The sequence below is a fragment of the Ascaphus truei genome, chromosome 10 (genome assembly GCF_040206685.1).
Source record: "Ascaphus truei isolate aAscTru1 chromosome 10, aAscTru1.hap1, whole genome shotgun sequence".
Lineage (NCBI taxonomy): Eukaryota > Metazoa > Chordata > Amphibia > Anura > Ascaphidae > Ascaphus > Ascaphus truei.
In genome coordinates this window covers 24458124-24526376 of record NC_134492.1, presented here as the reverse complement: position 1 = coordinate 24526376, position 68253 = coordinate 24458124, and the positions used below count along the sequence as shown (strand labels likewise).

Here is a 68253-nt window from a genome sequence, read left to right as displayed (position 1 = left end):
ACTCTCTCTCTCCCCCACACTCTCTCTCTCCCCCACTCTCTCTCTCTCTCTCTCTCCCCCCACTGTCTCTTTCCCCCCCACTCGTCTCTCTCTCTCCCCCACTGTCTCTCTCTCTCTCTCCCCCACACACTCTCTCTCTCTCCCGCACACTCTCTCTCTCCCCCACACTCTCTCTCTCTCTCTCCCACACTCTCTCTCTCCCCCACACTCTCTCTCCCCCACACTCTCTCTCTCTCTCCCACTCTCTCTCTCTCCCCCACTCACTCTCTATCTCTCCCACTCTCTCTCCCACTCTCCCACTCTCTCTCCCCACACTCTCTCTCTCTCTCCCCCCCACACTCTCTCTCTCCCCCCACACTCTCTCTCTCTCTCCCACTCTCTCTCTCTCCCACTCTCTCTCTCCCACTCTCTCCACTCTCTCTCTCTCTCTCTTTCCCACTCTCTCTCTCTCTCCCACTCTCTCTCTCCCCCCACTCTCTCTCTCTCTCTCTCTTCCCCACTCTCTCTCTCCCACTCTCTCTCTCTCCCCCACTCTCTCTCTTTCTCCCCACTCTCTCTCTCTCTCCCCCACACACTCTCTCTCTCTCTCCCCCCCACACACTCTCTCTCTCTCTCCCCCACACTCTGTCTCTCTCTCTGTCTCTCCCCCATACTCTCTCTCTCTCTGCCTCTCCCCCACACTCTCTCTCTCCCCCACACTCTCTCTCTCCTCCACACTCTCTCTCCCCCCCACACTCTCTCTGTCTCTCTCCCCCCCACACTCTCTCTCTCTCTCCCCCCCCCACACTCTCTCTCTCTCTCTCCCCCCCCCCACACTCTCTCTCTCCCACACACTCTCTCTCCCCCCCACATTCTCTCTCCCCCCACACTCTCTCTCCCCCCCACACTCTCTCTGTCTCTCTCCCCCCCCCACACACTCTCTCTCTCTCCCCCCCCACACTCTCTCTCTCTCCCCCCCCAAACTCTCTCTCTCTCCCCCCCCCACACTCTCTCTCTCTCCCCCCCATACTCTCTCTCCCCCCCCACACTCTCTCTCTCTCTCTCCCACTCTCTCTCTCTCTCTCTCCCCCGCTCTCTCCCCCACTCTCTCTCTCTCTCCCCACTCTCTCTCTCCCCCACTCTCTCTTTCTCTCTCTCCCCCCACTCTCTCACTCTCTCCCCCACTCTCTCTCTCTCTCTCTCTCCCCCACACTCTCTCTCTCTCTCTCTGTCACCCACACTCTCTCACACTCTGGATCTGGATGTCTTATTTACCCCTATATATCTTAACTGCCCTATACTACACCGAAATAACCTATACTGCTTTCTTCGAGATCTGACTCAAGCTTCACACGGAAGACATCGGAACCCCCCTAACCCAGAAGACAGGTAGGGAAAACATCCCCTCCAATGTATAACATTGCGGGAATGAGGGTACTGGACATTGAGGGACTGCAGATCAGGTAAGATCTCAGGCGCGATTGCTGCTTTAGATATTGTGAAGCGGGGACTTCCAGACACTGGTTAAGGGGTTCAGGAAACTAGTCATTCACGCCTGGCTTTTATTTCTAGATCCAACATTTACACACACACACACACACACACACACACACACACACACACACACACACACACACACACACACACACACACACACACACACACACACACACACACACACACGTAACAAGGACTAATTGTAGTATAATGTAATACAATAAATACATTTATGTCAAAACGAATGTTCTGACTAGGAATTTATTAAATGTATTTTATTTATATATTTTATTTTAAAGCGGGGTTGGGGGCGGGACTGGGGGCGGGACTCGGGGCGGAGTTGGGGCGGGACTAGGTGGTGAGTAGATTTTTTGGTTGGGCGAGTAGATTTTTGGTGATTTGTCAACCACTGCATATATATATATATGTATATGTTGTGACAGAAACCAGGGGATGGTAATAAATTCCGTATATAGGGCTCCCAGGATACTAAACAGTTTCTATCCTGTTTGGCCTGGGAGTGCAGCCTTATAATACATACACTCCATCCCACAGTTTGGCAAGCGCTGGAACTGAGGGATGCGAGATCCAGACCAGAGTTTGTCTGCCTGCCTGATTTCTGTCACCTGTCATGCTAATTAGAATCAGGTATGTAAGACTGTTTTCCTGTTTGCTCTGGTCTCTCCACAAGAGCCAGGAGGCTGGAAGGCTGCTGAACTACAGAGGGGAGAAGCCTCTTCCCCAAACAGGTTCAATCTTTCTGTTCATTTGTATAAGACTGCAAAAGTACCTTGTTTGTTGTTGTGGGAGTGGAAAAGCCACTTCCAACCCTGAGTCAGGGATATCTAAGTTAAGTTATCGCTCAGGTGAGCAGCTTTTGTTTTGATCTGTTTTCTGTTGTATGCACTGTGGCAGTCTCAGTGCCTGGGACTGAATAAACCAGGCATTCACTGTTTAAAGGAACAGTACGTGACGCCTCATCATTTAACCTACCCTAAAAGACCGTGTTCTAAACAGTCCCGGACAAACGACGGAGCCCCAGAGTAAGCCGTTTGTCACATATGGTGGAGAATGCGGGCAGAACACTAAAAGGTCTGCGGGTTAAAGAACTTTAAAAAAAAAAAAAAAGGGGAGTTTTCTCTCCAAACAAGATGGAAGACGTAGTGAGTGCGCTGGTACGCAATGTCGCTGTCCAGAAAGACGCGAATGAAGCCCAGCAAAAGATTAATGCAGCCCTGCAACAGGCGAATGAAACCCAGCAACAGCTGCTAATAGCCCAGCAAGAGACTAATGCAAATCAGCAACAGGCGAATGCAAACCAGCAAGAGACAAACCGCTTGCTGAGAGAGGAGCAACAACGGTTCGCCCAGGGCTTACAGCAGGAACTCGAGATCCTAAGGGGGACTATCAGTAACCTTCCACTGGCAGAGGCAGCCCCAGTCCCGAAATGACCAGGCAAGCCACTACCTTCAGAAGATGGGACCCTCGGATGATGTGGAAGCCTATCTTCTAACGTTTGAACGCACGGCACAGAGAGAGGGATGGCCAGAAGCTGAGTGGGCTGGTCTAATCGCACCCTCTAAGCGGCGAACCCCAGAAGGCTTACTTTGATCTAGAGCCAGCCGAAGCTAACGTCTATGCAAAATTGAAGTTCGAGATCCTCGCCCGCCTCGGCGTAACCACGGCTGTTCGCGCCCAAAGGTTTCACGCATGGTCCTTCACGATGGATAAAGCCACCCGAAGCCAGATGTATGACCTCATCCACCTCGCCCGGAAGTGGCTACAACCCGAGATCAACTCAGCCAGCCACATCGTGGAACGGTTGGTCATGGACCAGTTCTTGAGAAAACTTCCCTCTGCCTTACGCCGTTGGGTCAGTCGGAGTGACCCCCACAATGCGGATGAGCTTGTGGCTCTCGTAGAAAGGTACAATGCAGCAGAAGAGAACCCGCAACCCACAGTCGTGGAGTAACCCCACTACCCAAGGTTCCAGGACTCTTCCAGAGACGGTAAAAGGGTACCGGGGTTAAGGGGCGCTGAAGAGCGGCGACCACCTTCACGCAGCACCAGCAACAGTGGTTCGCACACTAAGGGCAATAGCCAACATGGGGAGCCGGGAAAAGGCTCTAAGTGGGACACAGACTATGTACCTAAATGTGTAAATTGTCATGAGAGGGGCCACACAGCAAAAATCTGCCCACTAAATGATGAGCCCATGCAATGCAACAGCGTGGAACCTTATGCGCTGTTGTCCCAATGTATGGGCCCTAGCCCAGAGGACCCCTTGAATAACCATTTGTGGGCATTTGTAAAGGTTAATGGTAGGAGGGTTCGGGCACTTCTTGACTCTGGGAGCATGGTCACACTAGTGTCCGAATACCTCTTGCCCATTAAGAAGAAACAGGGAAACAGTTCACAAAGAGTGGCAATTTGTTGTATACATGGGGATAATCATGAATATTCCACTGTTGATGTTTTTTTTGAAACAGAGTTTGGTTCTTTAGATTTCAAGGTGGGTATTGTACCCAAACTGGCACATGATGTGTTAATAGGGACCGACTTTCCCCATTTTCTAAAAATGTGGTCCCCCGCTCAGAATAGCGCCCAGAGTTCAATAGCGGACCATAACGAAGTATTAGAAGAAACAAATCCTTTCCCTTTTTCAGAAATGGAGGTTGACGAGGGCCCAAATAAGAAGGGGGAAAAGGAGGAGTGCTGTAAAATTCCCTTCCCCATCACTACTTTGGTAGGGAATACCCCAAATCAAGATGTTGATCAGACACTTACCACCCCAGAACCGGATAAGACCCTCGCTGACCTAGAGGTCAGTCCTGGGAGTTTTAAGAAGGCCCAGTGGGAGGACCCCACATTAGCGGTAGCAAGGGGAAATATACGGGACCAGAATAGTACTCCTGGCCAACCAGATAGGTCACTTGATTACCCCTACTTCGAGGTAGAGAATGACCTAGAATATCGGGTTGATAAAAGGAAATCAGTTACAACTAAACAATTGTTGGTACCACGGACATTCCGTAACGTAGTATTACACCTCGCACATAGTCATCCATTGGGGGGACACCTAGGGGTGGAAAAGACAAAAGAAAAGGTTCTCCGAAGCTTCTATTGGCCTGGGGTTCTGGCAGAAATTACGAATTATTGTTCCTCATGCCCAGAATGTCAGATCACCGCCCCGTTCAAGGCGTACCGCAGCCCATTGGTACCCCTTCCCATAATAGAGGTACCATTTGACCGGATTGCTATGGATCTAGTAGGACCCTCAATAAAGTCTGCTAGGGGACATCAGCATATATTGGTAATATTGGATTATGCCACCCGATATCCGGAGGCAGTTCCCCTACGTAGCACCTCTGCTAAAAACATAGCAAAAGAGTTAGTAGTTCTGTTTTCCCGGGTCGGAATTCCTAAAGAGATTCTATCTGACCAGGGAACACCGTTTATGTCCCAAGTAACAAAAGAGCTATGTAAACTCCTAAAAATCAAGCATCTCAGAACCTCAGTCTATCATCCACAAACAGATGGTTTAGTGGAAAGGTTCAATAAAACCTTAAATAGCATGTTACGGCGGGCGGTTGATAAAGATGGGAAAAACTGGGATTGTTTGTTACCGTACCTGTTATTTGCCATTAGGGAAGTTCCCCAATCATCCACAGGCTTCTCCCCGTTTGAACTATTGTATGGCCGACACCCAAGGGGCTTATTGGATATAGACAAAGAGACTTGGGAACATGAGGTTACCCCTTACAGAAGTGTAATAGAGCATGTTGCCCAGATGCAGGACCGCATTGCTGCAGTCCTACCCATAGTGAGGGAACACATGGAGAAAGCTCAAGAAGCACAGAGGAATACGTATAATAAGGGTGCTAGGGTCAGAATTTTTTTTCCAGGTGATAGGGTACTAGTTCTGGTTCCCACCGTGGAGAGTAAATTCCTTGCTAAATGGCATGGGCCATATGAGGTCTTGGAAAGAGTGGAAGAAGTAAATTATAAGGTAAGACAGCCAGGTAGGAGGAAACCTGAGCAAATTTACCATATAAACCTACTCAAGCCCTGGAAAGATAGATAAGTCTTGTTAACCCTAGTACCCCCAGGTCCGTCAGAGAATCAAGAAACTGACCCAGAGGTTAGCATAGCTGAAACCCTGTCTGTTCATCAGAAACGAGAGGTTCAGAATTTAGTGAGAAGAAACAAAGAAATCTTCTCTATACAGCCAGGTAGAACTAGCGTAATTGAACATGACCTAGTCTCTGAACCGGGGGTCCGAGTTAACCTTAAACCGTACCGAATCCCGGAGGCCAAAAGAAAGGCTATAAGTTTAGAGGTTAAAAAAATGCTAAAACTAGGTGTAATTGAGGAATCCCAAAGTGGGTGGAACAGCCCTATAGTCTTAGTCCCAAAGCCAGATGGTACAACAAGGTTTTGTAATGACTACCGGAAACTAAAAGCGGTGTCAAAATTTGATACTTATCCTATGCCCAGGGTAGATGAACTTGTAGAGAGACTGGGCAAAGCCCGATATCTCACAACCCTAGACCTAACAAAAGGGTACTGGCAGGTTCCCCTCACAGAAAGGGCAAAAGAAAAGACAGCCTTCTCAACCCCAGACGGCCTCTTTCAGTATAAGGTGTTGCCTTTTGGCTTACATGGAGCTCCCGCCACATTCCAAAGAATGATGGATAAAATTTTAAAACCACATGCTCGGTATGCTGCCGCCTACCTGGATGATGTGGTAATCCATAGTGAGGATTGGCAATCCCACCTTCCAAAGGTCCAAGCTGTGCTTGACGCAGTCCGGTCTGCTGGACTAACTGCTAACCCCGCTAAATGCACTATTGGTCTGGAGGAGGCCAAGTATCTGGGATATTCTATTGGCAGAGGTTTACTCAAACCCCAAACACTCAAAGTGGAGGCGATACAAAATTGGCCAAGGCCAGTTACAAAAAAACAAGTAAGGACCTTTTTGGGGTTAATTGGGTACTATAGAAGGTTTATTCCCAATTTTGCAACTAAGGCAACCCCACTAACTGACCTCACAAAAGCAAGAGGACCGCTAATGGTAAAGTGGTCCCCCGAAACCGAACAAGCCTTTAGAAGCCTGAAAGAAGCTCTCTGTGCCCAACCAGTGTTGGTCACACCTGACTTCTCCAAAGAGTTCGTAGTCCAAACCGACGCATCTGAGGTAGGGCTGGGGGCGGTACTCTCCCAGGAGTCTCAAGGTGAGGAGCACCCCATCCTTTATTTAAGTAGGAAACTAAATCCCCAGGAGAAAAATTACTCCATAGTAGAGAAAGAGTGTCTCGCTAAAAAAGTGGGCTGTAGAGACGCTCAAATACTACCTGTTGGGGAGAAAATTCCGGTTGGTCACAGATCATGCACCCCTTACCTGGATGTGTCAAAACAGGGGAAAGAATGCCAGAGTGACCAGGTGGTTCCTAAGCCTACAACCCTTTAAATTTTCTGTGGAACACAGGTCAGGGCACAAACATGGCAATGCTGACGGGTTGTCAAGGATGCACTCCCTAATATCCATGGTCGCTCATCCCTCGAGGTCTGAGCTGGGGGGGAGGATATGTGACAGAAACCAGGGGATGGTAATAAATTCCGTATATAGGGCTCCCAGGATACTAAACAGTTTCTATCCTGTTTGGCCTGGGAGTGCAGCCTTATAATACATACACTCCATCCCACAGTTTGGCAAGCGCTGGAACTGAGGGATGAGAGATCCAGACCAGAGTTTGTCTGCTGCCTGATTTCTGTCACCTGTCATGCTAATTAGGAATCAGGTATGTAAGACTGTTTTCCTGTTTGCTCTGGTCTCTCCACAAGAGCCAGGAGGCTGGAAGGCTGCTGAACTACAGAGGGGAGAAGCCTCTTCCCCAAACAGGTTCAATCTTTCTGTTCATTTGTATAAGACTGCAAAAGTACCTTGTTTTGTTGTTGGGAGTGGAAAAGCCACTTCCAACCCTGAGTCAGGGATATCTAAGTTAAGTTATCGCTCAGGTGAGCAGCTTTTGTTTTGATCTGTTTTCTGTTGTATGCACTGTGGCAGTCTCAGTGCCTGGGACTGAATAAACCAGGCATAGCCTGTTTAAAGGAACAGTACGTGACGCCTCATCATTTAACCTACCCTAAAAGACCGTGTTCTAAACAGTCCCGGACAAACGACGGAGCCCCAGAGTAAGCCGTTTATCACAATGTATATATATATATATATATATATATACTTGAGACAAAAGCTGTGTGCTCATTTGCATGTCATTTCCCAGAATCCCTTGCAGCAGTGGAAGTGCTGTGTGCTGGTGATAAAGGTGAAAGGCAGGGTTGCAGACCTGTCTAAGACATGCAATGAGCATACAGTAATATTTCCATTTGCTATATATATACACATATATATACACACACACACAGTAGAATAGTGACAGTTAGGCACATCTCAATATACTACTAGTGTGTGTTGGCGTGTGTACGTAGCAAAGGAATTTGTAAGCATGTACAGCAGGCCTGCACAACACGCGGTCCGCGGGCCGCATGCACTCACTGTGCGGCCCGCGGCAGCAGCTGCTGCTTTCCCCTCCTCCTCCTCCCGAGTCCGCTCTCCCTCCCCCGAGTCCGCTCTCCCTCCCCCCGCGAGCCGAGCCCCCTCTCCCTCCCCCCGCTCTCCCCCTCCTCCCCCCAGCCCGCTCTCAAGACTGCACGCTCTTGCAGTGCGGCACTTCCGGTGCCCGCTGCTTGCGAGCGCGCGCAGTCCCGCTGTGATGTGAAGTGAGGAGGTGCAGGGAGTGATGTGAGGTGCAGGGGGGTGATGTGCAGGGGGGGATATGTGCAGGGGGGTGATGTGCAGGGGGGATATGTGCAGGGGGTGATGTGACGTGCAGGGGGTGATGTGAGATGCAGGGGGGTGATGTGCAGGGGGCTGATGTGCAGGAGGGTGATGTGCAGGGGGGTGATGTGCAGGAGGGATGATGTGACGTGCAGGGGGTGATGTGAGATACAGGGGGGTGAGATGCAGGGGGGTGAGATGCAGGGGGGGTGATGTGCAGGGGGGGTGATGTGCAGGGGGGGTGATGTGCAGGGGGGGTGATGTGCATGGGGGGTGATGTGCATGGGGGGTGATGTGAAGGGGGGGTGATGTGTAGGGGGGGTGATGTGTAGGGGGGGTGATGTGTAGGGGGGGTGATGTGAAGGGGGGGTGATGTGAAGGGGGGGTGATGTGAAGGGGGGGTGATGTGAAGGGGGGGGTGATGTGAAGGGGGGGTGATGTGAAGGGGGGTGATGTGAAGGGGGGTGATGTGAAGGGGGGGTGATGTGAAGGGGGGTGATGTGAAGGGGGGTGATGTGAAGGGGGGTGATGTGCAGGGGGGTGATGTGCAGGGGGTTGATGTGCAGGAGGGGTGATGTGCAGGAGGTGTGATGTGAGGTGCAGGGGGGTGATTGGAGGTGCAGGGGAGGGTCATTGGAGGTGCAGGGGAGGGTCATTGGAGGTGCAGGGGAGGGTCATTGGAGGTGCAGGGGAGGGTCATTGGAGGTGTAGGGGAGGTTGAATGGAGGTGTAGGGAGGGTGAATGGAGGTGTAGGGGGGTGATTGGAGGTGCAGGGGGGTGATTGGAGGTGCAGAGGGGGTGATTGGAGGTGCAGGGGGGGTGATTGGAGGTGCAAGGGGGAGAATGATGTGAGGTGCAGGGGAGGAGAGTGATGTGAGGTGCACGGGGAGAGTGATGTGAGGTGCAGGGGGGAGAATGATGTGAGGTGCAGGGGGGGAGAGAGATGTGAGGTGCAGGGGGGGAGAATGATGTGAGGTGCAGGGGGGGTGGGATGTGTGTGGTGTGCAGGGGGGTATTGTCTGTTTGATGTGGAGGGGGAGTATTATGTGTGTGGGTGAGGGGGAGAGATGGGGGTATGAGAGATAGATGGGGAGTATCGCAAAGGTTGATAGTGAGGGGTTCTGGGGGAGATATGAGGATGATGATGAGGGGTACTGGGGGAGATATATGAGGATGATGATGAGATGTGCTGGAGGAGAGATGATGATGATGATTTTACCCGTGCGGCCCAAATTTGTTTTCCTTGGAGCAGTTCGGCCCTTCTCGCTTTACGAGTTGTGCAGGCCTGATGTACAGGGAGCAAAACTTATGTCAACTCTAATACACTTTTTCTAAATGAAATTTACCTACACAGTCCTGTTTTGTTTTTTTCATGAGGCCAACACTAAGACGGTCATCCTGGTTGCTGCCCATGGTGATGTACAGATGCAGCGGCCGTTATTCGAACACTTCATGCAGTGTATACCTTGGAATACCGATGTGATGGCGCGTCATTTCTTCCATACCGCCTTTAGACGCGAGTGCAGAAAATGGCATTTTAGTGTTCTGGTTTTTAAACACCTGAAATTGACACAGTAGCACAGCACAGTACAGTACACATTACGATTCATTAATTTCATTGCATTTCATTGCTCACGGTTTTTAGCAACAAAAAAATAGATTTATTACATAAAAAGTGGAAAAAAAGGGTCCCCCCTAGGCCGCAGCAGGGGTCCACCAACGCGTTTCAGGCAAAAATGCCCTTTTGCCTGAAACGCGTTGGTGGACCCCTGCTGCGGCCTAGGGGGGGACCCTTTTGTCCACTTTTTATGTAATAAATCAATTTTTTTGTTGCTAAAAACCGTGAGCCTCCTTCTGTTACTTTGGGCAGTGCACTGCCTTATTTTTCTACTTGTTCACAAGACAAACCTGGTGACCTGACTTACCTGAGTGCTGTCCTCTGATTTCGTGTGAAAATGGAATCGTATGTTTATTTATTGTTTATGGGACAAGTACCTACCTGCATGTATATATATATATATATATATATATATATATATATATATATTTATATATATATACGCACACAGCCCTTCTGTTGCATTATGGTGAGATATGCTCTGATATTCTGCACCAATACTGCCACTGAAACTTTTGGCAACTCTGTGGTTTCTACATTATAACAGGATATGTTTTGTTTCCGAGAGGACCAAAGATATGTGATATATATATATATATAAATAAATATAGTATATAGAAATACAGGCATACCCCGTATTAACGTACGCAATGGGACCGGAGCATGTATGTAAAGCGAAAATGTACTTAAAGTGAAGCACTACCTTTTCCCACTTATCGATGCATGTACTGCACTGCAATCGTCATATACGTGCATAACTGATGTAAATAACGCATGTGTAACAGGCTCTATAGTCTCCCTGCTTGCGCACAGCTTTGATACAGGTATTGCTGTTCAGGACGTGCTGACAGGCGCATGCGCGAGCTGCCGTTTGCCTATTGGGCGATATGTCCTTACTCGCGAGTGTACTTAAAGTGAGTGTCCTTAAACCGGGGTATGCCTGTATATGAGGATGAAGCTAGGAAATCTGTTGGAGAAGAGAGTCTTGCAGCCAAGGTATTGGGGAGATCATTGAGGAGGCTTTCATCAAGCAGTGGACAAAGGCTAGGGGATGATATATACATATATATATAAATAAATACATACATACATACATACATACATACATACATGTAATGTCTAACATACTTGTCTGCGTTAGACTTCACAAACCACATTATTGCTCTTGCTAAATAGATGTTAACTGACAAACACTTCTGAAAAAATCTGCTCTGGATTCCAAAATGTAATGTTTTTTTCAGCTAATTCACATTTTCTCATCAATTCATAACCAAAACAACCCCACTTCCGGCCAAATCAAAACGCCAGGGCCAGCGAGAATGGCTTATTGAGATCGTCAGTGTTGGGGCCTTCAGGCTGCTAGAGGGGACATCAACCATCTTGGTAATTAAATGGTTAACTAAAGGCTTTTTAACAGGATTACCAAAATCCATGTGTGCTCTTGCCAGCTGCTGCTAACCTCGCAGGTATCCACCGTATGTATGTACCGTAGAGATACAGTTTCACGAGCGCTCCGCCGGGCAATAAGTTCAAGATCACCAACCTATTGTGCTACCTGGCACCAGCGAGAGCTTGAAACCCCGTTTATCTCTCACCTTTTGTGTGGCTTTAATGCGGTAATACTTCCCTGCTGCTGGTAGACTTCGGCCTGCCCCCGACTCTGCTCCATTCAGCACGGGAAGAAAACCCGTTTTGTAGATGTTTCCAGCAGATATAAAGCTTCTGGTTTCAGTTTCTCAGCTGAATGCGTCGAGAAGGCACAATACTGAGAGCCGCTTAGGACGGCACCAGGCAGTACTTGTTCCCTGTGGTTGCTTTTGTATAACTGCTTATTAATGACAGTAACAGACAATTTAGCATCCAGTCTACTTCAAACAAAGGCGGAATAAATACCAACAGAGACGTGGGCCTAATGTCTGTAAAAGATCAGGTTTTAAATAGGCTTAATCCTTTCCTGGATGAGGAACCTGCCCTGCAGGAAAGTGAACCGATGGCAGTCATGTGATGGATGGGTTAACCCCGGGGTGGGCAACTGCAGTCCACAAGGGCCACCAACAGGTCAGGTTTTCAGGATATCCCTGCTTCGGCACAGGTGGTGTAGTCTTCGACTGAGCCACTGATGGAGCCACCTGTGCCGAAGCAGGGACATCCTGAAAACCTGACCTGTTGGTGGCCCTTGAGGATTGGAGCTGCCCACCCTGAGGTTAACCCCTTAAGTGCCAGGGGTGGCAAGCCACCCATTGCAAAGCAATGGCACTCAAAGGGTTACATTCTGTGTATTATATATATATATTTTTTTTTTCTGGTTTTACAATTTGTTTAATTTTACTGGGGGGCCCAGCGGTGGCTCCCAGTTCAGGAAATGGACATAGGAGGAAATGCCGTTGTGATCAGTTTTATAAATCACTCCTGTCCACAAGAACCAACACTGCGGCTTTTCAAAATGCCTCTAATCAAAAATGTCATTATCCAATTAACTTCCCTCTAATTATCTCTAAGGAAAGTTGCTCAGGTGTCCAGTAACCTGAACACCTGGGATGTCGAAGGGGGTAATCCGGCCGAAGATGAAAGTGAGCTAATGACGGGGGCATGATTTATAGGTGAAATGGAGCTGATTTATTGACACCTTAAAAAAATGACAATTACAAATATTTTTAAATTATTGTTGAACTTTTAACACTTTGATAGTAAATAAATTGAGGATTTTTACAATTTTTATCTAATGTCCATGGTGATAACACTAAAATTAGTTTAGCTTTGTTGCTTCTTCGGCAAATAAAAATATCCCTTGTGAGCACATTCACAAGTCTCCAACAGGTCTGAAGCCCTGCTTGTCACCATTATCTCCTAGAATACAATGCTTCCACTGCAGCAAGGGATTCTGGGAAATGACATGCAAATGAGCACACAGTGTCACCTTTTGCTTCATATCCTTGCTTGCAAAGTAATGCTCATTGTCGTCATTTGTCGCACAGATAAACAGAAGTAGCTGATATGCTTGAATCCAGTGTTCCTGATACGTATAATATAAGTGTGGCAGATACTTTACTAGTGGTTGGATCTTTGTAAGGAAGCCAGTTACACTGTTCTTTAATCATAACCCTGGAACTAAGCCGGGATCTGCTAAGCATACAATCACTTCACCTTTCAAACAAACACAGCATTGTTTATTCAGGTACGTATGACCCAAGGAGGGGCTAAGAACATATTATTAGAGATGGGCACATTTTTTGCCGAAATTAGCTTTCTGCTGCGAGTTTTTGCATCTTCGATTTTTTTTGTGTATAAAAATCCTTCCAAATAGGTTCCTACCTGCCGGCACCCCACACTAACCCAGCCCCCCACCGCCCCACACACCCTCTCCATTCCTTCACATTCACACGTGAACAACAGTAAGGAAGTGGGAGGGGCTTAGCAAATGCATGCAGGGATGTTTATTTGGTATCATTCACGCGGAAGAAAACCGGTGGCGGATTCAGGAGCGTCCGCCTGAATTTGTTACGCCCCAATCCTCGTTCGGATATTCCCTGCGTGGATCGGAATGTGACACCTTCGCCCATCTCTACATATTATGGTGGGGTCAATGGCAAGTGTTCATTAAACGTGCGATAGTTCCGACCAGGGCGTGCTTATGTTAATGATCTGTTTGCAGAGCGGCTGCATAAAGAAATACAAGGAGTTACTCTAGACACGTTTCAAGTATACACGTTGTGTATCTCTGGCTGTCATTTTTCTTCTATCTGTCTGCATCAAACAACAACAAATTAAATACGCCAGATGTGCGATGATGCTAATTTATCCGGACCATCTCCATGCTATGTAACGCCCTCTACCATCCCCGCCCTCACACCTTAATGGGATCCGCTGTCGGGCTGGACCATCCCACGAGGTACACTCCATCCCACGATGTACACTCCATCCCTCGAGGTACACTCCATCCCACGAGGTACACTCCATCCCACGATGTACACTCCATCCCACGAGGTACACTCCATCCCACGATGTACACTCCATCCCACGATATACACTCCATCCCAAGAGTACACTCCATCCCACGAGTACACTCCATCCCACGAGGTACACTCCATCCCTCGAGGTACACTCCATCCCACGAGGTACACTCCATCCCACGAGGTACACTCCATCCCTCGAGGTACACTCCATCCCATGAGGTACACTCCATCCCACGAGGTACACTCCATCCCACGAGTACACTCCATCCCACGAGTACACTCCATCCCACGAGTACACTCCATCCCACGAGGTACACTCCATCCCACGAGGTACACTCCATCCCTCGAGGTGCACTCCATCCCACGAGTTCACTCCATCCCATGAGGTACACTCCATCCCTCGAAGTACACTCCATCCCATGAGTACACTCCATCCCTCGAGGTACACTCCATCCCACGAGGTACACTCCATCCCTCGAGGTACACTCCATCCCACGAGGTACACTCCATCCCACGAGGTACACTCCATCCCACGAGGTACACTCCATCCCTCGAGGTACACTCCATCCCACGAGGTACACTCCATCCCACGAGGTACACTCCATCCCACGAGGTACACTCCATCCCACGAGTACACTCCATCCCACGAGTACACTCCATCCCACGAGTACACTCCATCCCACGAGTACACTCCATCCCACGAGGTACACTCCATCCCTCGAGGTACACTCTATCCCACGAGTACACACCATCCCACGAGTACACACCATCCCACGAGTACACACCATCCCACGAGGTACACTCCATCCCACGAGGTACACTCCATCCCACGAGGTACACTCCATCCCTCGAGGTACACTCCCTCCCACGAGGTACACTCCATCCCTTGAGGTACACTCCATCCCTCGAGGTACACTCCATCCCACGAGGTACACTCCATCCCTCGAGGTACACTCCATCCCACGAGGTACACTCCATCCCAAGAGGTACACTCCATCCCACAAGGTACACTCCATCCCACGAGGTACACTCCATCCCACGAGGTACACTCCATCCCACGAGGTACACTCCATCCCTCGAGGTACACTCCATCCCACGAGGTACACTCCATCCCACGAGGTACACTCCATCCCACGAGGTACACTCCATCCCTCGATGTACACTCCATCCCTCGAGGTACACTCCATCCCACGAGGTACACTCCATCCCACGAGGTACACTCCATCCCACGAGGTACACTCCATCCCACGATATACACTCCATCCCAAGAGTACACTCCATCCCACAAGTACACTCCATCCCACGAGGTACACTCCATCCCTCGAGGTACACTCCATCCCACGAGGTACACTCCATCCCACGAGGTACACTCCATCCCTCGAGGTACACTCCATCCCATGAGGTACACTCCATCCCACGAGGTACACTCCATCCCATGAGTACACTCCATCCCATGAGTACACTCCATCCCACGAGTACACTCCATCCCACGAGTACACTCCATCCCACGAGTACACTCCATCCCACGAGTACACTCCATCCCACGAGTACACTCCATCCCACGAGGTACACTCCATCCCTCGAGGTGCACTCCATCCCACGAGTTCACTCCATCCCATGAGGTACACTCCATCCCATGAGTACACTCCATCCCTCGAGGTACAGTCCATCCCACGAGGTACACTCCATCCCTCGAGGTACACTACATCCCACGAGGTACACTCCATCCCCCGAGGTACACTCCATCCCACGAGGTACACTCCATCCCACGAGGTACACTCCATCCCTCGAGGTACACTCCATCCCACGAGGTACACTCCATCCCACGAGGTACACTCCATCCCACGAGGTACACTCCATCCCACGAGGTACACTCCATCCCACGAGTACACTCCATCCCACGAGTACACTCCATCCCACGAGTACACTCCATCCCACGAGTACACTCCATCCCACGAGTACACTCCATCCCACGAGGTACACTCCATCCCTCGAGGTACACTCCATCCCACGAGTACACACCATCCCACGAGGTACACTCCATCCCACGAGGTACACTCCATCCCACGAGGTACACTCCATCCCACGAGGTACACTCCATCCCTCGAGGTACACTCCCTCCCACGAGGTACACTCCATCCCTTGAGGTACACTCCATCCCTCGAGGTACACTCCATCCCACGAGGTACACTCCATCCCTCGAGGTACACTCCATCCCTCGAGGTACACTCCATCCCTCGAGGTACACTCCATCCCTCGAGGTACACTCCATCCCACGAGGTACACTCCATCCCACGAGGTACACTCCATCCCTCGAGGTACACTCCATCCCTCGAGGTACACTCCATCCCATGAGGTACACTCCATCCCAAGAGGTACACTCCATCCCAAGAGGTACACTCCATCCCACGAGGTACACTCCATCCCACGAGGTACACTCCATCCCACGAGGTACACTCCATCCCACGAGGTACACTCCATCCCACGAGGTACACTCCATCCCTCGAGGTACACTCCATCCCACGAGGTACACTCCATCCCACGAGGTACACTCCATCCCTCGATGTACACTCCATCCCATGAGGTACACTCCATCCCACGAGTACACTCCATCCCACGAGGTACACTCCATCCCACGAGGTTCACTCCATCCCACGAGGTACACTCCATCCCTCGAGGTACACTCCATCCCTCGAGGTACACTCCATCCCTCGAGGTACACTCCATCCCACGATGTACACTCCATCCCACGAGGTACACTCCATCCCACGAGGTACACTCCATCCCTCGAGGTACACTCCATCCCTCGAGGTACACTCCATCCCTCGAGGTACACTCCATCCCTCGAGGTACACTCCATCCCACGATGTACACTCCATCCCACGATGTACACTCCATCCCACGAGGTACACTCCATCCCACGAGGTACACTCCATCCCACGAGGTACACTCCATCCCTCGAGGTACACTCCATCCCACGAGGTACACTCCATCCCTCGAGGTACACTCCATCCCACGAGGTACACTCCATCCCACGAGGTACACTCCATCCCACGAGGTACACTCCATCCCTCGAGGTACACTCCATCCCACGAGGTTCACTCCATCCCACGAGGTACACTCCATCCCACGAGGTACACTCCATCCCTCGAGGTACACTCCATCCCACGAGGTACACTCCATCCCACGAGGTACACTCCATCCCTCGAGGTACACTCCATCCCACGGGGTTCACTCCATCCCACGAGGTACACTCCATCCCTCGAGGTACACTCCATCCCACGAGGTACACTCCATCCCACGAGTACACTCCATCCCTCGAGGTACACTCCATCCCTCGAGGTACACTCCATCCCTCGAGGTACACTCCATCCCTCGAGGTACACTCCATCCCACGAGGCACACTCCATCCCTCGATGAGCAGCCACTTTATGTTCTGTTTCAGCATTGTCCCTCACTCCCTGTAGAGTGTAAGCTGTGAGGTTCAGGGCCCTCACTACCTTCTTATCTGTTTGCGCTTGTTTGTCCTTATTTGTATGTCATTATCGAATCTCTGGACCCCCTATTGAACTGCACAATATGTTAGCACGTTACAAATAACCTTTACAAATAAAGGGCAGGGAAACAGATGAGCTAGTTTTGAGTCGTGGGTACAGGCAGAAAATACATTTAAAGCTGCAGTCCGAGCTGCCATTTCAAATGATAAAAAAATTCCCCTTTAATATGTGCTTCACTACAATCCACACAATGATCAGTAATTAGCTAAGTTGACGATCGAGCCATTATCCTGTGATCGATCGGCGAAGATTCGGCTCTGGGGTTCACTTAATGGCTGCAGAGGAGTATTGACTCTGTGACTTTGTAAATGGTTGCTATAGAAACAAAAAAAGGCTTGTTACATTATAATACATTAAAAATGTAATTCAGAATTGTTTTTTTTTTTTTTTTTAAATACTACAAGTATTTTCTCATAGTACAGAACTGATTTTTTTTTTTTTTTTTTTAAACACGTAGGATATTGCTTTGGCTTCTCAGGAGAGTAAGAAAAATAGGGTGCTCAAACCCAGGGTGACTCCATCCAGTTCAGTGGCTAATAAACATTAACCCTGGAGATGCCAGTGGGAGTGGGTGGGTGAAATATAGACTTGTAAGTACTAGATGACAGTCGTCAGACTTAACCATGAGAGTCTAATACCCATAAGAAAAAACCACTCACGTCATCTCCAGGGGTGATAAACAGGCGTGCCAGCCACGAGGGATCCAGAATCCAGGTACAGGTAGAAGAAAAAATGACTGGCGCACAGCCAGGGAGCCAGGTGTGGAGTAAAACTGCTGTTATTTATTCGTGCATGCAGAAAGACAAGTATGCCCCCTTGGGGGACAAAGACATAAACCTCCTACGCGTTTCGGACCTGGGGGTCCTTTATCAAGGAGTATGGGATGTGCTAGGATAAGGCACCTTATATACCTAGATAATGATAGGTAAATTGGGAAAATCTGCGCGAAATTACACCGTCCGCTCAGTGCGCATGCGCGTGACGTCACTCGTGGCGCCGCACCAACGACCCAGAGGATTGTGGGTATGGACCGCCCCCAGTCACTGTCCGCGCATGCTCAGACTGGAGCTTGAGGCTAACAGGGCTCATCTAGTCTGCGTCTCTACTCCTGCCCATAGTGACGTCACCGCGGGTCTCCAATAGGCCGGTACATGTCGCTGCATCACCAATGAGAGTGCTGAACAGCCGACATTGCACCAATCATACCGGGTCCCCCGCGCTCACACTAAAGGCCATCGCAGTACACAGAGACTAGCACTAACAGGACAGAAAACTTTCTAACAGTACACAACAAGAACAAATCAAAATGGAATCAAATTATTAGATAAACTTGTTGTGAGTGGTGAAACTTATCCATGCCAATCCCACATATAAAAAGACATACAGTGTAACACATATAACACCCTAATAAAAAACAATATCCCCATTATGCAATGTGCATTGTGAAACATTGTTCATAACATATACATACAAAGAAATTGAATTAAAAACAAAATATACAATTAACAAGACTTCTTTTGATGTGGCTTCTCTTCAATGTCCCCAAGGTTGAGGAAGAACACATGTATGGTACTCTTATGCAAACAGTTTTTCATTTTGAACCTCTAATTTACCAGACAACGATCCAAATGATTGATATAATGTAAAAGAGTTGTATTTCTGACTGATGGCAACTCAAGGTACTTAATTATTTTTATAATTTTAACAACTACCATATGGTTTATAAAAAAGGGCTCCCAAATTGTTTGGAGGTAGAGTGCAGACTTGGTCAAAACAAGACCACCATGGAACATCTCATACAGAGAAGATAGTAATGTATTAGGAAGATGACGCTGTTATTTTCTATCATTACTATTAGACTATTACGATATAATTCGTCAATCATTTATGCAAAAAATGGGACAGGTTCCATTCTACGTTTAGACCACAGGGAGTTCTGGTCTGAAGCATAAATATCCAGTAAGCCTCCCTGCGGTCTAGGAGGTTGAGTAAATCACCTCCTCTTTCTTTGGAGAAGATTTTCTCAATTCCCTGGACTTTTAGTCCGTTGATGTTGCTTTTGGGGCATTGTGTAAAATGTTTTGAGACAGGGTGGGATGTGTCCCCTTTCTTGATTAGTCTGATATGTTCGAGTATTCTATTTTTTAGGGGTCTGATGGTCCTCCCTACGTAGTTAATTCCACAACCGCAAGTCAGTAGGTAGATCACATATTGAGTGTCACAATTTATAAACGACTTGATCGGGAAATCCTGATTAGATCTACAACCTCTGAATTGTTGTGAGGGTGTCATAAACTGGCAAATCTTACATCTCCCACATCTGTATGATCCCTTTGTTATGGTGGGGAGGACGCCACATAGCTAGGTGATATATAAGTAGCAATGGTTTTTGCCTTGCGATAAACAAAACGGGGGCCATTTTTCAGTCTTTCAGGCTCCCATCCATTTGGAGGATGTTCCAATGATTACGAATGATTTTCTGAATTTGATTACTACATCTGTTGTATTGTGTAATCATAAGTGGAACATCCTCCCTAATGAAATTGGTGCTTCTATTAGTTTTGTTCTTATTAAAGGTTGATGGGTCCTTGGTTGGATCCCCCTGTCTGTTTTTTAATAGATCCTCTCTATTAGTTGATGCAACTTCTTTACGAATATTGGTCAGACGCTCTAGGTTGTACCCTCTTTGATGAAAGCGATGGCATAATTCCTCAGACTGACGAGAAAAAGCCTCTTCTGTAGAGCAATTCCTCCTCAGTCTGAGGAACTGGCCCTTGGGGATACCTCTAATAACGGCAGGTGGATGACAGCTGTCGGCTCTTAATAGCATATTTCTTGCATTAGGCTTTCTAAATGTCTCAGGTTGTATTTGGCCTTTAATATCAATAAACAGTCGGAGGTCCAGATAGTCAATGTGTTGTGTATTATAATTGTGAGTGAAGGCTAAATTTAAATCATTTGTATTAATATAGTGAAAAAAATTGTGCAAAGTGTCTAAATCCCCCTCCCAAATCATAATCAGGTCATCAATGAACCTTCTGTAAAATATAATGTGCTTACAAAAAGGATTGGTGCTCGAAAAAATAAACAGTGATTCCCACCACCCCATAAACAAATTTGCATACACCGGTGCAAAGCTCGTGCCCATTGCCATACCCCTCTGTTGTAAGTAAAATGTGCGATCGAATAAAAAGTAATTATGTGTCAATAAGAAATTTATAGCATCTAAAATAAATGCTGTGTGAAAGTGATTGCTATCTGGACCCCCGATAAAGTTCTCAACAGCTGCCACCCCCTGATCGTGTCTTATCACTGAGTAGAGGGACGTGACGTCCATGGTTACCCAGATAAATTGTGGGCTCCATTTGACATTTTTTAATTTTCTAATGAGGTCCCCTGAATCCAGCAGAAATGAAGGTAAGTTTTTAACAAAAGGTTGAAGATATTGATCGATATATTTTGATAAACCATCTCCCAAAGATCCAATAGATTCTCAGGAGCCTGATGCAGAGACTTTTCAGAAGAATCATTTTCAAGGTAACTCCATTAAAGAAATAGTGTTGAATGAGATGAGAGGAACAGGGATAGACACAAGACTTTGTATTATATATATTGGCTGTGTAACATCTTAAGTGTCACATATGAAGTGTCTGTGGAGTTAATATTATCATCAATGGATGTTTTCTATATCTTTAAACATGGATGCATAATGAATATCTGGACTAACATTGTGAATCATTTCTTCCCACAGGTATGTCTGTCGGAGTAGAATGCTTCTATCAATTTAACCCCAATTGCAACAGAACTTATCTAATTAACAACTCCTTGGTATGTCTGTCTCAGTAGAATAGTCAAACCCCTCCCTTAATAATTAGTCAAGTGAATCTTTTTAGAGTATTTAAGTGAGTCTATCTTGGCTGTGCCATATGGCTGTGTAACATCTTAGGGGTCACATATGAAGTGTCTGTGGAGTCAATATTGGAGTTAGAATTGGAGGTGAAGACTACAAGAAGAACTGGACAACCCTGCAACTGTGAGAACTTGATTTTCTAAATGCTCTGACAATTTGTACACAGCTATAGACTCAGTTTCTAATCAGCTGCTTAACCTTCAGTGCTACACTGCCCTGCCAGGCCTGATTTATACATCTTCTCTTTAAACTCCTACTCTTATCCTCCAATACCTGGGAACTCTCTCTCCCTGACTCTCATTATGCCCTCACTATTGGTTGTTTTCTCACTCCTTTTGTAAACTTTTCTCACTAACTTCCCCTCTCCCCTCCTGTCCACATTTCTTCATCACTCCTCTCCTCCACCTATGCATGTGCCCATAAACTGTACCACTATTTACACACCCCTTTCCCAACAACTTCTACACCCTTAAATAAAAAGCACCCCCACAAATCCTCTATTCCCCTTCTTTTTCTCTTTCTACTCCTCCTTCTTGATGCTGGGGATATATCTCCTAATCCGGGACCCAGCCATATACTCACCAGCTCTCACCCACGCCTCCCTGCCACCTCTTCCCCTGCTAATGGTGTTAACCCATCTAATTTAATACTGAAAACTCACATTGCAAAAGAAGCATCACAATAGCCTGGACTCATGACTACTGTCCCACACTCACTCACTCCTACTGACCAGTGTGGCCAAGCACTGCTATCTACTGCACTTATTCTTTCACCTGCTGTCTCGGTAAGTCTCCAACATACCATTTAGATTGTAACCTCACTGGGGCAGGCATTTCCTTTCCTATTGTCTGACTTTGCTGCGCTTATTGTATTCTTATAATTCCCTGTACTGTATTCTTTGTGATGCGCAGAGCACACTTTTGGCGCTATATAAATAAAGACATACATACATTATATAGTACATTTGTAAAGGAGTTGCACAGATGCGTTGTCAGTGGCTTAATGTGACATTCTGTAAAATGTGTGTGTATAATGTAACATATATCTCACCCCCGACCTCCTCTTTTTTGCATCCCCCTAACCCCCCATTTTTTTTAACTTTCTGTACCCCCTATTTAAGAACAAAATTTAAAAAACTCATGTTTAAAAACTAAATGAATAAATTGTGATAAAAACCGTAACAAACACACATATGAACACTAGTAACATACGCACACCAGCATTTCACTTGTAATCACAAACTTCCTTACTACATGTTATCCCGGCAGTAAAATGGTTACATTGCACATTCTGCGATTGGTCTGGATGCTTCCATTAATTTTATAACAGCCCTTTGAGGCTGTAAAGTAGGATCTTAATTTTTGTCTTGTGGTTCAAAGTTTTTATGCTCCATCTCTGTGGTTATAAAATACAGTGGTAGTACAATGCTGTTAAAATCAGCGATGACTTCCATAAATTCCTGGTCAGAAGTACTTCATATCACCGTATTTTTTTTTATCGCAGCCAAGAAGCCTTGAGGAGAACCCACGGTTCTGTTTTCTGCTTGTTCTATTACTTAGAGCACCATGGAGAATGCTCTGATTTTGTTCTTTTACGAGCGATCGTATCTCACTATTCTTTCTGTTTTTTTGTGGGGTGAGGGAGGAAGGTGATGTATTTTCCCCTTTAAATGCCACCTGGATGAGCGACAATTCTTCTATTTGGTTCTTGCACTGTCATATGTGAGTGCATCCTGAAAATATCAGAGGGGTACAGATATTTTGGGAAGACAGTGCTGGCTCTGGAGGTTTTTGAAAAATCACTACTTTCTATGAGATATTCAGTTATTGAGTTAAAACTCTAGCATCTGAAAAAACACTATACTTGCACCCCTAGTCTGCAGATTTGCAGGGTCTACATCCGCCCTCCAAAAAAGAAATAACTGAAATAATGTGTTAGTTAACCATTTAAATGCCAGTTGAGCAATGTATTGCAGGCCCCCTGAGCCCTCTTGGAATTAAATTAGTTAACAAATTAATGTATTTTATTCAGGAGATTGGCCAGATCACAATACACACAGGAAGTAAAGCATTGCCCATACAGATGTAGTTGGCACTGATAATGATGAATATTGCATTATAATGCAGAATGTCAGAGATTCCGTGGAATTCAATGGCAATGATAACGCAGAATGTCACAGAATATTACTTCATACCACGGCAACTGGACACTACAGCTGGCTACACCTATAGCAGCACCTTGAGTCAGACGAATTAATGCAATGAAATACAATGCAACCCTAGTCAACGCCAACATTGTTTTTATTTCTCAATGTATCCTATACCATCTGTAATGTGTTGGTAAAACAGCCTTTTTTTAAGCATATGGCTGTTTACAGTATTAGGCAGTGATGGTGGCCTTTGAGTTGTATTATATGCCATAGTTTAGGATGGTATTATTTGCTTTTGCACTCACCATGGATGGAATCCTTCTCTGCAACAAGTTTGGTACTCACCCATTACAGGTAACAACAGAAGTGCACAAGCACCCCTCTGCTCTCATTTTGTGTTTTGTTTTTGTGAGCAAATAGCACCCAACTAATTACTGTAAATATCTGAATTTTGCAAATACTGCTAGAAGTGGGATTCAATTATAAAAAATGTCAACCTTCGGATCCATAGGTCCCTAAATAACCCTAATCTAAATAACCCCATATAACATGACATTGTAAAAAGGAGATAGAATTATAATGTATGAATGATAAAGAGGAGAACAAACATTGTTTAGAAACAGCAACACTGCATAGAAAACACAACAAAAATGTTTGAACACTTGGATTTCTTTTCCTGTGATAACACACAATTCTTATACCTGTGGAACTCGTCTTAAGATCTTCAAACGTTAACACGCATGGTACTAGACCTGTGAGACTAGCATGGAACGCTTATGGACATAGCAACAGATAAATAAGGTTAGACTCACTGCTCTATGGCCGGTAGCCAATCCAGCAGTGCAGAGGTTAATAAATGACTGTCCTTTGGCCCACTGCATTGGTTGATTTGATAGTGCAATGAATGCACCATCTTTGTTTTTGACAATAAAACTTCCTTGGATTGTTTTGCTGGGAATATTAATCACTTTTTTTTTCCCCATCTACATTTCTGAAGATCAAATAGACTTTAGGCCCAGTGCTGGGAGACAGAACAGTTAATACAATAAGAGAGGGCTTAAGGGAAAGCGGTTAAACCCTGGATATGTTTCTTATTGCATGTACTAAAAAAAAAAAACTTGAATTGAGAGTAAAGTTTGCATCTATTTTATCCCGTCTATTTTAAAGGCTGTCAGAGTTGGTTAGTCTCTCTCAAAATTAGTCCTTTGGATCATCTTCTTACTAAAAACAAAATCTGAGCTTTTTTTTCCAAGCAATAGCGGATTAGGGCGAGGAGCTTTGTTTCGCTAAAGCGAAGGATTAGAAAAGATTTGCCCTCATAAAGTTGTGGTTTGATGGTGCTTTTATCCATGGATGTTGCTGCAGGATTAGAAGCGTACAAAGAGTCTCCTTGTGCTATTTCACAGGCAGGAGAGCAGGCGAGGAAGGGTGCAGGAGCAGAACTCCTTGGTCACAAATCCAGAGTTTAATTCCACTGACACAAACTTCAGTGGACACCTCCTGAATGTGAGATTTAAAACAACTAGTGGGAATATTGAATTTTGGAGTTCAAACGGGTTTCACTCTGTCACGACAAACAGAACACATGGTCCTCCGGTCAGTACACTGCCCTCGTCTGCAAACAGTCGAATGTGATCTGTTCAAGTGGAAAGAAGAAAAACAGATTATGGCTGGAAGACCTGATCAAAGATCAGCGCAAACAGATCATCTCACTCGGTGTTATTTGTGTTGGGTTCAATTCTGAAACATTAACTAAAAAAGGTTGGAGAGAAGGAATCTTTTTAGTAGCCTTGGACTGTTATTTGGAAATGCAGTCTTCCCATATAGAAAGAATGGGCTCAATCCACAGCAAGGTGGATTTAGGGTGGTTATGAAAAAGGCCGCACATGTAAGAAATGGAAAAGATTACACAGCATCGTGGGTTTAATAATCTTCCATGAGGAATGATCTAGGTGAAGCTGTATATTTATATAGAGCTGCAACTATGAGTTCATGGCTAAATACAGAGTACTAGATAAAGTATGAGAGCCATTCCGGCCCAAATATGCAACGATTCTATAGGCGTGAAATGTACAGTGCAGATATGTGTGAGTGAATCCAGTTTATTATCAGAGAACCCAGAGCACTTTTGGGTTCACCATTCTTGCAACATTGTAGCTGCACTTATGGTTCAGTCTTCAACAAAACGCACTGATGACTCCTCCTGATGCCTCAGTTATATGATTCTTATACCAAGCTATGTTTCCTGGGACTTACTCCTTTTAAGCATGTCCTGTCTAAAGCAAGACTTCTGCCAATAACCTGGGGGAATCAGGATCTCCAGAATTAAGGGTGCACTTATTTTTACTTATGGCAAAACAAAAACATTACTTTTCAAATAATCTCCTAATTGCCTATTTCCTGATAACTCTTCAGCTACTGAACTTTCAAGAAACTCTGCTGAAAGTTGTTTGATAAAATATTATATTCGCAATCACATTCTGGGGGCTTCCATTGTGTATATGTGTCTCCCCACAATAAACATTCACATTGTGACATCACTGCTTGGTTGACAAGTATAAATCAATTATTCCTAACCAGCACTGGTCTCCTGACCGTTCCAGTACACTACAGAATCTGTACTTATCTTGAGATTCTAAAATACAGAGTTTGCTAGTAAGAATTGTACATGGGTACATCATATCTACTCAAAGGAATGACCCAACGGTTCATAAAAAAAAGTGCATTTCTAAAACTTTTTTTACTGAATAAAGAATATTAATTCTTTAACCATTTATTTTTGCCCCTTTTATTTAGGAAAACAATTTCTACATCTTACAGCTAAAATGGTGCACCACTGTGCATATCTATCTATCTATCTATCTATCTATCTATCTATCTATCTATCTATCTATCTATCTATCTATCTATCTATCACCTTAACCCCATTGCTGACAGAGCTTAGCAGTACATATGACCCAGTATGTCCATTTTACGTGAAGCAGAAATGTGACATTGTCAATGTTAATCAAAAATAATAAATGTGTTGCTTCTTATTTCTACTCGGATCAAATGTACCCAACATCGCTACCAAATAAACCAATATCTAAATCTGAGATGCAAAATCTACTACTGTTTTTAATGCCGGAGTACAAAGAAATCTTGGGTTAAATTCCTAATGGCAAACACTGTGTAGATTAAAAGATAGAGCACTCAGTAACGGGTGTACATAACTGTGCTTCCTATTTAGCATTAGAAGTACTGCACATGCACATCCCTACATACAATATATTTCAGGTGCAAGCCTCTGACCAATAGATAAAAAAGGCCGCAGGATAGAATAATTTCAAAATACCGTGATGCTAAAGATGAGTGAACCTTTCCCTGAGGTTTGTGAACGAGGCAACATCAGCCCATTTCGGTTCACAAAAAAAAGTCCACAAAATGTTTAAGATTTGTAAAAAAAAAAATCCAACGAAACATTAAGGGAATAATATATTGGCCGTAATAGCTCATCGGCCATTCACGCGTACAGGGAGTTTCGGACTTAAACCGACGGCCGCTTTGGTGAATTAGAATAAGCTCCAAGGAGTCCATTTTCATGTAGAAAATGTGGAGCACCGTCAAAATGAAATCTAAGAGACTTTTAAGAAAACTATTTGTATAGCAGATTTAAAAACATTACTTTCTCTCTTTCTTACTCTACAACAGGGGTGGGCAACTCCAGTCCCCAAGGGCTGCCAACAGGTCAGGTTTTCAGGATATCTCTGCTTCAGTACAGGTGGCTCAGTCGAAGACTGAGTATCAGGTTAATGACAAGAATGAGCATATATATGCTGCCCCCGAAACTGCTTAAATAAAACGATCCATGAAACTGCACTTCTGTAACATCACTATTCCAATTATATTGCATCTTGCTTCAGTTTTCTTTTGTGGATACATAGGAAACATGGTTAAGAATTGGAATCTAAGGCACATTATTACAAAGGTTTATTACCAGTTATTAATGAAAAGCACGTATATGTGATATGAAAAGGGTTTTTTGTGTGTGTTTTTTTTATTACTTACAAAGTAAACAGCAGGCTTCCGGCAATGTTCAAAAAAAAGGCGTAATTTTTGGAATATAAATGACCCCCCTGAAAACATCGCCACACGATAAATGGGTTAGCACACTCCATAACTCTTAATCATAGCTTTGTGGTCTTAGCTGCAGTCCCTGTGTTGAAAAAAAATGCTTTAAAAACAAAATGAATAGCTTTTTTTCAGAAAAATATTGATTTTGCCCACAGCTAGTAATAAAGAGCAAGTCACCTGTAGGTAAAATACTTGTAAAATATATTTTATGCTATAATAGCTGAGATAGAGAGTTATATGCAGCTGAGCAGTGATGTGGAAAATCTGTTACTATAAAGTATTTTCTCTTCATATTTCTTTGTCAGGAGTTTTTCAACTTAAATAAAACCCCTCTGGTTTGCCTAGTACGGTGGAAAGTTTACATACATACTCACCCTAGGATGCTAGTGTTGTAACATTACCAAAATGACAGCGAAAAATTGTGTGTGTGTGTGTGTGCCACATAGCATAAATCTGTGTTGACAATTATTATCACACTAAAAAGGCTTCCAAATTTGCACACTCACTCACAAGTGGAGTAAGAACAAGCGCGTTTTCATATCATTCTCACAGGGTGGTGATCAACAGGTTCCCCACGTGTTACATTGCCACGCTGCTGTGAGCGGCTGTGACCTAAGGTCCCAGTGCCGCTACCTGTGATTATCCAGCTGTCCTCGATTGGTTGGACACTTTTTGGTACATACTTTGTGTCACTCTCCCTTGGACTGCCTGAGGTCACCTCTATCCTGCTGACTGAGTGGAACCACTCCGGATAGAGGGACGTCGGCTCTCCGTGCAGCCCCATGAGACGACTGCAGAAGGTGATCACCACCCTGTGAGAATGATATCTCTGAAAACGCGCTTGTTCTTACTCCACTTGTGAGTGAGTGTGCAAATTTGGAAGCCTTTTTAGTGTGATAATAAATGTCAACACAGATTTATGCTATGTGGCACGTGCTTCTCTTCTCTTTTTCTACTTAGATATCCGTGGATGTGGTTGAGCCCTTCAGAAGCTGCGAACCTTGTCACTGCACCTATTATATCTATTTGAAACGTTGTATTATATACAGTATATTGTGTATATCATTCAATCACTTACAGTAGAATGTTGTTCCGAGTGTGTGTTCACATACACACACTCCCTATATTATGTTGCTCACGTATATTTTTCTTATCACCAGGTATATCTTTGCGAGCGCTAATACTCTTTGATATATATATATAGGTTTTTGTCATGGTGTCCCCCTGTTGCACAACCTTGCTGAATGCGAATCCTTATCTTCCTTGTATTTTTACTGTCTGGTTATACCCACTTACCAGCTTCACGTTCCATAGCCAGCAACCAACCTCGCACTGAGACCCAAAAGGTTGAAATAGCTGTCTGTGAGTAGGGTTACTTTCTGTACACTTTTACTTAACCCAGGCGGTGCTGAAAATCTGTGTAATACGGCAGGCAGAAGCTTCCATGTTAAAATGGATAAGAAGTAAAGAGTGACTCATTCTGAGTGCTCATTGCCATGTCACTACCCAGAATCCTTGGCTGCAGTGGAAGCACTGTTTGCTAAATGATAATGGGGAAACACAGGGTTGCAGACCTGTCTGAGAAATGCAAATGTACCCACAAGTGGTATTTTTATTTGTTGTATTTTTATGCAATGTAATGGTTGATGTGGCATTCTCTTAAATGTTCTGTATAATATCAATGTACGCTTCTTCACTTCTTCAACATTTTGTCTCCTTAATGCATTCAAAATGGCTGCGGAGTAGACAGAATCAAATATTTTTTTTGTAATCTATGAATCATAAATTGAGTGGTAGATCATTTTCAGTACTTCGAGAAATAACTTTTTGCACAACTTGGGTGTGGTCCGTTGTGTTTTTTAACTGGGAAATCCCACTTGTTCTCTAGGCTGGCTGTTGCAGCCAATTAGTGAGTATCTTCATAAAAATCTTGTAAGTGATTGTAAGTAAACTAATTGGTGTGTAGTTCTTAAAGTTCTTCTTTGTTCCCTTTCTTATGCATGAGGATAACTATGGCATTGCTCCGTTGTTCTGGAATGGTCCTGTTCATCAAGCTACATAAGGAGCTCTACAAGGATTTTGTCTACTTCTTCCCCAGCTTCCTCCAAGATCTCAATAGTTATTCCATATTCCCTGGGGCCTTTCCTTTCTTAGGTTTTATTGCCTTTGCATGATTCAGTGGTGTAGTAACGAAGGAGGGAGAGTGAGTATGTGATATGACATCTTTTGTTGGAACAACAAGTAGTTGAAACTTTACAAGGTTTAGAACCTCTCAGGGTAGGGGTAACCCGATGAATGATTCTGAGAGGTTCGAAAGCTTTTCAACTACTTGTTGGTCCAATAAAAGGTATCATAACACCTTTTCCTTCTTAACTCCTTTGTTACTACATGGAAGAAAGGATTAACACGGCTGCCCACCCTTCTTTTTGCTGATGATAATTCAGTGGTGGTTTCTTCACTCTTCATGTGCTTCATTACGCCGTGTGTCCTCTGTGTTCGTCTCCAATTTCTTGTCCTCAACTTTTCTTTTATTGTTGATCCATCGTCTTGTTTCAGTGTGATCGTTTTCTTCTAACCAATCATAAGTCGCCACTTCTTCTTCTTTGCACTTTTATCTTCAATAGTTTTTTTTTCCCCACTTATACTCTTGTAAACCACCTTGTACAGCTCTGTATATTCAGATTTTATTCTTGCATTTTGGGATAGTTTAATTTCTTGATGTTTCCTCGTTAACTGCTTCATTTAATTAATTTTCTTATCCCATTTTTGTTAGAGATCCCTCTCATTTTCTCTGCACCGTCAACTACAATCTTTATATTTTTTATCATTGTTTGTCGAAGTGTCCCTGTGCATTTCAAACAAGCTAGGATGTTTTTTTCCAGTCTAGTTGGAACTCTGTGTATTTATTCTTGAGATCCTTGATGTTCTTTATTTTTGTCTTCTTTTTAATCAGTTATCTCCTTTCTATCTTTGCATCAGGATGTAATTTGTAGTGAACCAATCAGTGATCATTTCTTGTGTCCAAAATGCATTCGCAAAGTTGCAAGCATTTTTTACCCAAATTTGATTCCTTGTGGAACGTGTTGTCAAGTCGCAAAGCACTAAAAAGGTTGCCAAATTAGTAATCGCATTCAGTGAAATATTGCAGAACCGTGAGAGAAACATGGTGTGTGTGCCCAAGCGTTCTTAGAGAATTTATCAAATTAGCATATTAAAAGGAGCAATACAATTTATTTCCTTACTTTTTTTTTTTTTTACATAGGGTTGAAGAAGGGGGTCTCCGGAGCTGAACCCTAATAATTTTTTCTAGCTCCTGGTTCCCAAGATTCAGACCTCCATAAGGGGTGCTGGTATCTTGGCAAAGGTTAAAGCTCCCGTGTCACACGGGCCAATAGGAAGCCGAATCTGATGATGTCCCAGCTTCTTATTGGCCCGCAAGGCGCGGAAGTTTTGAAACGCCGCCATGACATGAACACTGCTATCCAAGCGGAGCGGCTACCGGAATCCCCTATGGAGGTCATTATCTCCAGAATCAAGGGGTCACCGAAGCAGAAATTAATGGGGTTCAGCTCCGGGGACCGCCTGCTTCAATCTGTTAAAAATAAAAATTGCGCGCTTGGATTGCCGCTTTAAACAAAATTGCAATGCACAATGACTTAATGTGATTTCTGACTAAGCTGTAGTTTTTTTCAGGACTGGAAAGGGCAAATATTGCATGGTGTGCAACCTCATGCAAAAGTTTCACACGTCTCTAGCTAAAAGATCCAGCAACTAATCGGAGACTTCACCGAAGCAAGTAAGAAGATGGGCATCTATTTGATTCTCAGCAAGATCAAAATGAGATTCAACAACTGTGTCAACGCTACAAAGACAGAACTATATGGAATAGAAGTAGAAGAAGTCGAACTATTTTTACCTTGGCCATCAAATATCGAGGGATGGAACAATTGTGAATGAAATCAATAGGAGAATGAAGATGGAAGGGAGCACATTTGGAAGAAACAAGATAATCTTTCTATGCCACCTTCCAATGTTCACACAACCCCTGTAAGCTCAAACCCTTACCCACCTCACCATATATATTTATGCCAATATGGAGAGCTGTTGGGTATGTGACAATGTATAAACAAAAGACAGAGACCCCCAATGCTGCATCCAACATCGAACATGACAAATCGTATAGTTAAATACTTATCTGTTCTTCTCTCAAAGCGAGGGTCACTTAGTTCAATTCTTTGGCCAAATCGTTTGTAAGCTTTTAGACCACGTCAAGATGTGCCCTCTTTTTCTACAAGTCCCAACACTCTCTCTGCGAATGTTCTCTTTACCTCTCTAATATGAGGAAGAAATCTTTATAGAGAGGTCGGCAAGCTAAGCAAATGCTTTGGCCAAAGATTTTAACTAAGTAACCCTCACTTATGAGAGAAGAACAGATAACTATTGTATTGTATTGTATGTCTTTATTTATATAGCGCCAAAAGTGTACTCAGCGCGTCACAAAGAATACAGTACAGAGAATTATAATTATACAATAAGTGCAGCAAAATCAGAAAATAGGAAAGTAAATCCCTGCCCCGAAGAGCTTACAATCTAAGAGTATTTAACTATAATCTTCCAGTGTGTCACAAGAAGAAAGTGTTCGACCAGTGTATATTGCCTGTGCCCAGGTACAAATATAAATCTTGAACCCTAAATGCAAATCTAATTTAGAAGCTTCAGACAACTCAAAGAAATATGGAAAGATATATGCTGGAAAAAGAATGAAGAGACAGGAAAAACAAACAATGGGTTTGGATGCAAGCAAGTCTGTGATATCAAAACAAGGGTGAAGAAATTAAAATGGCAGTAGGCCGGTTATATTGCCAGACGAAATGACCATCATTGGATGAAGATGGTACTCAACAGGATTCCTAGGGGTATAAACCAAGATGATGACCAAAAGTAAGATGGGAGGATGGAATTAGGAATTACTTGCAGCAACATGGAGAAGAGAAGCTTGCAACCGCAATACCTGGAAGATCATTGGGGAAACTTTCATCCAGCAGTATATTGACAAGGGCTGAAAGTGATTATATATACTGTCTTTTTTTTTATTCCTTTGCAAACCATCTTTTAAAATACTTAATCCATCAGACATAGTGATGTGGAGACTGGGAGACAAATTTGATTGAGCACGTTTATAGCAGGACTGTGGTACATCAACATTTCATTCCAAACGTCCGAGATGAAGTTGTTGGCCCATATTTACTAAACAGAGCTATGCTACAAGACAGCACCTGGCATTGGAAGACACCATAGAGTCCATTGAAAAGAGTGAACGGTAATGTGACTTCCAGCATGAGAAGAGCTCTCATCGCCTAATTCCACTTAGTAATTATAGGCAATTATGTCCCTTTTTTTTACGCTGAAATGGAGCAAATTTGCCACATTTTGAAAAAAACACAGTGCTGGTAAAAACGTACAGGTATTCTGTTCTGTATCGCTCTCATATGTTTAATAGATGAATTGCAGCGTTCCACCAATATTTCGCACTTGAATGTGAGGAATACATTTTTTATGTGGATGAAGATTATTGGAGATTACAGGAAAATGAACTTGGTTCCAAATGTAGAGTGCAGCAAAATAACAGGTTATGACAGTAAAATTGCCATACTTAATCAGTGTTCCTTCACAAGATACCTTCCAGCACGAAATAGTAAATATGAACCTTTATCTCCTACAGCAGAGGTTCTCAACTCCGGACCTCATGACCCCCAACAGGCCAGATTTGCAGGATATCCCTGCTTCAGCACAAGTGGCTCAATCAGTGGCTCAAAGACTGAGCCACTGATTGAGCCACCTCTGCTGAAGCAGGGATATCCTGAAAAGCTGACCTGTTGGGGGGGTCTTGAGGACTGGAGTGGAGAACCCCTGTCGGACAGCACTTACCTGAATTGAACCATAAGGTGTCTCCCAGTCCAGAAGGTGTCTTATGGAGTAAGCACGTCTTAGCAAACATGGCCCTAGATCTATAAAGACCAGTCTTCGAGGCTCTTTGTCTAATGTTAATGCAGGACAAGGCTGTCTCAGTGCAAGAAGTGGACAGCTAAACGTGTCCAGAGTGTCCACTGTAGGCTGCTTGTTTGTGATTATGAAGTCTGCACAAGATTAAGAAATACCTTTTTGCAAACGTTTTGTTCTTTATTTGGACTTGGTCCAATCTTGGTCCATGGTTTTTATACACTGTAACCTCTGTCTTTAATTTCTTTTTTCTCCTGTCTGTTTTAACTTATTGAGAGCTGGTTTAAATGCTCCACACCTGCAGTCTGTGTGCAGTTTGTGGGACGATCTCGATTCTAAGGATGCAAGTCAATCCCTGTATGAGCTAATAAATGTAGGGTCCAAGATTAATCCTAATCCCTGAATATCCAGTAATCTCTGCGACAACATTAGTATGTAAAGATGGTTTTCTTTTTGCTAAAAAAAAAAACAGACATTGACGTTAGAATTAATGAACACTATTTATCTCTTTTGTATGGAGAATTTTTTTAATTGGGACAAAACCTACCAAACAAATGTACTCAAAAACAACCAAGTAACATGAAGCGGTATTACTAATTAAATGTAGCTGTGAGGGCCGATACAGTTACAGTCTAAATATCTATCTTTCTGCAACATGAACCTCTTTTAAACTGAGGTCGATCATCATATGCAAAGTTGGAATAAGTAAGATACAAATTCATAGATCAGTTAACTATCAAGCAATGAATGAGCACTATAAGCCTATTATTTGCTGGGGCAAAACCCATTAAACAAATCAAATTACTTTCTGATCGCCCATAACAGGTGTGCTCAACTCCAGTCCTCAAACCCCCCCAACAGGTCAGGTTTTCAAGATATCCCTGCGTCAGCACAGGTGGCTCAATCAGTGGCTCAGTCGACTGAGCCACTGATTGAGCCACCTGTGCTGAAGCAGGGATATCCTAAAAACCTGACCTGTTGGTGGCCCTTGATTACTGGAGTTGGCCACCCCGACCTAGAATCTCGTCAACGCCCCAAACACCTTTGATGTGACTAATATCTGGGACATGTCAGTATGATGCTGTGGTAGACGGAGTTGAGAAGCTTTTCCCTTAATAGCAGAAAGGTTGAAGACTGCTTAGCAGGCGAGATGCTTAGAGGTGTCGCATGCACAGCTGCCCAAAGCCGTTTAACATTGCAGTCCTGCTTTGTATGCACTGTACCAAGGTGAAAGTGTTAAACACAAAATCAGGATAATGATGCAAAGTAATTCCACTCATATACGAAAGGTGCACAAACAATTAACCATTTCACTGCTGCACGAGTCGGTGTTTTCAACTGTAGATTCCTGTGCATGCGCAGTAGATCCATTTTCGCGAAGGCACTTTAGAGTGTTAAATGCCCCCGTGGGACAAAATACATACTGATCTTTCCAGTCCCTGCATGGCACTGAAGCTATGAAACCCAGGGGTTAAATGGCATGACAAGTGCACTCTGGGAATTTCAGCTCACAACATTTATTTATTGATTTGCTGATACAGCTCTTAATATGCCTTATTCGGCAGTGAGAAAAAATGAATAGCTAAACCAAAAAGTTTCTAATAAAGCATGTTTTATTATTATTAATAATAATAATGCTCCTATACCTAAATATTTTACTGTATAAACCAAAGTCTACCTCGCACTCATATAAAGAAGACAGATGTCACTATACTTTTAAACCCAAAATGTGGTATGTTTACTGTTAGATCAATGCATACTGTACAAACACGGAGATAGATGAAGCTCACATAGTACATTCAAAGTGGCAGAAAACACAGAATGAATTTCAATGGTGTTTCTCTACACCAGCAATAAAATGCTAAGATCACATCAAAAATGAATACAGGGAAGGCACACCTCACTCCAACATAAGGGGAAAACAGGGCAATATATAGCAATATATCCAAATAAAAAGTGAAAAATAGTGAGCAAAAGCCAAGGTCTGTGGATCAAAGAATGTAAATTCAGTCAAACAAGAATATTTTAGTTCAATAAATATGTTATACAAAAACACAACATTAAGTGTTACTTAAGCCTAAAGAAATATTTATCCATGTCCAAGTGTTAATTAATTAATGCATTATTGTAAAATGTAACCGTTAAACGACGCCACTATTAAAACATTTTGTATTGATAAGCTGACTGCGTTTTCTGTCTGCACTTTCTGGAAAAGATGTATGCTTTAAATATAAAGTGGGTAGGGGACCTATATCTTTACTGTATTGTAGGTCAAATTAAATATTCTGGCACAGAAAAAGACATGAGATGAGGTACGGTGTGTACATGTATCTGATTATATATATCCTCTTCAGCCCTTGTTGATCCACTGCTGGATGAAGGCCTCAGCAATGATCTTCCAGGTACTGCTCTTGAAGGCCTCTCGTGGTTCCTCCAACAATTTTTCTCATTTCCATATACTTGTCAACATGCAAATAAAGCCGGCATGGAAAGTAAGGCCTCAAACCCTCCCTCCCCCACCCGAAAAAAAATATTATATATATATATATATATATATATATATATACACATGTATACACACACTGTTTAGTGTAGGATCCACATCATTGTCCATAGTTGTAAGCTGTAACATACATACATTTCTGTTTTAGATTTACTCATCCAATGGAGCTTTCAACACCATTTCTTAGTCAAGTGGTTTCAACATAATCCCTTATAAATGTATTGTGACTCCACAGCCCACCTTAAAAACATCTTGTAACTCTGCAAATATATATTTTTTTTTATTTATTTGTTACGTCCTACCATCTATACTGTATATAGTGCATATATATTAAATGAATAATTAAATAAAAATATTTTGAAGAGTAAAATATTCACCGTTAATCATTTTGTTTCTCAGGGATCCTCTGGTAAATTCCCATAACCAAATCAAAGACTTAGCCAGTGATTGTGCCACCTGTGCTGAATCAGGGATTTCCTGAAAACCTGACCTGTTGGTACCTCTTGAGGACTAGAGTTGACCACCCCTGGTCTAGTCCAATGAAAGGGAGCAGACTATTCAGAGGAGTATGGAGTCTGTGTCTTATGTACTATATGTATGTATATATGTATGTCTTTATTTATATAGCGCCATTAATGTACATAGCGCTTCACAGCAGTAATACCCACGACAATCATATAAATAACAAATAATACAAATAACCCATAATGGGAAGAAGTGCTTCAGACATAAAAGTAATATTTAGGAAAGGGAGTCCCTGCTCCGAAGAGCTTACAATTTAATTGGAAGGTAAGAAGAACGTACAGAGAAAGTAGGAAGATGTTCTGGTAAGTGTGTCTGCAGGGGGCCAAGGTTTATGTATGAGGTGTAAAGTATCAGCCACGGAGCTACTCATTTGCTTCGTTAAGCAAGTGTGTTTTAAGGTGGGTCTTAAAGGTGGTTAGAGAGGGTGCTACTACAAAGTGCCTTATTTCTGCGTCACACCTTCCTGCGATATCACCCTTTCATTTTCAGTTTGGGGGCACTACAGATCTAAAAACTTATTTTGGTGGGTTTCTCTTAACTGCTATTTTCTAAAATGTGTTTCATAACTTGGGTTTGAAAACGGCAACTGTTAAATGGCTGCTGCATTCTTTCCTCGCCTAATTTGCCTCAAAGGAGCGATAGGGTGAAATATCTGTCAATGCACTCGTTGCTGTGTTATTGTTCCTGGAGAAGTGTTTGTTGCATGTTATGATAACTTTTGTGGCCTAACATAATAGCATTAAACGTGCAAGATTATGTCCCCGTTCAGTTCGCTCAAGTGTTTGCAAATATTTTGAGACATTAACAAATCCACAAAATGTTGGAGCAAAGCTGATTAGTAATTTGCAGATATAATAATGAATACTTCTCGATTTTTCTAAGCATTTATGTGCGAACTTGAAATTCCCCAATATTCCTGAAATATTTGCGAAAGTTGGTATCAGGGTTCTCTCTAAGGAAGATATTCACTGAAGCAAGTTTCTCGCTAGCCAAATGTTTCGCTCATCTCTAGATTGCACTTCATAATATAATTGTACAGGAACGTTCAAAATCTCACAAGTCTCCTCCTCTGATTCACTGTAGCCTTCTGATTTTTCTTTATACTTGGGATCTGATGCATAGCTCCAGCTGTTACAAACTTTCATGTTAATTAATTCTGAACATCACAACCTGAAGTTACAAAGCTATTAATATGAAACAACTGGTAAAGGGGAAAGAGCAGGTGACATGGAAGAGTGCTTTTAATTTACAACAAATCCAATAAATGGAAGTATTGTAGGACTTTAATGTAAGTAACAATGCAAAAAAAATACCCTCATCTGTTGGAAAACACCAATGTCATGTAATATGCATCATAACCCATATACTATTATTACTGCTACATGTAGTACAGAGAAATCAACTGCCAGGGACAGAAATCAGATGCAGATCTGGACCAAAAATAGACATTTTTATGGAAAAGTACTAATTTCCAACTGTGAGATTCCACCGAAGTTTAGAGGGGATATGTAGCAAGTGAAGCAATCTGTTACTTGATTTCTTCATCTGGTGCAGGGCAAATAAGGTTAAACCCCATCAGAGCTGGTGAACAAAACTGGTGAGCAACTCTTTCCCCAACTGCTCTAAGACCACTCCCCAAATCACTACCTGACACCAGTGGAGCAGAACTGATGCAAAGCATAGGGATAGGTCATTTTTGGAGCAATGCTCCAAATTGTTACAATTGTGACTAGAGATGGTGGAATCCGTCGAAAATCCGGTTCCCGGCTTTTTGCTGATGTTACCCCCAAAACGCGTCTTGCGGTGTAAAACCCGCAAACGGTTTTGGGCGGTTTCAATCTGCGCGGATTCCTCAAAATCCGCCATTGTATGCAACCCGTGGACGAATTTGTAGAATCCGTATCCATGGATTGTATTCTACAAATCCGTCCACGGTTTGCGGAATCCGCGGAGTGTATTGATAATCATAATAAAAAATCTACAAAACGCGAATCGCCCATTTGGACATTGATCCGCTGAAATCCGCGGCCCTAAGGGACCGGACGATCTGCTGTGGATCCAAATTCGCTAAAACAATGCACCCATCTCTACTTGCGATATGACTCCATATTATCCTAGGAGATCACTTACGATAAAAATCAGCGAGACTGACTCCAAATCAGTGGGACTCACAGAAAACCACTGAGAGTTTACAGGTCTGATATGATATGGGATTGTTATTTAGATATATGGCAAAACATGAAAAGATTCTCATTGAAGATCTATGCAGCTGCAATATTGCAGTTACTAATAACATCCAGCACCCAAAACACAGGAATGTGACATTCATATCACCTTGCGTTGCCTGGTGAGAATTACAAAGTGATGTGACATTGAGATCGTACAAAACAATACTTCCACTGGAGAGGATTAAGTGATCTGGAGCTTTTACTATGTATAAAAAAAGGTTTTAAGAAGAATAGAAGGTGTGATGGTTCATTTAAACAGCTACCTAAATCTAAACAAAAAAAACTCTTTAAAGATGAAGTCTGTGCTAATAACATGTCCAGGAGATGGCTCCTGGCAAATTGCTTTGTTATTCTTGTCAAAAAGGGTCCCCAGGAAGCAGTCAATTTTAAACCATATATCAAAATGATTAATTGCCCTTAAATGAGCAGATGTTGGTACTGAGTACCCTTGAATAGAGCAAAAGAGGCTAAAGCCATTTTTTTTTGTATTTGGAATTGAAACCTAATGTATTCATGAAGTTAGAAAATATCATTACAGCTATTAATTAGTTATAGGCATCAAAGCTAGGTGCGTGCTTTTGTTTAACATAGTAACCCCTTCACAGCCAGATGACCTACAATGTGTTGCTTTACAATGCGTTTCAGGGTCCCCCTGTCACTGAAGGGGTTAAAGGCTTCAGGGAATAAGTAATGGGCTGTTTCCCTGTAACATTCGCAGCGATGCTGTGCATTGTTCTACATAGTTACATTTACTTCTGCGGTGGGATATTTATATAGTATAAAATCCACCTGTACTGAGTGGCTTTATTTGGTCAAATGAATTAAATACTGTGTAGTGTGTGGGGCTCTGCTCAGCAACTTGTCAGATAAAATGGATTGCAGTATTTAAAAAAAGGGGTCGTTTTAACAAATCAAATTTGTATTTAAACCCTTTAGGGGGGTGGAAAGAATGCCAAGGAGGGCGAAAAGAAAAGAAAAGCAAGATTTTTTTAGCTGAGAAAACCAATTGATAAAATGACACTAAAAAGAGGAGTTTTTCTGCTGATTTCATGGTAAAAGTAATATATTCAGAGACAGGCAATTTATGGATTGAAAGTTTAGTCGTATTAAAAAAATATTTGTGGGAAGTTTTGGATTTTACCTGTAAAAGATTCACATATTATCGACTGTACCCTTTTGCACAAATCCAAGGATCTGCTCATTTACCTTGTATACTGTGTCTTTTATGAATTCATGGAAATAAATGAGTAAAAAAAAAAACATCTAATCTGTTTAAGTTTATAAACAAGACTAAAGTAACAATGTCAGGGATCTTCAATAAATTGTATTGGTCCTTTAAATAAGAGCAAGGAGAGCTTTAGTATATCACTATGCAGTTTAAATCTGTTTTGATGGACTGGACATTAGTCCTTCTTAAATCCTCCAGAAAGCTGCTTTAAGGAAAAAGTCTGAGAGGAATTTCTTCTCGCTTTAATTGCTTAAGAAACGGTTCCCACAATGAGAAGTAGCCTACATTTGCCTCTCATTTGAGTTCTGATTTTCAGAAGTTCACAAGTTAATCCCTTTTTATTCTCACCCCAAGGCAGTTGGAATAGTGGACAATGCGAGCAGTAAAACCCCAAAGATACCCCAAACAAGGTGGACAGGGCTTGGTTAAGCAGGAGAGTTATGTTAACACCTTGTTTTTGTTTGCAGAGATTCATGTACGCCTGAAAATCTAAAGTGACCCTAAAACCAGATCAAGGAACACAGAGGATTCTACAGAAAGCATGACACTATATATATATATATATATATATATATATATATATATATATATATATATATATATATATATATGTATGTGTATGTGTGTGTGTGTTTGTGTATATATATCAAATATGTCAAATATACCCTGCATTGTTTTTTTTAAACCATAACAAGACAAAGTCTCACCTGAATAATAAAGTTCCAGTGTTTATATAATTTTTATTTTTGATACTCTCCTGTCAATCTCAGCTTTGAAAAGTAACAAAGTAATACACGGATTTTTTCCATGGTGTGGATAGTAGAATAGATCCTCCAACAGAACATTGATATTGATGTTTTAATTATTTGTATCATTAACATCATTTATATCAATACATGAAAATAAAATTAAATGCCCATTTTTAGAATTCCGCCGACGTTACTGGCACACTTTTAGGAAATGTAATTAAGAACTAAGCGCCCTTTTACTAATTTAAAACTAATATAAGTTAATAGCGTGGATGAAATTTAAATATAACAATTTAGAAGACGTTTGTGAATAATATTTGTAAACTATGTAAATCTGCTAATGAAGAATTATCTCTGAAACATACAGAAAAGAGAAGGCTTCTACTTTCTGAAATACTTTTTCTTAAACGAAAGAATTAGAACTACTATTTGTAAAAAGCATATATATATATATATATATATATATATATATATATATATATATATATATATATATATATATATATAAAACAAAGAACATAAATAAAATATAACAAAGAACAGATTATAGTATGTATATATATATATATATATATTTACATATATACATACATACATACTATAATCTGTACTTTGTTATATTTTCAGGGTGAAAGAAAAAATTGTTGAAGGCGAAATAATCTATATCTGGATTAAATGGGTTAGTCTTTAATTAGTTGTAAATCTTTGATTAGTTTTAATCTTGAATTATTACAGCTATATTATCACCCACTCCTCTTGTGGACGAATAAAGGCACAGGTTTGCCTTGCTGATTTCAGTATTGAATGGGATGTTGCAGAAAGCTGCACAGAGCGCACAATACGTTGTAGTTTAGTCATCTGAATATGGAGAGAGCAGCTGTACCGTCTGCTCCTGTCTATAGGTATTTGCGTTTATTCCACCGCACTGGGACACCGGGACCTATTTCAAACAGACCATTATAGTGAAACTATCCCTGTTATAATAACAATGCTTGTTCCCAATATACACACACATCCTCTGTATTTATTGTTCGGTGTTACTTTCAGATTGTGTAAAGGACAGAAAGTTGATCATCTCTGGAAAGTAGGAACAATTATGTCTTACATTTTAAGATTGTGTTACTCTATTAATGTGTATATATAAATATAGGGAGAAAGAGAATGATAAGCCATTTATTGCATGGCAGGTGCACAGGAGGAGGGCACGTCAGCGATGTATAGAGTCACAGATTTAACATATGAATAAATTAAAACTCATTTAAAAATAGTCCCAATATTCCAGAGGGAAATTTGGGGTTAATTTTCTCGTTTTTTTTTGCTTCTTCTTCTTCTTCTTGAAAAATAAAGATGCAGTTTGCCTTGCAAAGTTTATTTAACAATGTATCCAGCTATCACCTGTCATTGAAAAGTAATTTAGAGAATTGGAACTATAATCTTAGAACGGAATATGGGCACTTCTTGCATTCCATATAGATATAACTGTAAATAATAAATCAACGTTTAGATCTTCAAAAATCACTCTGTCTTATTCTGCACTGTGATTGCATTAACCCTTCATCCCCAACACCCTGCCATCTTCAATATATTTAAATAGATTTGCTCTATTGTGGGACATTTCTTTTAAATTAAACTACCCCGCAATAAACCCGATAGAGAATTCATCACTCTCCATTGTCAAAATTTATACTCAGATATTCAGGCTTAAATTAAAAAGGTACTTTTTCATGTCCTTAATTCCTGCCTAAACGGTTTTGCTCCAGGAGAAGAAATCTTTTCTTAAAAAAAAAAAAAAAAATCCTTCAAGAAGAGAAGGGCATTATTGTCTTAATCCTCTTACCCGCAGTCATTTTAAGACAGGGTGTTTTGAGCCTCAACTGGCGTCTCGTCTCCCTAAATCCTCCTGGCCTGGGAGAGATTCTGGAAGAAGCAAACTGGCATCTATTAGCAATCTCTGTAAAGGTTTAAACTGCTCTTTCTGCTGTAAAGGCATGACAAAGCTGAAAAGCAAATAAAATCACTTCACTTAGTCATTTCTGCCACATACAGTATCTGGCCCTGGCTGCGAGCTGGGGGGCTTCCCAGAGGCAAACTTCAGCAAGAAATACTACATTTTGGTCCCTATACCAGGGACATAGAGAATGCAGCTAGGACCTTACACAGCAAACACCACACATCGGATCCATCTCCTGTATCTCCCATACGATATATGTAATAACAGGATCGTTGGCATTTTGTGACAATATTTGTTCCACCCAAGAATATAACCAATGATAGGGATTCTTGCTGGTTTTTCAGTCAACACTAAACAAACTGCAGTCAGATTTTGGGTTTGGGGTTATGCCACCTGTGGTTCTTCTTATCCAGGAGCAATTATGCAGGGGGGGGGGGAGTCATTTTATTTCCTAATTATGAACTCAGTTAGTCCGGATTATCACCTATTATCCACTTCACTTTTACAACACGGGATGGTTCATAAATCAGAATAAATCACATTCCTGATTGTCTATCTTTTGTGTGATACAAATTCAACCTCAACACAATTTACACCCTATGGAATGAATCAACCATGACTAGCTTGTACACAAGGTACCAGAGAATATCAAAGTTATTCCCCAAAGGCTAAAAGGTCGAACTCGGTATAAATAGGTTAATATGTAAAAGCAATTCTAAAATAATGTATTTACTTTACTAGTGTATATTAATATATAAATGAAATATACATATATAATCCTGCATACATATTATAAAAGTACTTCAAAATGAGAGAGAGAGCGAGAGAGAGAGCGAGAGCGAGAGCGAGAGCGAGAGAGAGAGAGAGAGAGAGAGAGAGAGAGAGAGAGAGAGAGAGAGAGAGAGAGAGAGAGAGAGAGAGAGAGAGAGAGAGAGAGAGAGAGAGAGAGAGATTTATAGTTAGAAATATTAATATAAAGTATGCATAAGTGACACACATGCCTTACTTACACTGTATATTTAACCAGTTATATAAACATACCTTCCATGGAAGGAGACTGGAAATTTTACACGTAAAACCATTCCAGTATATTTATTTCCAGAATCTGTGCCTCGTCTCAGCACTAGTAGTTCTGTACAAAACAATTGATTTATTATTTTGCTTTATTATTTTGTCTGCAGATATTTCAACAGGATGATATATTTTTAGAGTAATATTGAGAGATTTATTTTATTCGATTAGAAAGTGACAGTCTTCCTTGGACATCAGGCGAGACAAGCAGTTAAACAGCTGTACATCTTTCCATTATGAGATGCACAGAGCATTAAATCTCATATTCATCATCAGTTACAAACCAGTGACCAAACTGCTTACAGCAAACTCTCGGTGTTCAAGTAGCTTTCCATTATCTTGCAATGATTTAATTATACTTTTACACCTGACTGGGTTTGAGTAAATGACTGGTAACGAGTTAAAAAAAAAAAAAAAAGAAGCAAGGTTCCTCTGATTGACAGCAGGGAGGACCACTGAAAATCGTGCAGGGCTGCTCCTGAATCCTGCCAAGCTGTGTTAAAAATCCTTCCTCAGCCCTGCCCCCAGTATATGGCAGCTTGACTGGACCTGAGACAAGTTGGGGGAGTTTAAGAGAGGAGGATGGAGTGAAACAGCAAGAGAAGTGAGAGAGGGTGAAGGAAGATACAACTGCAAAGATACACTGTATCTCTTGTAGGAGAAAGTCTGAGAACAGCCTATTGATCCCAACCTGAGTTTCTTTCAGCAAGAAGGAGACTTTGTAACAGCGCTGACATATACAAGCAACCTCTGTTCTATCTGAAAAGGTATGTACTGCAGAACCCCTACACCAACACTAACGATTGCTGGGAATATATGTGCATTGGTTTTATTTTACTATTCTTCCTTATTTTTTATAATTAGATCATTGCAACCGATGTCATTTGAATAGTAGGTGATAAGGAAAAATAAATAAAACTTATTAAGAATGTACCTATTACACTGAATGTTTTAATCTAGCAAAACAGACACATATATAAGAACATGAATTATTTCCACTTCTATGTACGTTTTGCATGTGCTGGGGTATCATGTGTGGGATATTTCTGAGGTTCTGTGACTTTCTTGAAGACGCTGTCTGTAGCACTTTGTGGCAGATGTAACAGAAGAGACAAAGTTCCGCCTTTTACCCGGACACGTCCTCCTTTAAATGACAAACGGAAAATGAAAGATGTATTTTTGTTGCAGAAAAAAAATGAGTTTGGTTTTGAAGATAATTTTGATATAATTTTGTATTCTGTTTATGGTGAATCGGAATTTGACCGTTTCATCTGTTTGCTTTGAGAGCTGTTCTGCTTGCAGAATGTGGAATATGTACGTATGTATGTAAGTGTGTAAGTATGTATGTATGTATGTATTTATATAGCGCCATTAGTGTACATAGTCACATTAGTAATACACGTGACAATCATATAAATAACAAATAATACAAATAACAGATCATGAGAATAAGTGCTTCAGTCATAAATGTAACATTTCGGAAGAGGAGTCCCTGCTCCGAGGAGCTTACAATCTAAAATGAATACACAATATATCCAATTATTTCAAATGTAACAGATGTCACTTTATGTATTGTTTTCTTTAACCAAACCATAGATTCCAGAAATGGCCCCAGAAAGGGCTCTGCAGGTAGAAATCATTTCTAATTAATCCCTTTCTAAGGTTCTCTCCTAAACGTTTTATCATTGCAGTCTTCCCCCAATCTCCTCTTTAATATTCCTTTGTCAAACTCACCAGGAGATCTTTTCCTAGCCCCAGGGTCAGATATCCCTACAACATTCTTTTAATTTATGCCAAACAAAGCGTTAGATGGTAAATCTCATTTAATTTCCATAATGGCGTTTTAATAAGCGAAAGACATGGGGTAATATATCTGGGGGCAGAAAGGGGCCCAAGGAATGGGACATGGGACATATTTAAAAGACTATGACGTGGGATGGGACAGATTTATAAGATTAGAATATGGGAGAGATTTATAAGGGCAGGGCAGCATTAAAGCCAGGGAACTGTCAGTATGCCATAAACAGAGAATTGTACAGTTCGGATTTTAGTTGGTAGATGGGGTACCGTGAGTTTGAGGTGCTGTTAATGTGGACATGAGGTTAATATCTCTAAGAAGACTTTGTAATGTGTCAGAGCGAATGATAAATTAATATCACAAGCTGCAGTGAGACCCCTTTTCACCTCGATTAGATGTTGCACAGAATGGGGGTGAGCAGGCATATTTTAGCAAAGGGTCCCATACATCCCATTCATTGTGCCCCCAGGACATAGGGCAGCAGATACAGGACAAGCAGGACGAGAGAGTGAAGCAAAGGCTTTGTTAACTGCCTCCAAATTCAGCGCTGAAGTGGTTAAAAATAATACAATTCTGTATTTGTGGGGTGCTGTGTATAGTTACGTAACCATTTGGCTGCCAGAGAACTACGCAACACATCCCTATATATGTTATAGAAATACTGTACCTCTATCTAATTAACAAACGAGGCTCCAATAATAATAAAAAAAAGATTTAGTTCTGTTAATAAACTTCGAGCCATACAAGTATTTTATTCGGGAATGATAAGAAACAGTACATCTTCCAATCCAGGTGCCATGTATAACTCCTACTTGTGAAGGTGTATCACTTCCTGCAGGAGAACTGCAGATACTGTACGTTGTATAATGAGGTGAGAGAGGATAACCCATTCACACGTTCAGGGACCTACTGTATAAGGTTTATGGGAGATACAGTTCTGTTCAGTGTCTGTATGTATCCCAATATTTCCATTATTCAGTTAGAAATCCGTTCTCATAATTCAGCTTTAGTCAGAAAAAAAGTTCCAGTGTCGTCAACTTGTTCCACCTGTGTGTAGGAAACCTGTTTCTTCTGTATACAGGAAGTATGCTTTATTTCCCAAGATGCTGATACTGTTTAATTGTCTTTTTAAGATCAAATTAGGACCTGTAGCAATGTAGCAATTCTTCCTATAACAAATAGATAAGAAATACAAGTTAGTTTCTGGTTATATGAATATTTTTTAGCTAAATTGGTTCTTAACATTTTACAAGGCACAACCTTGCAGCAATATATACTTATAACAATGTTCTAATCACGTGTTCTTATACCTGGTGCCTATATATGCTCCAAAATTTCTACATGGGAACGTTCATTCTTTTTAGTTTAATACATTTTTATTCTGTCCAAAAATAATTGTTGGATCAGCTGCTTCAAAAGGAAAAAAAACAGCTAATACTCTAAAGTAGGGAAATAGAGTGAAATATCACTCTATTACACTGAAATGTTCTTTTGTCATGCCAATAAAGCTGATTTGATTTATCAGGGATGATAAATACAAAACCGAGATAAGAGCATCTGATATGAAAATAGGTAGAAGATACATGATCTCTCTCTCTCTCTCTCTCTCTCTTTGTCTTTCTATTTGTGTGTGTATATAAATATATACTTATTCATTTGTATACAGAATGGGTATTAGATCGAGTGAATGATGGGCAGCAGCGACAGTGTGCAAGGCTCAAACTATTTCCTGTACGAATCCCCTTCAGATGACAGCCTATTGGTGTCTGACACATCAGTTCAGTATAAAGTTGGCAAAATGCATCCCAAAAATAGAATAATCACACCTAAGAAATTACAATTAATTTGCACACACGTGTTTACTTTTTGCACCGAATAAAGCTATATACGTACTTTTGTTCACTATCAGTGCTCAAAGAAATGCCCGGAACATTTTTCATTGATCTTCATGGCAGGTGCCATAATTACTTTTAACATCATATTAAAGTTGAACTGAAACCACACACGGTTGGTACTGTACATAGCTGCACATTCATTGCAATAAAATAATAATAGCCTGTTTGGACCTAAGCAATGAGTTTTGGATGATCAAGTGTATGATTGAAAAAACCTACACATTTAAATCACTACCTATTGGATTGTATAGCCATGTTGTATATCTGTAAAGCCTGGGTTAGATGTGCTCTGCGTAGACGCAAAAATTTAGCGACTGTCCTACAACAGGAGAAAGCACACCTCATATATTCCTACATTAGCATCATGTTCCAGCCTGACTCTTATCATGTAGTTTAAACATTATGTTTCAGGGACTGGAACAAGCTTGGGACGTGTGTGAGACGTGGTTACACTTCTGCGTGTTATTTTGCATGCATTATTGTATTTTTTTTTGTGTTTATTCATATAGGGGCAACAATGTACTTTACAAAAGGGACAATACAATGCAGGGAATTATAATACAATAAGTACAACTAACAGACCGTACAATCTTGTTGCAGAAACTTTTTATACCCATAACCAAAAACCATATTGCTTTTAGTACTATTCACTGGAAGTCCTTCACACACCAAAACGACTGCTCTGGCACCTTCACTATTACAGGTTCTTCCATGGAGGCAGAAGCTGTCAGTGAAGGAGTTAATTTGTGTCCCCTAAATCTAGGGCTTTGTGAGCTGTCCTTGTTGTCTGTTTAGCCATTGCTGGGCGCTGATCCGTCTCATAGTGTAGATTGTCTTGAGTTTCCAGTTGGCTGGCCAGCCAAGTTTCCCATGTAAATGACAGTAATACATATCTAATCATGTCCTGAAGCCATGCCACCCCTCTGTGCAAACCTCATTAATGGATTATTAGACAATAAAAGGAATAGTATGAGCGCTGTGCTACCCTAAGAAGATTATTTACTGCCATGCTGAGTGCAAATATTGTTTACCCATCAGAAGTTGTTATACTTTACACCTTGTGGCCCCTGTCTGTTTTATCCCATTTAATTCCAGCTCATGCAGAATATTCACTAGGTATCTGAACGCTGAAAGATTGGGCTTTCCTCACACTACCTGAGAATATTGTCTGGGGGGGGGGACCATTTTGCTTATTTAATGCGACCGTTTCAGTATTAAAATGCATTGCTGCCTCTCCAGAATGCACATGGTTAATTTAATTCTCTTCTAATTTGAGCAAACCGTGCATTGTGTTGCATGCTCCCGGGAGGGGCGAGCCGAGGCGCGCAAAAGGTTCGCCGAAGTTGGCGATTTGGACAAAATGTGCCCTTTTTTCCCCCTTTAACCCAAGAGTACTCAACTCCAGTCCTCAAGACCCACCAACAGTTCAGGTTTTCAGGATATCCCTGCTTCAGCACGGTGACTCAGTAGAAGATCCTTGCATTACCTTTTCTATAAAACATTTTTTTTTGTTGCAAACATTAAAAGGCAATGTGCAAATCACACGGCCCTAAATTCTCGTCACGTACCCTTTATATATATATATATATCATCATTTTTGCTCAATTCCGGTGACGTAATTAGCCAAATTCGGAGCAATTTGGCCATTTGCAAAAATGTTATAAAAGCAGCACTTAAATTCACCAGTTTGCAAACCGCATCTGAAGATATTCACCCATCCCTGGATGGCGAGATCAAACATTATGTTAAACAAATAAGATCAATTAAAGTAAAGGATTTTCAGAAAATAAATATTCATTTTTGATTATTTGAATCACTGGGCTACGTAGCAACAAAGGCAAAGGCCTAATTTTTGCTGTAAAACTGACACAAAGGTCCCGGGCAAGAAGTTGTTAACGCATCGTCAACCACGTTTCCACATCCCAGACGTGGGTGTAAGTTAACGCACTGTGAACGACTTCTGCCCATATTGTACTGGGAGGACATTGTTCCTATAATGTCACCTACCCAGAGTGCAAATACAGGGGGCTTTATATAATCATCTGATTATTGGTGTGTTGTTGTTGTACTGGGAGGAGCAGGGAATTTTCTTCATTCATGTAATGTTCTCCATCCCCTCTTCCCTGCCTGCGTCTGCTCGCGATTTATGGATTGTCAGCGGGGGAGGCGTTACCCCCTTTCCCAAAATGTTACAGGCCTCTCTGGCAGCACAGGGGTTAAATGTCCTGTTTCATAACGGGATGTGTCAAATTATGAGGACATTGTATGTATCATTTTCGTCACATGGCGCCACAGTGTACGGAGCGCTTTACAAAATTACAATCCAAGGTTAAATAAAGGACATTAGTGCGACAGGTACATAGGAGGGCCTGCCCCAAAGAGCTTACAATCTATTCATCCTTGTTTTTCCACTCTGCTTAGTGCCAGATATCTCCACCAACTCTGAATCTGACTTATAATCGGCGTCAAAGTTACATTTGACACAACCACATTATTTGTGTTTGTGTCTAGACAATTGGAGGGGCTATATAAATAGTCCCCTGACATGCTTAGTGTGCATATTCCCATCACTAACACAGGGGAGAAACCCAGCTAACGCTGATATTAGAAAAGTAAATTGATTTACCATAGTGATATGTCAAGTCCTCCAAAGGAGGTATGTGCAAACATTTATTAGCAGCTTAAAGAGCTTTTAATTCTGATGAGGAGGATGATGAAATTACACTGTGTGTTGCATGTGTTCCCCCGCCACTAAACAAATGAAGTGATTAAACTATCTCAAAACGCATCAGTCACGCTGCATTAACTGAGAGAAAGCTAATTATCCCAATTAGAAGACTGATTTATAATTAATGGCATGGACCAAGTGATAATTGGATGCTAATGGATAACAGTTTTTTTTGTCTGGGAATCATCTCTTGCCTTCCCCAAAGGCTGCTCTGCCCCCCTTTGCTCCAAGCACAAAGTAAATGAGAAAATAAATCTGTTATTAGCTTATTGAATGGGAACCATTTGAATTGGGGCTCTGGGGAATTTTGAGCAGTTTGGATGGAAAACTGGGGGAGCAGCTGTAGAGAACACACAGGCCCTGAGCTCACAAGCATCTGGTGGCTTTCTACTTTTTTTCTTGTCTTCAAAGCAGCGCTGAATGTTAGGAAGCCACTACTGGAAATGGATATGCTGTAATATAGAGCAAGACCGAGCATGTCTAACAGTATAAAGTTATTTTTTCTGTAGAGAGTATAGACACTAAAAATATTACTGGGGTAACCCCTATATGTAGCTGGTAGCTCCCAATATCCACTAAAACCTTAACCCCATTCAGTGCTGGGGATGGGAAGGCCTGCTATGCAATGCCTTGCTGGTCTCTCCAGCACTAAATAGGTTAACACGTGCATTTCATGCAGAAAATTATGGAATAATGTTTTGTAGCTATCATATATATCCTATATTTGTGTATCACCCAGTGGTGTTTTTGTAGGGAAAGGGACACAGAAACCCTAAGCAGTGACAAATAATTTTATAAATATTACAATAACTATTTCAGCTTTAAATAACAAAATGCAGTAGACAAGGTACAGTATGTATCTGCTCTCAGATTTGATCCCAGCTCAATTCCTAAACATTTTATTTTTACACTATATGGGATTTCCTGCGGATCCCTAATAAGAAGGGCCATCAGAAGTCCTAAATCAGGGATGGTCAACTCCAGTCCTCAAGGACTACCAACAGGTCAGGTTTAAAGGCTATCCCTGCTTCAGCACAGGTGGCTCAGTCATTGACTGAGCCACTGATTGAGCTACCTGTGCTGAAGCAGGGATATCTTTAAAACTGACCTGTTGGGGGTTCTTGAGGACTGGCGTTGGTCACCCCTGTCCTAAATATTGTCATTTTTAGCCATCAGATAACCAAAACGTGGTGTCACAAAATTGCGAACTTGACTTTTTAAATCAGATGTTTTCTGGCATACAGAATCCAGTTGCGACTAATGATGCAACAGAATCCCGCTGGTTAAAATGTGAGCTGTAAGTATTTTATTTATTAAAGTCTTTCAATGTCAGATTTATAAAAGAAAAAAAATATTAGTCAAATGTAAACCTCAAAAAGGGAAAAACTTTGACGGATCCGCCAAAGATGGGAGAGGGTTCCCATAAAGAATCCTTGCATTGTTCCAAAAACAGCTACATTGAAGCAGCAACCCACCTGGGTTCCTGGGATAATTACTGCTTTTTGATACCAGGTTTAAAGTTCCCTCCTGGACCAACAATATGGCCGACAAATCTCACAGGATCCAGGAGCCAATAGGTTGCTGGTTCCTGTTGGTCGGCCAAGTTTTTTCCTCCATGAGAAGCACCGGTATGTTCACTTGTAATTATCTCGGTAACTGGGGCGGCTCGCTCCGCGGAGAATACGAAACTTCGGCACCAGAAACCCCAATTCCAAGTGAGTAAAACAATCATCTAAATTTAGCATAGGTTGAACTTGGTGGACGTATTTCTTTTTTGAACCTCATCTACTTTGTGACTATGTGACTATGTAACTATGTGACTATGGACATTTTTTGTTGGATCGCTGCTTTAAGTTTATTTATAAAATCAGTTTAACAGCCCCAAACTGGGACTTTATCTAAAGGTAAAATTCAAGGTATATACATCTTCAAAGATGCAGCCCCAAATAAGAAAAACACACCAAATGATGCTTAACAAGATAAAACTAGGTGAATGATGCTTTTATAAAAGATGTTTATAAGTATCTCTCAATCATTTGTGACATTGTTTTCTGTTTCTCCCTGCCCCTCTGTTAATTTTACAAATCAACCCCTCTCCCCCCTGCACCCCTCTTGGATGCCTGGTCCCATGTCTAATGGTCCCTTTCATCCATTTAGTGCCCTGTCTGTTTATTTACTGTTCTCTCTCATCTGCCCTAGACTGATATCTTGGTGGGTTTTTACACCTGTGTTTAACTCGGGGAATATTTTGTAAATCAGAACTGCCTGACCTGAAGAAGAGAGAACTCCCCAAAGCTTGTTTTATATATTAATCGTTAGTCTAAATAAAAAAAGGTATCAGTGAAGTACTCATTTTTCTGTTTGCTATGTAAAGTGTTGGGAGTGTGTCCCTGTCTCCTTTCTTCACTTAATTTGGTCACTTGAAAGTGACAGGGCATGAATAAATCAAATTATTGTATAAGTAAGGTAGAGCAAACAGTATTGACAACCAAGCCTCAGTCCTTGTATATTAAAACAAACAAACACAAATTCAGACTTGAAAATACTGTATATATTTTTTAAATCCCTTCACTACCTAATTTTTCGGTTTAATTTGGTCCTCCATTCAAACATTCTCAGGTTACTTTTAAGGTCTGTACATTTGAGATGTAATTGAAATGATAATCAGTATTAGGTTACATGGGTTTTCTAACAGAAGAGAAGGGTTTAGTCAAATGTTCAAAAGTGTTTCTTTTTGGTTTGTTATTTATTTAACACATTTATTTTGTGTGTGGTCTGAACGTAAGTGGAAGAGCAAACCAAAAGAGCAGGGAAATGGAAACTTAGGTGATGTATACATTTAACAGCTGTTACAATAACACAACAGTCATATGAGAGTTGGGTTACCATATAGTTATGTCCTATACACAGCAGGACTCACTCCAAGTTCAGTTACCAGGCTTACGTAATCAATAAAGCGATTTATTTGAATGTAGAGCTGCTTGTGAATATGATGCTCTGAATAGGATATTATGGGCAAATCGGGGCCTCTCATGAATAATTTACAGTTTGATGTTGGTGAACAGATACCTGACATAACACAGACCCAATGCAGACTCTTTACAACGAGACATACACAATCTTGGCAAGCTCAGAACCACGACCCACAGTGTTATGTATGTACAGTATATATTTAATTGTGTCAACTGGAGCGCTACTGGGAAAGTGACCTGAAGTATACAACCGTAAACAAACAAGCACATCCAATATGGCACAATATTTAGTTAATTTCTATATGTTTTTTTCTTCTCATAAGTATGAGTCATTTAGTTCAATCTTTTGGCCAAAAGATGTTAAGCAGCCCCCTTAGACCCTTTCAGCAGGTATCTGCGTAACTACACGTATACTGGGCCCTGTGTACTTTCTGCATTACAATGTATTCTTGTATTACACATTGTTACCTCTCAATATTCTTCTTTTACATAAAAAAAGAAAGTTCTCAGAATATGCCCATAAATAATACAAATATAACACCAACTTAAAGCCTCATTGCCTCTATTTCCTATTCTACTTGAATTCTTAAAATAGTATAATTATCTATTTGTTAATGCTTTTTCTCATGAAATTCCTATTCATATTATGGCCTTTTTATTGTAATTCTTATGCTCACCTGCGTATTTCAATGTACTCCTCTTTCTTCCCGCGGAATGTTCTCTTTCCATAGTTCATGGCATAGTGAACATTGTACTTGGCAAATGAGAGGAGAAGAGGTCTCTGGGTAATTGCAACTGAATGCTGACAATTAATTGTGTGGAAGATTCTTGTTTCAAAAACACTGGGCACTGTAGAATGTCTTGTCAGTCCCTAAGACATGGAGGATAAGGCTGCCCAAAGTGTAATGGAACTGGTGTTGGTCCCGTACAGGAGTCACCCACTTGATGGCCCAGAACCTTCATCACGTTTGGAAAACTGGCATCTTACTCGGTACCTGAAAAGCAGGATTAAAATGGTACTTTCATGGTTTAACAGAAGCACATCCATGTCATGGCTGGAGCTTGTTAGAAGTACAAGGGGGGGAAATTAGCACGAATGCTGCTCAAGTTGAAACAGGTCATGGAAAGAAGAGGAGAACTGCAGCTTCCAGTCCTAGGAAGGCTGACACCTTAGAAGCATTACATTGAACAATAATAAATACATTGTGGTTGTTAATGTGATCAAGTCTCTGTACAGTAGCCGTATAAAATGGAGCAGACACAGCCAGCAGAATCAAGTTTTCTATAGATAAAGCCCTACAGTACAGTTACACACTTAACAAGATCCCCAAACAATGCCCCTCAGCAACTTGCTAAATATGGATCCCCAGCCAAGCTTTAATCTCCCTTGGCAGAGAACTAAATGTGGCTTGGATGGCAGGGTACATTTTAACCACTTTATTGACAAAGGGCCCAGCAAAGCATTGGGCTTTATTGTCCGATTAGCAGAAAATTGGTTCACTTTTCCCAGAGTAGGAAGGAGGACCTGCCCATATGGAGGTTTAGCTTAGTATCTTCGTTGCAATGTGTTCCAGCACTCTGCAGCAGTGAAGGAGTTAATTATGTGAGAGGGATAAATCCACGCATATTGTAATTCCTTGTACGCCAGACTCGTAAAACCAGTTTGTCGATTTAACTTGCAAGAATTAATCTGTTGAATTTAATAAATCAACAACTCTTCTGGAATCAAAGCAACTGTATTCTGTAATCTTTTGTGAGCATGGAAATGAGAGAAGTTGGTGACACATACAAAGATGCCAATACAAATATTGATAACAGGCAGATTTGTCATGTTTCCCTGATATATATATATATATATATATATATATAGTGCAGAATAAATGAGTTCTTCAGTATTAGGTGATACCTTTTTTATTGGACTAACAATTTATGTCATAGGACAAGCTTTCGAGGGTTATCCTCTCTTCTTCAGGTCAAGCAATAAGAGAGGATAACTCTCGAAAGCTTGTCCTATGACATAAATTGTTAGTCCAATAAAAAAGGTATCACCTAATACTGAAGAACTAATTTATTCTGCACTATCGCAACTGGACTAACACGGCTATTTTCTGCTTTACAGTGTATGTATATATATAATATGTGTATGTATATATATATAATATATATATATATATATACTTAGTTAAGTTATGGTGGGTAAAAAAAGTGACAAAAACCTTCCACAACAAAGCATATAGCAAATGGAAATATTACTGTATGCTCATTTGCATGTCTTAGGCAGGTCTGCATCCCTGCCTTTCACCATTATCACCCAGCACACAGCACTTATACATATATTAGATATCAAGGACACTGCTAGTAGGAGTTAAAAACATAATTCTATTAAACTGAGGGCTTAAGCTGCTGTTGATTTGTTTCCTGAAGCCTTATGTCTGGTTTTGTGTCTATAATATAATTAGATAGATTGGTTGGTGCATTTTTGTGTAAGGACACAGCAAAGACTGAGATTGTGAGGCTTGAACACACACATATATATATATATATATATATATATATATATATATATATATATATATATATAGGGAATAGTAGCACACCTGTATACTGAGGTCAATATCAGAGTCTGAAAGGTGGCTTGGATTCCAGCCAGTAAAGTTACTTACTATACTTACTTAGTTACATAGTAAATGTGTTCAACCTATGCTAAATTTAGACGGCAGATATACATATTTATCAAGAAGAAAGCAAACTAAGACCCCAAAGAAACAATAATGTCTCATAAGGGGAAAAATAAATTCTTTCCTGACTCCAAGAATTGGCAATCAGATTTCTCCCTGAACCAACATCCTTCCCATATTTACTTATTTGTTATATCCCTGTATACCTTTCTAAAAAGATGTCCAACACTTTCTTAACGATATCTATTGTATCTACCATCACAGCCTCCATGTGTAATGCATTCCACACTGTAACTGCCCTTACTGTAAATAACCCTTTCCTTTGTTGCTGGTGAATTCTCCATTCTTCCAATATTAAGGGATGACCCGGTGTCGTTTGTTACTGCCCTTGCCCTTTGTAAATAGTTATCATATCCCCTCCTAGACACCTTTTTTAAATGTAAACAAATCTAATTTAGCTAGCCTCTCCTCATTAATTAGTCTTTCCATCCCGTTTATTTGGTGGCTCTGCACTTTTTCTTGTTCCATAATGTCTTTATATGGAGCGGTGCCCAAAACTGTACTCCATATACTGCACGTATAGGGGTGTTTACAGGCACAAACAAGTCATGCCCAGAAATTCAAGCAAGGTATTTTGTGTCATATAGCGTAAATGCACCGGTTGTAACGAATAGAAGAGTAACCAGGCTTACGGTAAATGACAAAGTAAAAGATAAATACAGAGTCCTGACACACCAAGGGTTTTTCAAAAGTTGACAAACTTTAATTTCTATGGAAGGCAAAAGTGCAAATTTTTCATTTGGATAGTGATCCTGATGAAGATCAGTGTCTGGTTGAAGCACAGCACTTTCTTAAGTGATCTCTATTATTATAATACAGAAAATAAATATTAACCCTTTTTGCTGCTGTACGTTCCTCCTATGATTGGTGACAAATGGAAGACTGTCAGTAAATCACAGGCAGTATAAGAGCCGCCCATTATCACTTAATAAAAAAAAAGGGACTTGTTTCATTACTACCGTGCCTCCGGGCTACTGACATAAAATATGTACTCACAAAATTGGAAAATCAGAGCTATCTATACAAGCGATTGGAAAGGATCAGCTTACTCGCCTGCTTAATGAAATATGAAGATTATTTTAACCAAAGTAAGCACAATTGGACAGCTTGATAAATGCAGTGTTGGGTGATAAATGGATCTCCCTCCTGAAGAATACCGTTTTATGATATGGTATAAGTGTTTTCATTTATTCTGCTTTGGAAACACTTGGGGGAATTGAGCTCAACATTATCTGCGACAGAACATTTGAAACAGTAGACATTTTTTTAAACGGAAACACCTTTTTTCTCGATAACCATGAGGCAGCCATCTTAGATTTGTGACATCACATATGAGGTAAACCAGGTGTGGCCAACCCCAGTCCTGCAGGGCCACCACCAGGCCAGGTTTTAGGGATATCCCTGCTTCAGTACAGGTCTTTTGGACTGAGCCACTGATTGAGCCACCTGTACTGAAACAGGGATAGCCTTAAAACCTGACACGTTGGTGGCCCTTGAAGACTGGAGTTGGCCACCCAGGCAGTAGACTGTATTAGGTGTACTAGCACAGTTGCAATTGTGCAAAATACGTGAGCACTGAATTAGCAGGCGTACTTCATGTCCATTTTTATCGCCCTGTACCTTATGTTTCCACCTACCCTTCCTTATAGAGTGTAAGCTCTTTGTGACAGGGCTATTACCTACTTTCACAATGTATGTTAATGGTTGTTATTTTATTGTTTTTGTCCTCCAGCCCTATTGTACAGCGCTACGGAATATGTTGGCGCATTATAAATAAATGAATGATAATAATATTTTTTTTGATTAAAGCCAATATAGTTTATATTTTAAAAGCTTTCCTTAAAAATATATTATTTTCTCGTACAAGTGAATGGGCCATATGGTGTCGTCCAGTATCAAAAGGAGTCTTAGGGCAAAGCACTTCCTACTAAATAAGATCCTACTGTATATAGTGTAGTTAAGCACATTTTGGAGCCCTCCATTCTGAAGCTTGTATGTAACATATATTATAGCGATGATACTTGTATATCCTACATAGCCTTTATGGTTGACGTGTGACACCTGGTCTGGATCCTCCACGCATAGGGAAAACCTAGAATGTATTCCAGGTCTTTGGGGTGTTTTCCACTACAGCCAACCCCACTCCATGTCACCACGAAGTTGTGATCCAGTTCTTGTCATTGTAACCCAGCCCAGACGCCCTGCATTTCTATACACAAGGAGACTTTGCACACCAGGACTGAACTCTAGCCTCATGGTGACATGGACTTAGTTTGGCAATACTGATATTATGTCTCTTCAGCTTGGGATGCCACCTAAACCCAGATCAAAGGAATTCACTTTTTTTTCTACATTGGGAGATTTATAAACCTAATTTTGCTGCGGTTCCCCATTTACTATAGATATGGCTCAGAACTGCTTGTGATAATTTGGGCTTTTAAATATTTTCAGTTAAACAAGCAGCACATTCCTATTTGAGCCCAGACCAGTTTCCATATATAACACGCTATCAGCTGATCCCCTCCAGGATTTCCACAGTTACTTCTATCACAATGATAAAATTAACATCACTTTGTAGGAAGTTTGTTATTGTTGCTGGACCATCTGGCACTCAAGGTGTTAAGTCCTTTGTTATGTAGAAAAAAAACAGTGGCTAATGTGGTCTTCTAACGAATATGCCCCCTTTGTTTCCAGGTGGTTACAGCCATGCAGCACTATGGGGTGAATGGCTACTCTCTACATGCAATGAACTCGCTCAGTGCTATGTACAACCTGCACCAACAAGCAGCTCAGCAGGCTCAGCACGCTCCTGACTACAGACCTTCTGTGCACGCACTGACACTGGCAGAGAGGCTAGCTGGTAAGAACAACTATGAGACAGTGTACTCTGTCATCTCTACTGTTTGTTTCTTGAGCAATGAGAAACCTTCCAAACCCTGATCTGCCCAAACACACACAGCCTGTTACAAACAACTTCAGCCACAATGTTCATTTTCAGACACCACCAATAGAAGTAAAGGCTTCTGATTAAGTTTATAATTTGGGTGCCCAATTGCACAGGGATCAGGACAATACAGTAGAATGTAGAACATTTACAAAGTATTTGACCATTTCATTTTTTTTTTTAAACATATTGATAGATTCTTTGATTACAGGGTTAAAATGTATACAACAAAAGACAGGGGTGCCCAATGCTACATCCAATTGACAAAACATATATGGTAATACGTATAAAGTTTAAATACTTCAATAATAATAATAATAATAATTACTTGGTTATTTAGTTTAACCCTTTGGCCAAAGCGTCGTAAGCCTGCATACCAAACGTCAAGGTATAACCAATAATGCAGGTCCTACACTGCACTGTGAACCCTTCCTTTTACCTCTGTATGAGGGGAAAGAACCATAGTAGGTCCTGTTCTTGCAGCAAAGTGAAAGACCTCCCAAGTTAAAAAGATGAGGAGGAGTGAGCTCTGGGGGGAGGTGCCACCTACCTCCATTACAACTGTTACCAGTCAGAAATTGATTAACACACATTCCCAGCTAGCTCAAACTCCCACACCCACCACATCATGAATATATATTTATGTCAAAAAAGAGTGCTACTGAGCGTGGCAAATGTAAATGAACAGGACCTACTATGGTTCTTTCCCCTCATACAGAGGTAAAAGGAAGGGTTCACAGTGTAGTGTAGGACCTGCATTTTTGGTTATACCTTGACGTTTGGTATACAGGCTTACGACGCTTTGGCCAAAGGGTTAAACTAAATACCCAAGTAATTATTATTATTGAAGTATTTCAACTTTATACGTATTACCATATATGTTTTGTCAATTGGATGTAGCATTGGGCACCCCTGTCTTTTGTATACATTTGCCACACTCAGTAGCACTCTTTTTTGACATAAGTATATATTCATGATGTGGTGGGTGTAGGAGTTTGAGCTAGCTGGGAATGTGTGTTAATCAATACAGGGTTAAAATACTCTTCATTTGATAAAATAAGCATATCCTGTTCTGACACAAACCAGATAAAAAACTTGAATTTGTCTAGTAGCAACAGAACCATTAATACATTTTCTTTTATTGTAAATTGGGTTATTATTTTTAAATTACTTGTGACTAAAACCCTCTACAGTAAAGCATACAGTATAGCAAATGGAAATATTACTGTGTGCTCATTTGCATGTCTGAGACAGGTCTGCAAACCTGCCTTTCATCATTATCACCCAGCATACAGTGCTTCCACTGCAGCAAGGGATTCTTGGAAATGACATGCAAATGAGCACACAGTGCCACCTTTTGCTTCAAAACCATGTGACATGGTCCCCTATACGCTTATGCTTGCTGCATTGCACAGCTTTTGAACACAGCCTAGGTTAAGATGCATAGCCAGTAAACCTATATACAGTATATCTTACTATGTATACACCAGTGATGTTTATAACTTAGACATATCTATAAAAAGACCTATAAATTTTCCATGTCAGATGTTGTGAACAGCACTAATTATATTGTTAAGTATAAGCTCAGAGGAAGGGTACAGGTTGTATAACTACAACAGAAAATGCGGCTTTGGTCCTATTAACTATTTTAAAATTACAGGTAAAGACCTGTTTAAAAAACAAACTCTGCAGACACATTTTTACACCATGGCAAACTACTTTGCCCAAGGCATCTTACAGAACCAAATGCAGATTGGCAGAAGGGAAGTGAGGTTTTTATCAGCCTTCAGCTTTAGGAAAAAGGATGACGTCACATGGTTTTAATCACTTCTCTCTGCAAACACAAAGCAGGGAGAACACAAGACTCAGTGGGGCCTATTCTAGTAGCCTCAATGAGTTTGCGGCTATGTCACAAGGTTTGGCATGTTCTCGCCGTACGGTTTGTAATTTGAGTTATTCACGGTATTCAGAAAGAATATGAACACCTCTAACACCTCTCAAACCATGCGGCAGGAAAATGCCAATACCGCTCGGGACAGCAGTGATGAGATCTTAGGCTCACTCAAAGTTCTCCCCTGTACGATCTGGCTGCAGAGCAGCACAGAGAGAGCCGCCTCTCCCGTCACATAGCTTGCGAGATATCCCAGTGTTTTTATAAAAATGTTAATACTAGTGTACGTGAACAGGGGGGGTCTCCGGTGCCGGTATTAATGTGAATCAGCTCCGGAGACTCCCGAAATCAATACGGGAATCGCGAGAAAATGCCTTCCCCGCCTGACTTAAACAATTAAATCGAAGCTTTCTGAATAGCTACAGTGCAAAATGTTGCGAGAACAACTCAAAATCCTCGATGAGTCGGTTATCGAAGCTACTAGAGTTGGCCCCAGTGTCTTATAGGACAAGCAGATATGAGCTGACAAAGGGGAACCTATGGGAACATGATGATGCTTTTTAATGCCACTTCAGAACGCTTTCCTGAATATAATTATGCTGCATATGATAAACTATATAAAGTCTGACTATTTTGTATATGCACCAGCTGTATAAGTCTGACTATTTTGTATATGCACCAGCTGTATAGCTCCTTCTACATAGAGAACGAACACCCCCCCCCCCCCCAAAAAAAAGATGTTAAGAGATCTCCAGAAAGGATAATATTTGTTGTGTCGTGCATCACAAAACACCGTTACCCTTCTCTAATCTGCAGTAGAGAAATCACTGCTGAGAGAACGATTATAACTGCCTACCACAAAAAGCTTGCAATCTATTTACAACCTAATGCTGGGGCCTGATGCACAGGAAGATAATGTTATCCTTAAGGCATAGGAAGCTGTGACTGACACTGAACCCAGATACTCCCACTATAAAGATCGTTCAGTTAATACAAGATCACTCTACTACTTATCCAGCGTATATAGTAAAATGAGTTTATTAGTATTGTATTATAAAAACCCACATGATTGTCGGGTCGTCCAGCAATGTGGAGTATGGACAAATATGGCTCTTAGTATGAGTTTCATTCTAACCTCTTCCAATAATTAAATTGGCCCTTTTTTATCTTCCAACGGCTGTACATTTCAAGACATCATTTTGGAAGCCCGCTATGGATCTCAGCACCGCAAGCAGAGACGCAGCCGCACCGCATTTACCGCGCAGCAGCTGGAGGCCCTGGAGAAAACCTTCCAGAAGACTCACTACCCCGATGTGGTGATGAGGGAAAGGCTGGCAATGTGCACCAACCTCCCGGAAGCCAGGGTGCAGGTAACAGCGCTGTCTGCCACACTGACATCAGAGATGAGTGAACCAGCCCAAATCTGTTTCGCGGACTTTCCCGGGTTTTTTTTAGACCAAATCCGTCCGTGGATTGGGTACTAAAAAATCCGAGCAGATTAATCGGAATCCACCATTGGATACAATCCTGGTGGGTTTTGAAGAATCCGCACTCAGATTCCACGTTGAATCCGAAATCCGCACTCAGATTGTTATTAATCCGCCATGTGGATTGTCGGTGATAGAATTGTATTTTTTTTAAATGCGGACCAAAGTTACCGACCGATCTTAGGTGGATCTATATCTGCCAAAATGTTTTGCCCATCTCTAACTGAGATAAGATCCATTGCAGTGTTCGCTGTTCCTCTGAGATTTGTTGCACTAACAGTAGTAGAAGCACTCGTAGTAACTGAGCTCTGTCGCTGACCAGCACTGTGCTTGTATTAGCAAGAACAATTCAAAGACGAAAAGTTATCTTTTTTAGATTTTCTAACTTCTGGTATCGCTCTCAAGCAATGCTTTGGTATTTTTGTGCAATTTTTAATTCATGGAAGCCTAAAAAAAACAGATTACCAAGGAAGGATTAAAATTACTTCCAGGAGCTGCTTTGAAAACCACAAAAATAAAAAATAAAAACATTAAAAAAATTATAAATAAATAAATGCATACATTCAAGTTTATGACTGGGGAACAAATTTGCATAATGATATGATCTTCGCTCTAAAGATATTTCAATAGGGGCTGCAGTTTTAAGATTGTTTAATAACATTTCTGAGTTCTTTTTTTGTTGTTGGATGAAAGGTTTGGTTTAAGAACAGAAGGGCCAAATTTCGCAAGAAGCAGCGCAGTCTGCAGAAAGAGCAGCTGCAGAAGCAGAAAGACTCGGAGGTGAGCAATAGCGAGGGCAAGATTGAAACCCCCACTACAGATTCTGCGATCCCCAACCACAACTCCAAGAAACCCCATCGCTCGGTGAGTGAGACCAGTGTAGAGTTGAACCTGACCCTGTCCGAACAGTCTGCCGGCGAGTCGGCTGCAGAAGAGCAGACAGACAAAGAGGAGGAGCCCAAAACCCTCCATGAAGAATCCAAACCAGAAAAGAGTCCGATCCCTGACACCAAAGTTCTGAACTGCAAGAGAACAAGTCCGAAAACAGGTGAGACAATACGTTCTGATGAACTGACTAGGGATCAATATGTAAATATTGGTCAATCAAAGACTACATAAAGGTGGACAGCACATCAGGACCTCTTGTTTTACATGAACCATACATGCCAACCCACTTCAGGCCACCTCTGTAAATAGTGATCCAGCCCTGTGCTGTATTCACATTGTCTGGTCTCTTGGCTACTTTATTATAACAGAGTAAGATACAAAGGAAATCCCACAGGTGTCTTGCAGTTATTTGGCACACATGTATCATAGTCTTCTGAATTGATGCAGTTTGGATTGGAGGTACCTGCTGTCAAATGCACTAAACTTCCATTTGTAACAACATAGTCTAAATTTCGGGAAATTTTTCATAGATTCAGGAGATCTAATGGATTCTTGTGAATCTCCAGTGTCCTCCTAAACACAGAATGACTGGGACATAGGTAGCATGGCTATAACAGCAAAAACGACATATAAAAGCCTGTTTTTACTAAATGCTGCTAAGTGTTAGTTAACTTTAGCCATTCCCTTGAATGGGCCCTGAGATTCACTGCCACCCTCTGTCTTCCCTCTCTGGGGAATAGAATGGGCATTTCTATAAGTAATAGAAAAGTGTGCACTTTCCCTGCACTCTTGTTAGTCAGATAAGATTCAAAAAAGTATTCAGGGGGTGCGTGGCGTCTCCGTGGCAGGATTCCCCAAACCATCACAGTATCAGAGGCAAGCAAGAAAGGAAAGTAACTTATAATGTTCCATGGATCCTCCGACCATTTTATTAATATTCAAAAGAGACAAAGAGTGGCACAATGTTTCAGGGTACAAAATGAACCAGAATGCACCTGAGGAAGGGTTAATTTTGCACCCTGAAATGTTGTCACCATCTGTCTGTTTTGGATATTAATAAAATGGTCTGAGGATCCTTGGAACATTACAGGGGGTGCTTATTGCTTCTTTGTATAAGCAACCAAAATTATCATTGTGGAGATGTCTAACTCTAAATCAACTAGCATATTTGCCAAGTCTTGCTTCATGTATTTACCTACATATACAATATAACAGTGAAGTATAGTCTATTTACTCTATAGTGGGTCATTTGTTTGTAGCCAGTGAAGAATATTACAAGATGTATTAATGAGGAGATGCATATACATGAGTAAAATTATGTATCCTTTTGCTTTGTAGACTCTCCAATTAGTGCTACGGTGACACCCTCCTCCAGCAGTGGCCTCGCCCCAACTCATTCCTACTCCTCTTCCCCTCTGAGCCTCTTCCGCCTGCAGGAACAGTTCCGTCAGCACATGGCAGCTACCAACAACTTGGTCCATTACTCTTCCTTCGACATGGCCAATCCTCCAGCGGTGCCCTACTTGGGCATGAATGTCAGCATGACTCCCCTGAGCTCTCTACACTGTCAGTCCTATTACCAGTCACTGTCCCACGCGCAGCAGGTCTGGTCTTCTCCCATCTTGCAGACCTCAGGTGGCCTCCCGAGTCTAAATAGCAAAACGACAAGTATTGAGAACTTGAGGCTCAGAGCAAAGCAACATGCGGCTTCTTTGGGACTCGACACATTACCCAACTGACAGCAAACGTCAGCCTTTATGGATCAGAAGATGTTAACTTTAAATCAGTGGTTACCAAACTTCTCTTATGGGGACTCACATATCTATGAGGGTAATGACCTGTAGACAAACCACTTAAAAACACTGCCCCGCCTCACAGCCAACTACCTAAACACCCACACATACACGCACTCAGAGTCTCCCCAAACACACAACACACACAGAGCCCACCCTTATACACACATACACAGAACCACCCCAGCACACACATATCTGCCCCCCACACACAGACCACCACACATGTAGAGCCTCTCCAAACACCAACATAGTCTCTAAAACACACACAGAACTTGTAGTCTAGCTGCCTTCGGTAATATGGCATTAATTACGGACACGACTCTGACCTCCAGCATTCAATGATGCTACTTCCAGATCTACATAAAAGATTGTATCATGGATTTGCACAGAACAGTCCAGGTACCTGTACTACTCCATGAACCATTGGTTGGGAACTTCTGCTTTAGAATAGATGATTACATCAATTAAAACCCAGTACTAATGTCATTGTAGCTTAATGTCCTTGTCATGTTCCATAGAGGTGTTATTATTGCATAGACAAATTCTCATCATTTTAAAATCATAAGTGGAATTAAATACATCTTCTATGTTACAGGTGCATTCAGTATTCCTTGTGATTACACATAAAGTTGTATAAAATATGGAAATATACAAAATACAGCCTCCGCTAGTGTAAAGGCTGCCGCTGCTGCCCTGGGGGGGAAATATATATATATATATATACAGTATATGTGCATTTTTTGTAGGTCACATTTAAGATGGCTGCCTTCGTAATATTTAACTTTCCTGTGAAATAAACCCTGAGATAATCGAATTCTCTTTGTGGCTACTGCATGTTTGTATAAATGAACATGCATGAAGCATGAGAGAGAAGAGAGGGAGTGGGGCTCAGGCACCAAATGAGTTCATTGTGGCTGCTAAGTAAATTGTACATGTTTTGCTGGGTTAAATAATTGTTCAGAACAGTCCTGGGTTAAGGAAGATTTATCAAGTGATTTTAATTAGGAACAATCTTATGCCAGTGATTCTCTTATTCACATTGTAAGAAAGAATGCATCTGTAAGACGGGTGTGTGCACAATGTCAAAGCACGCTCCCTATTTGCTCTTGACCAGAAATCCCTGCTTGTATATAGGTGAAATGGTTGGAAATGTCCTTCACGTGTTATAGTGTCAGTGTTGCTCTGCAGGTTGTGTCACTTTGTGTATGGATTGGTTCCTTTGCTACCAGATGAGCCCGAGACTAACAGTACAGCAGTGGGACTGGGTGGGCAGGAAGAGGTGATAGATACCCTGTGTAACCTTCATTGCATTGCTGGCCTGGCAGGGGTTAATAATATATCTCACAGTGAAACATACAGGGCAATGTTGCAATGAAGGGATTTTATTTAACCCCCTAATATCCAAAAGCCTTCTCTGGCCCCAGATTGGATAACATCTAATGTTATGCAAAAACAATAATTTCCATTGCAATCCCTTTTCTTATTGCTGCACGGCAGACATATCTGTTAATAGGATTTCCCCGACACGAGGCACTATAGCTCGCAATCTGATTGTTATAGCTTGGGTGCGGGGGCAATAAAATGACTTGCCCATGTTCACAAGAAGTGTGCCAGGGGATTGCAACTAGATTCACCCACTTCAAAGGCAGTGACATTACCGCAGACTCGTCTCCCCTTTCCCGTATTTCCATTGCCCTTCTTGTAGCAAACCGGCAAACACACATTGCAGTAACCCCGGAAATTCTGCCTGCAATGCAGACATGCAACGTCTGCTTCCTGCTCAAGCACTTCCTACGGGAAAGGAGTAAGGGACTTCTTCCTTAGCACTTCCAATTTCTGAGAACATTGCAGGGAATGCATGGAGCCTGCGCTTCTTCTCTCTCTCACACACACATATATATATACAGTATATCATCTTCTCCAGCCCTTGTCGATCCACTGCTGGATGAAGGCCTCCCCGTTGATACATCTTGGTATATTCCATATTTGGGGGTTGAGGCTTTACTTGCCCTGCCGGCCTCATTTGCATGTTGGCAAGTACCTTTCCCCCTTTAGCCGGGTCTATTGTTCACGTTTTCATAATATGGTTGAAGCTATCGGCACAATAGCCACTACACATCTTCCTGAACACCCAATGCCACCTTCCCGCCACTTTGATGCAGTTAGATAAGGATTTATGGGTAAGATATATATATATATAATCTCGAGGCAAGAAGATGGCCACACACACTAGGTAGAGTGCCTGTACAGGCAGATGTGGTGCACGGTAAGAAAATTATAACTAAGTCTATAAGGATCACAGCCCTGATCCAAAGTACCAGCACGGCACAGAAGTAGAAAAATAGAGTATTTATTAAGTCTAACAAGCAAACATTTAGTCCGACTTTTCAGTCCCCATGGGGACGGCATCTGAAGAAGGTCCCCCTGGGAACCACAACGTCGGACTAAATGTTCGCTTGTTAGACTTAATAAATACTTACATTTTCTCTACTTCTGTGCCGTGCTAGTACTTTGGATCACAGCTGTGATTATATATATATATATATATATATATATATATATATATATATATATATATATATGTAGAGGTATCAGTACCGTGTTAGCCGAGCTTCAATAATCAAAAAATAAATAGATGATACCGTTCTGTGGCTAACGAAATGCTTTTATTTGTGCGAGCTTTCGAGATACACTGATCTCTTCTTCCGGCGATGTTACATCGCCGGAAGAAGAGATCAGTGTATCTCGAAAGCTCGCACAAATAAAAGCATTTCGTTAGCCACAGAACGGTATCATCTATTTATTTTTTGATTATATATATATATATATATATATATATATATATATATATATATATATATATTATGTATATATGTCAGTGACCAGAATCACTGCAACAGTCCAGACAGTTTGTACAGCGGTCGCTCTAGCCGTTACTTTTAATCATAAGATTGTATGTATTGTTTTATTTATAAATGATGTGTAAAGACGTGCAGCTCATGCATAGACTCTTGGATCTTACATGTAATAATAAAAAGGCTTGTATGGCTTCAGCTTTGTTGGAGAACAAAAAAACAAGGATTCCTTTGAGTTTTTCTTTTGGTTAAACTAAAAAATATATATATATATTGATGCAAAGAGATATAAATAGAATACAAAAAGACATATTCCTAGGGTGCAGAGCTCCATGAATTATTTTCTCACATCCCATCATAAATGCAGACAAAATAGACATTTTATTTTTAA

At 41.6% G+C, this 68253-nt stretch overlaps 1 protein-coding gene across 1 annotated transcript; it reads left to right on the top strand.

Moving 5' to 3' along the window:
- Nucleotides 1–44419: 44419 nt before the first annotated feature.
- Nucleotides 44420–67368, top strand: DMBX1 (diencephalon/mesencephalon homeobox 1). The gene is made up of 5 exons (XM_075616247.1): nt 44420–44637; nt 58696–58861; nt 62028–62206; nt 63017–63371; nt 64550–67368. Exons 2-5 carry the CDS (start codon nt 58708–58710, stop codon nt 64948–64950), a joined length of 1089 nt encoding a protein of 362 aa, XP_075472362.1. The 5' UTR covers nt 44420–44637; nt 58696–58707; the 3' UTR covers nt 64951–67368.
- Nucleotides 67369–68253: the final 885 nt, after the last annotated feature.

Bases quoted from the DNA above. Each gene is read 5' to 3' on its own strand.
- DMBX1 (XM_075616247.1), top strand. From the start codon at position 58,708: ATGCAGCACTATGGGGTGAATGGCTACTCTCTACATGCAATGAACTCG. The intron at 58,862-62,027 runs GTAAGAACAACT...GTACATTTCAAG, and splicing joins ACTGGCAGAGAGGCTAGCTG to ACATCATTTTGGAAGCCCGC. The intron at 63,372-64,549 runs GTGAGACAATAC...TTTGCTTTGTAG, and splicing joins GAGAACAAGTCCGAAAACAG to ACTCTCCAATTAGTGCTACG.